Source organism: Crassostrea angulata, chromosome 2 (assembly GCF_025612915.1).
Source record: "Crassostrea angulata isolate pt1a10 chromosome 2, ASM2561291v2, whole genome shotgun sequence".
NCBI lineage: Eukaryota > Metazoa > Mollusca > Bivalvia > Ostreida > Ostreidae > Magallana > Magallana angulata.
The window spans coordinates 62,282,577-62,354,665 of NC_069112.1; the positions used below are offsets into that span (position 1 = coordinate 62,282,577).

Consider the following 72,089-nt stretch of genomic DNA (forward strand, 5'->3'; position numbering starts at 1 on the left):
ATAATTAAAACCGAATATTCTTCGAGCGGGATAACTTACTTACCTGTGCTACGGTAAAATTAAATCGTACGCGGGATGGACACAATAATGTAAACAAACAGGTAAGCGATTCTATTTTTGATTTTATTATATTTATGCTTAAAAAACAGATAAATAACTTCGATGCACTTATTGGGGAACTGTTTAGTCACATATTTTTATCAAATTATTTTCTTATAACATATAACTGAGCGTAATTATCATTATTCGTGCGATTCGTTCGGCGATAAATGTAAACACGATCTGGAAATAAATAATTCCTTAAGGAAGTTTATATCGTTTATAGTTAAACCAATCGGTGTTATTTTTAATGTATAAATTCTTAGGCATTTATAGCTAGCTAATATTTATTAATTCGATATGTTCAGGTTAATATCGGACAGAAATATGCGTCCCTGTTATTAGGCATCGTAGAAATTATATGAAACGTGAAGCAATGTCTCTTTCTTGTATACAATGTTTATCTTTTAAAATGCCGAATTGGTCGTTTATAAATTCAAGCTATTATTACTTTGCAGACTTTAAATGAATTAAATACAGAAATCTATTTATGACGTTGTCAAATGTTGAATCGAATTCTCCCAGTAACTCCGTACTTGCGTACAAATTGACAAAGACGTAGCGCCGACATTTTAACGCGCATCAATGTTACGCGTTCTTGATATAACAAGTAGTAGCTTTCCAGAAAGCTTGCCTGACTAAACAAATTTATTCAATGGAAGCATGCATGTATTAATTAGGCTATCTTATCAGAAATGAATTTTAATTTTCGTTGCTGATCATAAATTTATAAACGGAACGTGCAAATTTAAGACGAAATGTTAGTCTTTTCTTCGATCTAGAATATGTGTATATATCACTTGATTTTATTAATTCAGTTTTTTAGGAATGTACACATATCATATAAGTGCATGTAAGCTTGAAAGCTGGAGAGTAAATAGTCGTTTTTTTTAAATTGTATTTGTTATATTAAGATGGAAAATCAAATGAAAGGCATTTTTAAAAATTTCCAACCATATGAAATATGAAAGGGTATACAAACACGTATTGTTTTTTAAGCGCTAAGCGCATGCGCAAGCGCTTATTAGGGTTTCTCAGATCTCATGATCTTTCCATGATCTCTCAATCAACGACATCTATCGGTAGTTTCAATCGTGGTTGCGTTCAATACTACAAATATCCAGACATAGTAAATATATTTGCTACAATCAAGTTTTTGTGAATTGAAGAGATTGGGAGCCGTTTAAGTTTCTATTCAAGTTAAAGTTAGAATTGTTTCGATAGAATATACATGTATGATAATAAGAGCAACGTTCGCCGAATTGTGTAGGACAAAATTACGATTAATATTAACTTTACAAGAGAAAACGTGTAAGTTAACTTTTTATATACGCGCCCAATGATATAAAGTTTTAATTTAAGAAACGTTTATATGTTTGATACTGCACATGAAATAATTTTCAATTTTTCGTCATTTTCTCACTTAGCGGACACATTAGCAACTTAAGATTTAAAATTCGTGGATCTACCTTGAAATCGAACGCAACCTCGACAGCGACCTCTATCATGATGTAAACAAAGTGGGGTTCTATGATTAGTGTACAAGGTCTCATAAAATATCTCCGCGGTGAAATATAGTTCTAAAAAGAAGGTGTTTAAAGTTTTCATATTGTTGTTTAACTTTATTTCTTTTACACTTTTAATAATGAAATGCCAGATATAAACCATTTACCACTTAATTACTGATATATTCGATTTATAAATGATGAGGTCAAACCCGCGGAATAATACAATATTTACTTCAAGAAGGCGAGAAAAATCTTAAACGTGGGCGAACCTGAGAGCTGTTTAAACAAGACGAAGACAATTAAAGTAGGCGGAGAAAGAATCACCAGACCGAGAAAAGGTAAATACAATCATATATCTGGCGGTAAATTTGATTGAAGAGTACATACAGTGCAATTGCTTTTAAACCATTTTCAAAAGTAGTACGTCGAAGCAGATCTATTCGTTATCATTTAGACACTAAAATAATATGAGAGTATTTGAATGAGAATTTTATTTACGATTGTTTATAATGATATATATTTGAGAACATTGAGAGACTTGAGAATCATGAGATACATGAGAGAATTCTGAAACTCCAATGAGAAATTTGACACGACTTAGAATTTTGACACACATTTGAGATTGATGACTTTATGAGAGATTTGATGATACCCTTGATGAGAGATTTTATGAGAATTATGAGATTAACATGAGAATTATGAAACTTCAATTAGAATTTTGACACGACTAAGAATTCTGAGACACGCATTTATGAACAATGAGTCAGTATAAAAATTGTGAATTGTGAGAAACATACAACTTGAATTTTGACAAAGACTCAAAATGTAGATCAATTATGCTTTACAACAATGTTGTCTTTATGAGAAGTGAGAACTTTGATTTTGTATAATTAATATTGACACTGTAGAACTTTTCTTGAAACCTTGTTTAGATAATTCTAAAAAGGTCCATTAGTTTTGAATTTTGATTACAAATTCAAAGAATATAAGATTTTTGTAGATGGTGTATAATTAGTTTTTTTTTTATAAATTAGAAATTGATACTAGTAATGTAGAGTTTTATGTGTCCATTTGTTTCATCATTTGGCTAAATTATTCTAAATTTTTTAGGAATGACAGCTTAATCGATTATTTTAAAAAATATAACTGCGGGATATTATATGAAGCGTAATTTAATAATCGACATAAAATATTTGCCTGCCTGACGTTCAAGTTCCCTTTGTAGTCATGCCAAATGAATCCGATACAGTTGCAAGTATGCTCTACAGATCAGGACTAATTCTCTTATTTTGTGTCAACTTATTTATTGTTTAGGATAATAATTTAATACCATTCGATAGTACACAGTTAAAGTATTGAAAGAAAATGGCTACAAATGATTCTCAGAAAAGAGTAGTTCAAGCTAATTTTAGTCAAGGGGATGTTTATTTCTCTAATGAATCCAGGGGTAAACAGTGTATGACAAACTGTGTTGTCTTCATAATGCAAAGTTGTTTGAAAAGCTTTGAAGATATTGACAGAAACGATTTGAATTTTACATTAGTGAAAGGTGATATTTTGTATAAAAAGATGTGTCAATATGGTTTTCTTCGACCAAATCAAGAACTTTTACAGTTTTCAGATTTACCAAAGTTTGTCAATTTCAAATGCGTTAGTTTCTCAATTGAAACTTTATCGACATTTTATGGAAACATGTCAGTCAATGGAAGTGTTGATGGTGTTGGGAAGAAGTTAGAAACAAGTTTGAATTCAGTGTTGTCATCTTCTTGTTCCAAACAGTTTGCCATCCTAATTTTCCATTCATCTGCAGTTGCAATCACTTTTAATGAAAGAAATGGCACATATGGAGTATTTGACTCTCATAGTCGGGGTTTGAATGGTTTGTGTGATCCAAATGGATCAGGTGTTTTAAGTACTTTAGCATCATTCCAAGATCTGTGTTCTTTTCTTAGAAAACTATGTATTTCATTGTCTCCAACATCAACTTTACAAGAAGTTCAGTATGAGATTTGTCGAGTCAAAATAGGAGTTTCCAAAAAGCGGAAGAAAACTTCCTTAGATTTGGATACAGATGTAGATGATGACCTGAACATTACTCACTCAGTAAGTGGCAAAACATGTGAACATGCTTTTGATATTGTAAATAGCGAATCATCATTGAATACGGAAAAAACAGAAAATGATTTCACTTTGAAGGATGTTACTGATGCAAGAATAGACAAAGTTGTTCAAAACTTTCAAAAGAAAGTTTGTCATGGACCCTGTTATATATGCAGTTGCTGTACACAAACATGGTTTAGGGAAAATGTTCATAAAGCCACTTCCCTCATTGGTTCATCAGATTTATTGCAAAACTGCTTACTTGGAATCAAAAGTGTGGAAAATACAGAATGGGTATGTAATACTTGCTATAGAAATCTAAAATCTCAAAAAATTCCATCCTGTTCTGTCTTCAATGGAATGGGGTTCCCAGAGAAACCCCCTGAGCTTGACATTACTGAACTTGAAGAAAGATTAATAAGTCCAAGAATACCATTTATGCAAGTCGTAGAGAAACCTCGTGGTGGTCAGAAAAGTTTGAGAGGAAATGTTGTCAATGTACCATCAGATGTGAATTCTACAGTTACATCTTTATCAAGAACTTTGTCAGATTCCGAAACTGTTCAGGTTAAGCTGAAAAGAAAGATGAATTTCAAGCACTCTGTATTGCATGAAGCAATCAGACCAAACAAATGCTTGAAAGCTTTAAAATGGCTTTTGAAAAACAGTTCATTATTTCAGACAGAAGGGATTAAAATGAATGAAAATTGGAACATAGAATCAGAAATGCATGAATGGCTAGGGTATGATGTGGGTAATAGTGAAAGTGATTCACATATTGAAACATTATCAAGTGAAACTGAACTGACTAATCAAAACAATGCAAATCATGATGATGACTCTGATGAGTGGACAGAGGATCCAAATTTTGAAAACAGGCTAACTGGTAGCACAGATACATTGCTTCATCCCGTTGATGTAAGGTCCTTGTGTAAAACCTTTTCATTTGCCCCTGGAGAAGGTCAGGTACCACTTGGTCTTTATCAAGACAATAATGCAGAATATTTAGCATTTCCAAGTATTTACTGTGGTCAGAAACGTCCCGAGAACAAAGACAGGCAAATGCCCGTGCATTATAGCACTATCTGCAAATGGGAATTGAGAAGTGTTGACAGACGTGCAGCTTGTTCAGTTCCAAATATTTTCTTTAAACTAAAAAAACTGCAAATCAAGCAAATTCAAGATCGAGTAAATTTGGCTATGAGAAAGTGTCAACTGAATGGGCAAAAAGTTACAGTAGGACAAGTTCTGAATCAATCAACTTTTGATAATATTGTGAGACTTGATGAGGGTTATCGTGTATTACGGCAGTTGCGTGGATCTCCAGCTTACTGGGAAAGTGCGAAAAGGGATGTTTTTGCAATGATAAGGCAGTTAGGTGTACCTACCTGGTTTTGTTCTCTATCAGCTGCTGAAACCAGATGGCCATCTCTTCTCAAAATTCTTGGACAACAGGTTAAACATGTTGAATACACCGATGAAGAAATTGCCAATTAAACATGGAAAGAGAAGTGAGAGCTTGTACAAAGTGATCCTGTAACATGTACACGATTTTTCAATCACAGAGTGCAAGTTTTCATTAGTGATGTTTTGAAATCATCAAATTTTCCATTGGGAAGAGTTGTGGACCATTTCCATAGGGTTGAATTCCAACAAAGAGGATCCCCTCACATTCACATGCTTGTATGGATTGAAAATGCACCCCTGTATGCAAAATCTGACAAACAAGATTTGGAGAATTTCATTGACACCCATTCTTCATGTCAAAAGAGAAATGATATCCCAGATCTCATCAATTACCAAACTCATAGACATGCTCGCACATGTAGAAAGAAGGGGAAAAATATTTGCCGGTTCAATTTCCCCCTACCTCCTATGTCAAGAACACAAATTCTTGAACCATTACAGGATGCTGAAAAGGAAAAATATCCAAAAATTGTTGATGAATATGAAAGAATTGCTTCTCTTTTGAATGAAATGAAAACTGGCTTTGACATGTCTTTTTCAGAATTTCTTTGTAAACTTGAAATTTCAGAGGAAATGTACATAATGGCTCTGAGATCTTCATTGAAATCACCAAAGGTTTTCCTAAAAAGAGATGTCTCTGAAATCAGAGTCAATTCTTACAATGAAATGATATTGAAATGTTGGCAAGCAAACATTGATGTTTAGTTTATTCTTGACGCATATGCCTGTGCTGCTTACATTGTTTCATATATTTCAAAATCGCAAAGCGGAATGTCGAACTTGATGTACGAAGCTTGTAAAGAAGCAAGGCAAGGAAATAAAACTTTGAAGCAGCAAGTGAGACATATAGGGAACAAATTTTTGACTCATGTAGAAGTATCAGCTCAGGAGGCAGCATATTTGATATTACAGTTACCACTGCGTGTTAGCACTAGGTCATTCGCATTTATTAACACCAATCATGATGAAAACAGAACATTCCTTTTAAAACCATTGGATGTTCTGTCAGAACTACCCGAGAGTTCAACAGATATACAGTCAGATAATGCTTTGAAACGTTACCAGAGACGACCAAATGCTTTAAAAAATATCTGTTTGGCTGATTTTGTGTCACAATTCGATGTTATTTCAGAGAAAAAAAATGAAGGTAATCAGAACAAAGATGGTGATTTACCGGAGGATGAAAGAAATGAAGAAGACGAGGACATGCTTGCAGAACAGGATGAAACTGTAGATTCATTGCAAATGGAGTATCACATGAGAAATGGAACAATTCTTAGGAAACGCAAGACAAATAAAATAATTCGATATGTAAGATTTAACAAAGACCAAGATCCTGAGAACTTTTATAGAGAACAACTTATGTTGTTTTACCCTTGGAGAAATGAGACAAAGGATTTGCAAGGAAACTATGGAACATATGAGGAACACTACAAAAGAAAAGTTGAAATCATAAATGCCAATAAACTTAAATATGAGGTAGATGAAGGCATTATTGACATTGTTGAAAAGAATATGACAGATTGTGATGAAGAATTCCACGTGATTGCAGCAGAAGTGCAGCACAATGAAGAAGTTGACCAATATGAAAAAACAGATGATGAAAACATATTTCATGGGTGTTTCAACCCAAAAGATATTGGTCTCGACTATGACATTGGCCTTGATTTAGGCATAACAAGGAAACAAATCAGCATTTGTGATACACCTGTGAACTCACTTAGTCATAATGATTATATGAATTTGGTCAGAACTTTGAATGAAAAACAGAAAATATTTTTCTATCATGTATTACATAAAATGAAGATGAATGAAGGACCAATTTACTGTTTCTTGACTGGTGGAGCAGGTGTTGGAAAAAGCATTGTAACTACTGCTATTTACCAGGCTGTGACAAGGTATTTTGCAAAAAAAATCCATGAAAATCCAGATGATGTGAAAACTCTTTTGTGTGCCCCAACAGGAAAGGCAGCTTACAATATAGGTGGACAAACAATTCATTCTCTTTTCTGTATTCCTGCAAATCAATCTTTGAAGTACAAACCATTAGATATGAAGCAGTTAGATTCCTTCAGAGTCAAATTCCGTAGTTTGAAAGATATTTTCATTGATGAAATATCCATGGTTGGAAACAAACTTTTCAATTACATAAATCTAAGACTTCAAGAAATATTTGCTACAGAGAAATCATTTGGTGGAGTAAGCATTATTGCTATTGGAGATTTGTTTCAGTTGAAACCGGTATTTGATGGGTGGATCTTTCAGAATTTGGTAGATGATTATGGACCTTTGGCAGCAAATCTTTGGCAAGACCATTTCAGGGTATTTGAATTGACAGATATCATGCGTCAAAAGGATGATAAAAGTTTTGCTGAACTACTCAATAGAATGCGCAAGGGATTGCATTCTTCTGCTGATATTGCCACTCTGAAAACAAGGTTAAAGTCACTTGATTCCATCCCATCTTCTTTGCCTTACTTGTACGCTATTAATGCACAAGTAGATGAGCATAACATGCTAGCATACACAAATGCAGAAACCAGTAAAAAATGTACAATTTCAGCCATAGATACTGTTAGTGGAGATGTAACTAAAGACATTAAACAGAAAATTTTGTCAAAAGTTTCTGATGATCCATAAAAAACAATGGGGTTATTCAAAAATTTTCTAATAGTTGAAGATATGCCGGCTGAAATTTGTATCAATATCGATGTCGAGGATGGTCTCACTAATGGAACAACATGTTTGGTTAAAGAATTAGACTTTCGAGTGGAAAATTCACAGAGGTGCAGTATTATTTGGGTTGCATTTGAAAATGAAGCTGTTGGTTCAAAAGCACGTACAAAGTATGCACACCTTTTTGCTCCATATTGCAGTAAATCTTGGACTCCTGTCTTAGAAATTACAAGAAATTTTAATGTAGGCATGTTTCGCTCTGCATATGTGATCAGAAGACAGTTTCCTTTGCGTTTGGCCTGTGCTAAAACCATACACAAATCTCAGGGGTCAACCATGAATAAAGCCGTTTTGCATTTTGGAAAAAGGAAGCAAGAACACATGCATTATGTAGGTTGAAGCCGAGTTAGAAAATTAGAAGATGTGTTTTTATTAGAACTAAATGAAAGTAAGATTTCTGTATCAAAGAGTGTTGCTGATGAAATGGATCGTTTGTACTCGGAGGCTACTCTACACTCATGTTTGCCACTTTTACAAAATCTGAACGAGGATTTAAAACTACTGTATCATAATTGCAGATCACTGCATTTGCATATCAATGATATGAAGTTGGAGAAAAACTTGATATCAGCTGATATCATTGCTATAGCCGAAAGCAGACTAAAACCATCAGATGATGCTACATGTTATGAATTACAAGGATATAGCACCTTTAGATTTGATGATGAGAAATACATAAGTGGAAGGCCATATCACGGAATAGTTATTTATTCAAAGATCCCTTTCCAGAATATAAGAAGACTCCATATTATGGCAACTGAAACAGTGCTTTGTCATATAATTCACCGGGAAAGAATATTGCAACTTGTCTTCTTTTATTGCTCTCCTCAAAAAGCTTCACAGGGGTATTTGTGTCAGTACCTTCAGAATTTGTTTGAATTGCTTGGAACAGAACATCATTTTGTTATTATAGGAGATGCAAATGTTGACTTTTTTACACAGACTTGTTTATCAGAATTTCTCATAGACCATAAAGTAAGCCAGGTTGTTCACTCTGTTACAAGTGATTATGACTCATGTTTGGACCACATTTATACCAATACGATGTGTCCTTCTCAAATATCAAGTGCAACATTTGAAGTCATATTACTCTGACCACAAGCCAATTGTGGCTTATTTGCCATATCATGATGATCATACTGATGAACTTGAATAAAAACAAAAACAAAAAACCTTGAAATTATCATGATATTTAAGCATTTTTTCAGTTGTCAATGTAACATAAACTCAGTTGTCAATATAACATTCCTCTTGGGGTTTAGAAATAATTTTTCATACCGAATCAGACTTGAACTTGACATAAATTTAAATTTCAGTTATTCCATTAATATGAAAAATCTGAGTTACAATCAGGTGTATATTAGTTAATTCGAAAAAATATACATTTGCAAAAGAAACACTTTATTCCCTGTTAATTTTGTGAGATAAACTGTATTATCAATATAATATTTTTTTGTGCCATCAAAAGCTATTCTCTATCTCTTCTAACTTTGTTTCAAAGTTGAACAGTGACAATATTGTTATTTCTTTGTAGAATGCCATTCAAAAGCATTCTTGACCTCAAGGAGGAAAAATGGTATAACTGTCAAAGTGTTTACAAAAGGAACACATCGCCAAAAACAACAAGAATGGGTGAGGGCAAGAATAGATGTACCAAATGCCATAGAGGAATCTGCAGTTTAAATGATCGTGCCCACATCACCAATAAAGAAGGTTTCTGAAACAAAGACTTCTCCATGGAGATCCATTTTCTCTGTTAAGAGACAAATAATCAAAGTAGGACTATAGTAAAATCTCAATCTTTGACATTGATAGTAGAAAACAACATACATTTACAACATGTTGGTATTTTATTCATGTACATCTGAATTTCTCCATTTGTTTATTTTAGAATGAAGCCTCAAAAACTGTTACGGTTAATGGAACAACACATTTATTAGATCAATAACTCTTCAAGAAGATAACCCATGTACATTGATGTCACTCTTTAGACAGAACTTGCAGAACAAGAACAACAGATAGGGAATTCAAATCAAAATCTCCCATTGTCTGTTGAATGAGTTGCAAGATATGGAACTCTTAATTCAAGTAGGAACACTATTGTTTAGGTCAATTGTTTGTTCATTGACTACATGAATGTATATATGTATTGCAAATTACAACAATATTATAACTGTCATTTTTAAATTTAAATTGTTTTTGTCACACTTAACTACCATATTTTTAAAAGATATACTGATAAAGAAAGTCAATCTGACATTTTTTAATATATATTTGCAATTTTCTTTCTTTGCAGAAAATACAGCCACTTCAAATTCAAATTAGTGGACACATGGAAGCACTTAGGTCTACAATTGCAATAGGGCCATTAAAGAACAATCACTGGATTCAAACTACAGGGACATTACAGTTCAACTATAATCAGTAATGAAACAACATTATCAGAAAGTGACAACCATGCCTCCAGTCTCTCCTTCAATGTACCAAAAGATTATCTCTTGGAGTAAAATCCCAATTAACATTATTACCACACAACAAGGATCTGAAATTCTCAGTCTGAACATTGCATTTACTGACAACAACCACAACACCAATCTCAAATGAGAAGAAGATGGATTCCATACTGTAATTTCAGCTCTATTTATCAACTCAAAATTTTTTGTATACTTCTGAAAATTAATTATTCCCAATAGTTATGTAAAATTCTGAGGAAAAAAAATGTTTTCGAAGTATACACTCTCCTTCCTTTTTATATATGGTTATAACAAATATCATTCCAATTTTTAGAAAAAAAACGTTTGTTTTTTTTAAAATTTTTATCGTAAAGGATTTAAACAAAAATATATTCAAAATGTGAAAGAACATTTAAGCTTTTGTTGTGCAGCAATATTGCTTGTTGTGTGTACATGTATATTATATGAATTTTGCAAACATTTTCCATTTGTTACAAATTAAGACATGGTTAAACCTTATCTGCAATTTTTTGATACAATTGTTTGTCCATTATTGTTATCGATGAACAATTTTGTGACATGATTACTATTAAAGAAGTATTGTTATGGTTATTAACATCTTGCAGATTGGATTGTGCTTGTATTTAATTCATACCTGATGTACATGTGTTGGTTTTTAGTTTGTTTTATTTTTTTATCTTATTACATGTTGAAACCAATCTCCAGCACCATTAAATTTCATATTTAATTTTCTAGGCCAGCAAACAGATTTTTGTAATATTTATCACACTTAACTACATTTTTTTATTGAAGAAAATATGTTTTCCTTCATCCTAAAGACCCTCTACTTTTTTTTCATTTCTTTTTTCAGTGTCAAATAATGTTTTACATTACCATTGTAAGCATTTCTAACTTTGTATTCATTGTGAAATTCTTTGCAATAAAACTTGTTAAATCTCTTAAATTTCTTTCCACTTTTACCTCTACAAATAACTTAAGACCTGCATGCATTGTGCAAATTACTCTTAATTCCCTTTACAATATAAATTAAGATATAAACGAAATTATAAATGCATGGCTAATAAAATGAATATAAATGTTTTCACCTGCACAAAACATCAATGTTAATCTGAGATAACCTAGAACATTGTTTATGAAACCAATAATTACCTTTTTGCAAATATTTTAAAAATTGAAACCTTTCATTTTCCAGTAAACATGGTAAGGCTGTCAAATCCAACAAAAAATGGTACACCTTCATTCTTTGACATACTTTATAGATTTTCTCTTTCCTTTAATTGTTGTTCAACAGCGTAGAAAATGTGGTACAGCAATAACTAAAAATTTGCAGGTTGTGAGTTTGAATCCCGCTGGGACTTTCATTGTATAAATTTTTGCCTTATCCCATTTCTTTTTCAAATAGTGTTCAATTTCAAAATTCTAAAACAGAGAAAGTATATCTCATGTACATTACATATTATTAGATTTAACAGATGTTCCTTAATACAGTAACAAACAGCAAATGCTTAGCGCTTCTCAGTACTTTCAGTACTTTGATTAATGTGTGTGGGCAGCTTCATCAAAATCATCTTTACAAGCAATTAAAAAAGGTTGAATTCTCAAATTCATAAAAAAACCTAACTATAACTTCAATTCAATTAGAATCCCTTATTTGCAGTTTCGTTTATTGCATGCTCCTACAAAAGTGAGGGGGGAGGGTCCATGATATTTCCATTTATCCTATAAAGTTAAGAAAAGTGCCAGCTGCCAAAACAGTGGGGAGGGGGAAGCAGCCTCCCTCACCCCAACCCCCGATGCTTCGTGCCTGTGATGTAAACACACGGTGTGCTCTGGGGTATTCACATGATCCCAACGGACTCGTCAACTATTCGGCGCGCAAAAATTATGAATGAGATATTATGGCGCGAAATCATGCTATTACCGTTCACGGAAGGAATGAACTCATCCATTGGCAGAGGGGTCAGATGAATTTTTTTGACATTTGTTTTGTAACAGCTACATACATGTATATTATACATTGGATCGGATGTTTTGGAAGAATTCTATCGAATTAAAAAACACACTAGCTTGATTAGTAATTGTTAAATGTAGTAATGTACATTTAGTAAGACACGCGAGTTATGACCCCTTTTCAAGATTAATGAAATCGCCCAACTAAACGAAAATCGGGTCACACCCCGCTTTGGCGATTTAGGTCCTCCAGTAAACATTCCAGCTGTATAAATATAGATTTGTTTTAACCCAAACTGATGACTCTCTTGTAATAATGATAATCCAACGCCAATTATTACTTACATTGTACCGTAATAGACAATATGTTACAATATGTTTGTCCCTTAAACTTCCAATTATATTACATGTATCTACAGTGCTCATCTACCCCAAAATGATTAAAATGTAACAATGATGACTTTTTTAAAGAAAAGAATTCTTAAGTTTTTTAAGGTAGGCAAGATCTTTCCCAGTCAGCATCCATATGTTGGCCCAACGTAAAGCCAATAATACTCGTTTTGTTGGCCCAATGTTGAATTCCAACGTTGGTACAACATCGAAGTGCAAAGTGGGCCTTTGTTGGGCCAATTTATTGGTTAAACGTTGGTGCAACATTGGAAGCAGATTATATAGACGTTGGCCCAACATCAAATATATGTTGGGCCAATACGCAAAACGACAACCTTTAGTTTTGGTTTATCTTGTGTTGGTCCAGTGTTTCTTTCGCGTTGGCTCAACGTTTTCTTTGGTTGGTCAAACATTTCTTTAACGTTGGCCAAATGTTTTTCTCACCTCACATTGGCCTTGACATTTTGCCAACATTATTTAGTTTACATGGAGGGTGGACCAATATCATCCCCCCCCCCCCCACACACACACACCTGTTCATTCAGAAATCTTATCAAATAAAAATTATCTAACATCAATTAAGTGAGAGAAAAAACAAGATTTTTATATTTTGATGGTATGTTTATTATTACAAATGAATAAAAGATTTATCTAATTGATTTTTAAGGATTACTTAAAGTCAAAATAAGAGAACTTCATGTACGTTTACTGTTCAGTTAAACAAAAATTTAGCTGGACTCCTGTTCTTCTTCAGCAGCCTTTTTCTGTTTTCTGTCTTTCCTACCCCCATCCCTGTCACAGGAGTATCGCAGCCAGTCTTTGGCGGCATCCTCGTTATCTTTATTTGTTGCATCCCTACAACACCGATTTTTCCTCACGGTAACTGTCAAAATAGAAAAATAATGACAACACCTGTTAGTTCTTGAATGAAACACATTTAACTTTCTGTAATAAATCATAATAAGCATATGACTTCTGCAAATTACCATACACATGTAGTATTTTAGAAGAAAAAAATGTGTAAAAGTCTCAATATAAAAGGAAATATAAAACATATGTATACATGTATTATTGATGTTTCAATATTTCAACCTTATGACATTTAATTTAGTTAATATATTGTGTTTCTCGGAGGAACTATTTTTCTTAAATTTACATTAAAAAAAATTGAATTATCATGGAGTTGCCCCCCCCCCCCCCCCACACACACACTTTTTTGGAAGTGTGTAAAATTTTGAAATTGAAAATTAGGAATTTAAGAGTGAAATCGAAAAGGCATAGATAAACGCCCCCCCCCCCCCCAGTTTCAAAAACGATGCTATGTGCCTGAATGATAGGGAAAAAGTTCACAATATATGTCTTACAACATTTATCTTCTGAAAAAAAAATATAGTAATAAGTATAAAATTATTACTTACGGAGCAAAACATCTTTCAAAAGTGAGATTGAAAAGGCCTTTTTTCCTCCTCTCCCTAGCCAATTCATTTTTTTGGCAACGTCGTTGTTTAAAATCGAAGCCATCACTCGTCTTACGCTTTGTTTAATGTTATCCCCGCCAATCGTTCCAAGTTTTCTTATGTAAATACATGTAAACAGTAAGTTTAATTTATGCTTAATATTAACACACTATTAATCCTCAATTCATTGTTCATGAACAGTTTTCTGGTATAATTACAAGATAAAAATTTTTATGAAAGTTTTTTAAATCATTTTTTTGTTTTATAAAATTTTTATCACACATTTTCAAAACTCACCATGCGGTTTCTGATATCATCATTTTTTATTGCTTCGTTTACTTCGTCGAACTGTTCCAACGATGTAATTGGCATGTTTGGTAGGCAGCTCTGGTCTTCATCCTCATCCTGGAACGCTGGCAAGTCTACCTTTTTCAAAAGCAGTTGCAGCATAGTTGTATTATGCTGCATTTGTAGTCGCATTTGCTCTATTCCCTTTAGTACTTTTAATTCAAACTCTAGAAATAAAAATTTAAAAATAATTTTCTGAAAATTATCTGATTCATAAGACTTTATAAGAATCATGAGACTTATGAGTTTCATAGACTGACCAGATGTCGTGGCCTTGGAATTTCCTGAAGATATCAAATCTTGAGACTTTGAGTTTTGTCCATTGGCCTTGGCTGGTGATGGTGGGATGGGCAGTGGGGGCAGTGCTGGCAAAGTTTTCTTTTTTTTCTTTGGTGATCGCGGGCGAATTTCAGAATCACTGTCACTCGACTCTGTGTCTGAATCGTCATACTTTGGATTCGGCCTTTGAAGAAAAAAATAAATGACAAAATAAATTTGATAGTAAACAGATATATCATACAAAAGCTTAAAATAATTAGGCAAACTTAATTATTAATACCATTTTAAAATTTCAGGTTTTTAATTTTGAAAATAGTTTAAAACCGTTTTGTTCTTTTTTTAGTGACTTCCTCTTCCTCGGCCTCCGTCTGTAAATCTGACTTGCACTCTGCCTCTTTTAGTTTTTTCCGGGCTTTCTCATAATCTTCTAAAATGCACCATCAAACAATTGATTATTATACCCCCGCAAACGAAGTTTAGGGGGGTATATTGGTTTCACCCTGTCCGTCTGTCTGTAGACGCAACTTTGTCCCCCCTATAGAATTTTTTATTACTGCATGGAACAGTTTGAAAATTTGTACATATGTTGAACACTATCTGAAGATGTGCACCTGCAATTTTTTTTGAGATCAGACAAGATTTAATGATTTTATGACAGTTTTTATTTTCCTTATTCTATATATTGTACACTAATGTTGAAAAGTAAGGGAGGTAATCCTTACAGATTTTATTAATTAATTAATAGAAAACACTCTAAAATACATTTATATAAATACATCCAGATGGAGATTTTTTGTCTTTATGTCTTAATTAATAAAAAAAAATATTTTTTTATAAGTATTCTATCAACTGACAATGCAAAGTTGTTGTTTGTCAGTGATAAATTCTTAGGAGCTAATAAGAACATCAAAGACAAGTGTGGCTGAATTCATTTGTCCCAAGGGAGCCATTATCTGAGCCATGGTTCAGATGGAGCATGTGTTTAGGGGAAATTGATAATCTGTAAAATGGGTGATGGTTTTGGGGCTATTATAAAACTGTTTCATGTAAACAAAAAGTTCTATCATTATAAGGAAATAAATAATTATATCATTTTTAATAAAGAAGTTAAACTATTTTTAGAGGTTGTTTAAATTTATTTGTCAAGTAAGTTGGTGAAGTGACCCTTTTGGGCATTAATTTAAATGAAATTCAAAATTACTGATATGATTGTAGTGTTTTGGTAATTTTAAAATTGTTTGTAATATTTAAATTTTCTTTTTTATATATTTTTACATAGTATGGTAATTATGGTAATGTTTTGGGAGTTTATTAAATTTAACAACCTCATCAAAGAAAATCATAGGGATCAGTTTTCTGATACGGAGTTCCATTGTGCCATAGGAGAAAGTGGGGAAAATTTGAAACAACTAATTGCATGTGTCAAGACTCTTATTAGAAAGATATTGAAAGTTTTATCAACAGATAAGCATTGCTTGGCTACCGGTATTTTCATTTACTGCAAAGGGAGGGGTTATTGTCATTTTGTTGGTTTTTCTTTAAATCAATTAAATTTAAAAAAAAATATATCATCAGATACATACATTTGTAAATGTATTACTGTTATAGATATGTATTTACAGTGAAATTCTGTCAATTTTGATTTTAATTTTTCTTTGCTAACTAATTTTTTTTTTTACAATTCTAGAATTTTTTTTTTGTATGTGTTCCAAACCTTTATTTTTGTCCCATTTGAAATTAGCCTTGCGGGGGTATTAGTCCCATTAGGACAGTTCTAGTTTTATTAGTGATAAAGACAAATTGCATTTTTGTAATAAATTGAAATTGTATAGCACATTATTATTTTTTATTATTTCATGCCGAGGTAGTTAAAGTTTGACTTACTGGTTTGGTACATGATCTTCACCACATACTTCATGAACTCAGTAGAGTTCGGCAGCATACCCTGCCGGACTGGCATTTTTTGTTTTGAAGTAGACCTAAAATTAGGCCAGAAGCACTCTTTTTATCACTGGTGATCCATGATACAGGGACAAGCTCCACCTCATTGGTGTCGGTGAACTCAACAACGGCATATTCTCCCCTGAAAATTAAAAGAATTTCATTGAATGGGTTGTTAAAAAATACATGCCCAAAAAAAATGGACCACATCAAATAATGTACATGTACGCATACCATTTTTTAACCATATACTGTCACAAAGTGGGAAGGCCACTTTGTGGTTATTTAAATATGGTATTAAATAACATTTGGCTTCAATGTCTTCTAACTTTGCTTCTCTTAAAGTGTTTCCAAGAGCTGACACATTTTTTATTCCAAGAGTCATGGAAGATAATGGGACATTAAAAAAATCACTCTCTTGTCGATATCTATTATATAAAAGGATAATTTCTCCATTATTTTGCACAATGTTTTGTACAATGCATATTTTCCCTCCTATTTGCACACATGAATCCTTTTTATTCAGGCGTATTGTAAAATTTCTTGCCTTGACCTTTTGGTACTGTGTTGATCCAACAAATTCAGGTAAAAGGGGTCCTCTTATATGCTCCATGTGCAGGGATGTGTTGGTATGATCCTTTTTATCGCAATTTGCCTGTTCTTCAAGTCTACGAATAACTTGTTGCAGCGGAAATTCTGGTTTTCGCACTAACCGTTTTAGTTTCTGTAGATAGTTTTCAAAAGGGAAGGAGGAAATGTTATCTAAGCTGCCAAACTGAAGTGCCTGATCAGGAAGATGAATTAAAGTATGTACATTATAAACAGCCATATCAACACCATACAGTTGATAAAAATGTTGGAGAAATGTTTCTAACAATTCTTTTACATATTGGTTGTATGTTCTGCACAGATATTTATTGAGTAGAAAGTGTATTGCAACTGAAAAAAGAAATTTTTGTATAAATTAGAATGAATGGTATGTTTCAAAACAACTGAGCAAAACAACTGGGCCAGTGTAGAGTAAGAATAGTCTATATTCTGTAGCCTTCCAACGGTCTATTTCAGAAAGAGACCTAGGTTTTCGGGCAAATTCACAAGGAACATTTTCTTTTAGAGCAATTAATGCGTCAGATATACTCCCAATAACATGTTGTCCAACCCTGTTACATAATGGTCCTTTTATCCACATAATAAGGATTCTTTTAGTTACACCTAGACAAACCTGGTGCATATAATCAATTGGAAACTGACTTATCATTCCTAATTGTGTATCAGTGAATGGTATATCTCCTGTATGATGTTCTTCATCTCGTTTACTGTTGAATGCAGTATCAGTTCGTAGGTTTGCACGAATTTTAGGGTAAGTCATCTTGCCTTCCCATTTTCCACGTTGCTCACATCTGTCACAGCCATGATACCCATAGAAAGACTTAACACAGTTTACAAATGCTCGTGCTGGTGTATCGCATATAACAGAATGAATTTTGATGTTCCAGTGTTTTGTTTGGAACTCAAAACCATTGATCTGTAGCTGATTTATTTCATCAACTACTTGCTGAAGGTAATCTTTCACGCTCGTTGGTTTTGTAACACCAAAAAATAAGCCAATTACAAATGGACTTTTTTTTATCAATGTTACATAGATTTCCCAAAATAGGCCAAAATTGGTGTGAAGTGCTTTTAAATAATGGGAGACCATCAATATTTAGCTGTAATTCAAAGCAAAAGTTCTCCGGTAAATCATCACATAAATGTTTAATCTGTTTTTGAACACCCTCCATGATTCCAAAATGATAGTATTCTCCATTACAAATCTTTGACACGTGGTATTGTTTCGGAGTACCCATAATTGTACGAGGATCTTTTGGAAGATCTTTAACAACTTTACGAAATATATCTAAGAGGTCTCCTAAGGCAGTCAAATGAATATTATACATAATTGCCCATTTTCGCAAATCTTCTCGAATTGTATTAGTTTCTTGTTCATGGTTGTTTTCATCTTGCTCATTATCAGTTTCATCACTGGAGTAATGATTAGGGTGTAAATAACATAGTATTTCTAATTCATTCTCTCTGATAGACTACATTCTCAGAATCACTTTCATTGTTAGATACACTGTCAGTAATTTCTTGACTGTTTTCTTGAATTTGTTGGATAGAAAGACAATTCTCCTCGTGTTCTAAATGTATGGCTTGTTGCTGCAATGATACTTCGGCTGCATCCAAATCATTGAAATGCCTTTGCATATTCCGTCGCAATTCTCTGTAGTGTGACCAATATGAAGTTCCTCTACGAGACCTAAATACGTAATTATATTTGGCTTTCATGTTTGTGTATGCTAAAGCAAACTGATGTTTTGTCTTGTCTGTAACAGGGTATTAGGGGTATATACATAAAAACTACAATACCCAGTATTACATAAATATCTCCAAAACAGGCAAGTGCATGGGGGGGGGGGGGGGGCTGCCACCCTCTTCCCACTTTTTCTCACAACAAACTCAAAAAATTCAATATGCATTGAGTGGGTCCCCTTCGACTTTTTTGGATGCATATAAAAAAGTGTAAATAAGCTGATTCCGTGTCAGTCAAATTAACAGTGACATAGACAGATAGAGGGTATAGGTAGTACACTAATACTATAATAGAACCTCACCATATACGAATTAGGATTTCGATGATTTGCAAACTCGTTTTCCCTTATCAATATTTTTTGGATAAGTCTGCCCCATCCCACTTTCAAAGACGAAAGGCTAAAATGGAAAGGCTTTTTAAGTTTTTGTTTAGGTGGCAGGGGATAGTTTCGAACGAAAGACCCACTCAAAATTTTGAAATAAAGAGAGAACATGAGGTTTGGCTGGTTATTTGAGGTGTATAAATTGCTAGAATATTTAATGCATTCATTTTGTGGATAGAGGAGCTCATGTCAATTTCATTGATATATGACACTTTAATACTGGTAGCACTTTTCATCAGATATGGAATGAAAATGCGAAACTGTGGCCAAATTTTTCACTTTCGGTTTTGTGCTTGAAAAGTAGGGTGGGTTCAGAACACGAAATGTCACTCGTAAAGAAGGTGATTGACCCCCCATCGATTGGTGATTATTTGCATGGGTATACTTTAAGCTACCAATCCTATGGTAGTTTATGGCAGTTGCTCGGGACTGGAGCGTGGTGCTGGACCCGTGAAAATGTGAAAAAGGGCAATTTTTCAGAAAATTTTGAGACCGTCCCTGGCTATTCTATATAGTGCTATATGTAAGTTGTACATGTTTTATCTGAAATACTTAAAAATGCTCAAGAGTCGGGACCATGTGCCCCCTGCGTGCAAACCAATTTTAGCAAATTTAAAAATCCACTTAAAAATTAAATCACATAAATGAGCACTATCTGCCTCACATTTCCTCGACCAAAAAAACTATCCCCTGCCACCTTCAAGAAAATGTCAAATTTTTAATAGGCTTTAAGTTTAACAACATGGGAACAGAAAAGATGTTCAATGTGTGTAAAATGGGAAACTGGCTGAATTTTTATGATTGCTCAACCCTGTGATGAGATTTAGGGGCCAAAATGTAGCAGGGGGTGGTCCTTAGAAAAAGTGCAATTTTCTAGTATTTTGGGTTTGTCCTTATATTAAAACCTTTTATAGGCATATTATTCCTATTGAAATAAGATGTTGGGTTGAATTTTGATTAACTGAATAATATTGTACCATTTTCATGAAATTTTCTTGAAATTAATTGACAGCCATGCAGTTTTATAAAGTTTTAAACTTGAGTCTTGATGCTTTCTTTGTTGTGATGCGAGTAAATCATGTCTTCAGACCGAGTCAGCTGCTGACCATCAACTTGAGTCCCCATGCTTTCTTTGTTGGGTTGCGAGAATATCATATCTTCAGAATGAGTCCCATGCAGTCCATCAACTCGAGTCTCAATGCTTTCTTTGTTTGGCTGAGAGTTTATCATGTCTTCAGAACAAGTTCCATGCAGGCCATCAACTTGAGTCTCAATACTTTCTTTGTCGGGCTGAGAGTATATCAAATCTTCAGAATGAGTCCCATGCTGGCCATTAATTCGAGTCTCAATCCTTTCTTTGTTTGGCTGAGAGTTTATCATGTCTTCAGAATGAGTCCCATGCAGGCCAGTTACTTGAGTCTCAATGCTTTCTTTGATTGGCTGAGAGTTTATCATGTCTTCAGAATGAGTCCACTGCTGGCCATCAACTTGAGTCTCAATCCTTTCTTTGTTGGGTTGCGAGAATATAATATATTCAGAATGAGTCCGATGCATCCAATCAACCTGAGTATCAACCCTTTCTTTGTTTAGCTGAGAGTTTATCATGTCTTCAGAATGAGTCCTCTGCTGGCCATCAACTTGAGTTTCAATGCTTTCTTTGTTAGGCGTAGAGTTTATCATGTCTTCAGAACGAGTCCACTGCTGGCCATCAACTTGAGTCTCAATCCTTTCTTTGTCGGGCTGCGAGAATATAATATATTCAGAATGAGTCCCCTGCTGGCCATCAACCTGAGTCTCAATCCTTTCTTTGTTTGGCTGAGAGTTTATCATGTCTTCAGAATGAGTCCTCTGCTGGCCATCAACTTGAGTCTCAATCCTTTCTTTGTCGGGCTGCGAGAATATAATATATTCAGAATGAGGCCCCTGCTGGCCATCAACCTGAGTCTCAATCCTTTCTTTGTTTGGCTGAGAGTTTATCATGTCTTCAGAATGAGTCCCATGCAGGCCAGTTACTTGAGTCTCAATGCTTTCTTTGATGTGCTGTGAGTATATCATGTCTTCAGAATGAGTCCCCTGCTGGCCCTCAACTTGAGTCTCAATGCTTTCTTTGTTTGGCCGAGAGTTTATCATGTCTTCAGAATGAGTCCCATGCAGGCCAGTTACTTGAGTCTCAATCCTTTCTTTGATGTGCTGTGAGTATATCATGTCTTCAGAATGAGTCTGATGCATCCCATCAACTTGAGTCTCAATGCTTTCTTTGTCAGGCAGTGCAAGAATGTCACCAGACTGAGTTCTTTGAAGGTCAACAAGTAGATTATTGTTTTCTTTATCAGGCTGTGCCCCTTGTTGATCATCAAAGACTGTTTCATCTTTATCTTCATCAGACTGTGCACATATGTTTTCATGGCATGTCTCAAGCCCCTCGTCCAGCTCTCTCTGGCATTCTGGAAAGGAGTAATAGTTATTATACATAGACCATTTGCAAAAGTGTGACAAACATGTCTTCCAGTATTCATTTTTATGTAGCTGCAATAATGTAGCCCTCTGATTTTTTTTTATCTGATATTTTCTGGAGAGGGCTACAATTCCACAGCATCTCTGTAATGGTGCAAATATATTTTTAAATCAGGCGACCGCAGGCAAAATAAATTGTTTTTACATTCAACTTACTTCTAAAATGGCAAAATTTTTATTCACTGTCAACAAAATAGCCCGTTAAACGCGAAAACCAGATAAAATAAATCTGCTTGTTTACCAGTTGCTCTCATCAGAAGCCATGACAGTTCTCGTGTGATGCACTGAGACTTACGCTTGAAAATTATAAATTACTTTGTAAAGTAGATTTTCGGGGTTACTAAATGATTGTGCTCTATGGCATCACTAAGTATTGATAAATAAAAGTATTCCATGTGACATTTTTTTTGTAAACAGCGATATTTATGCCTAAAATAAGGTAATTCCTACAGAGATCCACTCCCTAGTCTCATTGGCTGTCCCAAAATAAAATCGATCAAGGTCAGTAAACATGGCGGATAAATTTAATTTGTGATGTTGACATACTGGAAAAATAACCGATATATGGATTGTTCTGTGTATGTTTGGATTGATTTATGTTTTGCATAACTACATTTTGGAGTTCAGGTAAGAAATGTTAATTAAATAGCCATTTACTGATAATTTAAGCCGAAATCCGTGTTGGAGTGAATCTCTGCCGCACTTGCACCATCACGGAGATCCTAAGGAGTTATAGCCCTCTCCCAAAAAAAAAAAAAAAAAAAAAAAAAAAAAAGGGAGAGGGCAACATTATTGCAGCTAATTTTTATGTAAAATTATGATTATTTTACTGCCTTTTGGGTTGTTTGTGTTACATGGTTATTCTTCCGAAATGTTATTCATGTCATTCGACGCACCCTTTCCATAGAAATTCATCTGCAACAACTCTCACCTTTTTCTTATGTGAAAATAAACACAAAGTATCTTCTTTGACGGAATTAACTGTAGATATAATTGATGCAATTTTATTTTCAAGCTATTATTCATTGTGAAGATTTTCAAAGAAATTGATGTTACAGTATTGCTATTTTCTTTTACGGATGCATCAACTGACACATTCGGTCATATAAATTCTGGTAGTGACTTTGATTGGACGCCTGCTATATGCCCAGCAGGCACACAACATTGAATAAACCTTGAATCAACGTTGACTTTCTATGTTGATTCAACGTTTATTTTATGTTAGATTTTGAAAATTTGTTTCAACGTTGAAGTTTAAACGTTGAATCAACTTTGATAATCAACGTTGATTATATGTTGAAAAACTGTAGATTCAACATTTATTCACTTATTTTTTTTTGGAAGAGGAGAGGGGGTCTTAGTTACATAAATAGTACATGTTTTTAATGATAATATTGGACCATGTATTAAATAAAGAATAAATCCCTGGTATAAATTTAAATCATTTTAATTCCATTCATAATTGTGATTAATTAGAAATTTCATCACTAAAAATAAAAGTTCTATCATAGAGTCATTTTTTCCGGCCACCACCGTCCTTCCTTTCTGGAGCCCACTTCAAATAATTCGCCGTGGCCTCAACCACCTGGTTTTCTGTGACATTGTAATTTCTCATCATGACTTCTACAAAAAGCATGAGTATATATATATAAATTAATATATCCAAATAAAATTTTTATTCATTCATTGCAGCAAAAAAATAAAAAGATGTTTCATTATACCGTATATACTCGCTTATAAGTCGGTATTTTGGGAGTAGAAATTTGATTAAAAAGTAGGGGTCCGACTTATAGGCATGACATACAATCAGATAATTTTTCCACTGAGTAAAACTTCGTTTTTGGGCGCCATTTTGCTTCCAACTTTTGACTTGCGATCCCTATATTTGACATTTTTATTTTTTAATTACTAAAAAGATAAACACATAATAAATACATTGAAAGTTTCAACTGTATTTCTTAAAATATGAACAAGGTGTATTTGATAGTATTTTTTATTTAAACAGGCAATTATTTACGCCTGAGGTGATAATAGCTGTGGTATAACTGTACTTAAAACAACACAAGCCAACACTGAGTTTAGGAGGCTAATTACCAACCCTAATCAGTCAATAGGGGATACAATCACTGTCATTTTATTTCCAGTAGCATTTAAAATAGTTTTTGAGCTATAATCTAGTTGTAATGAGTGTTTAAAAAATATAATGGCGTCCAAAATCGTAAGTTACAAACTTCAAGAAAGATAACTCTGTTTACAGAAAACTATTAAAAACATAGCGTCTAAAAGCGATCTAGTGGGATTACAAAACAGCAATTTCTGTTTTATACTTAAAAAATTAAACACAAGAATAATTGCTGGTCTGTTAAAAAAAAAATAAAGATCGTTTTATAATTATTCATAATAAATTACACGTGAGGTGATAATATCTATATTGGTGGCTGTAGGTGGCATGTCACCTAAAATAACACAAGCTAACACACCACTTTTAAAAGGGGCTATACCATCATAATCAGTCAACAGGGGATCAAAATCACTGTCATTTTATTTTCAATAGTATTTTAAATATTTTTATAGCTTACACCAAGTTTTCCTCAGTGTATCAATAAAAAAAAAATGGCGTCCAAAATCGAAAGTTATTCATCCAGGATAGATGTCTTAACTAAACACAACACTTTTAAAATGCATTGCATCTAGAAATGATAACAGAGGGGTCAAACATCAATATATTTTTTTTTCTAGAATATAGTCATGCTTGATAAAATGTGCTTATTTGATTGGCAATCTGTAGACTGATTATCCAGAAAAAATTACCCGACTTATAAGAGGGTCAATGGCAAAATCTTGAAAATAAACTTGAAAAATACTTATAGGCGAGTATATACGGTAAAAAAAGAAACTTTGTACATATATACTGTTTAAAACCAATATGATCACTTAATTAGTATTTACCTTTGACTAATTTGAAGTAATTTGACCCTCCAAATGCATATTTGTTTTTCTTCCCAGAGATATTCATATATGACATTACTTTGTTCGTCATACACCTAAAAATAATAAATACATATATATCAAAATCAGTGTTATGTGAATTAAAACAATAATCAAGTGCAATGAAAATTAAATAACATTTCATTGGTACTCTACATTACTGGGCACAAATTAGACCTCAACACTATAACTACTAACTAAACTTGATCATTGAAAACTCAAGCACAGTGCAAATGTTACCTTTGCATGGCCTTTTTGATGTGGTCCTTGTAGTCATTGCCACCAATTTGTGCAACAATACTTTTCTAGTTAAAAAAAAAAATATAAATCAAAGGCCGGAACGGCCACAAAGGCGTCGAGCTGACATTTTTTTCTTTTATATAGAATGATACCAATAATTTGAATTTCTGTACTAATAGTCATATCAAATGATATAAGACTTAGAATAGAAAGTATTTGAATTATGTTTTCTGCTGCTTTAAAAACAAAAATCGGTATATTTTCTTATGAAATAGGTAGTGGTGCTTTTTTAATACAATAACTCATCATAATTGCAAAAATCGAAGAAATTTCAAAGTTCAAAAATAATTTGTTTCTTTCTGCTTCAAACAGTCTTTGAACAACTTTCATAGGTTCATAATTTGAATACATTAACAGTGTGTCCCTAATTATAATAATAAAACATACATTTATTTATTTCAATTCCCGTTTGAAACAAGATTTCCTATGGTATGGTTGTTTACAAACAAATCCACAACACGTGATATCTATAATGCTCGACCAAACTAACTGCATTATCGAGTTAACTTTTTGCAACGAAATTACCAGATACGTTTATCGCTTACATTTATTTTGGAGACCGTGCCCGATAACAAATAAATTTACATCCAAAATGTTATTTCTATCGGGCACGGTCTCCAATTAAAATGTAAGCGATAAACTAAAATAATATCTAGTGAATCTTTACACTTAGGCCTGATTGTATTCATCCACCATTTCTTGATTAAGCAAATTTATTCTTATGCAATGAGTTGTCAATCACCAGGGAGGAAAAGTTGGGTTTTTTGTACACAATTTAGTTGAATAAATGGGAAAAAAAATCTTGTAATACGTTTAATACTTTAAGGAACTTATTTCTTATGCGCATTTAAAAGGCGGTGCAGCGCGTGAATTTTTGGACGATTGCCAATCCAGACGATCGCTAGAAGGCTGCCGAGCATTAGCTCGACGCCTTAAAAATTAAGCACTACTGGGTATGATTAAAGGTATCAACATTTTAAAAATGTAGTACACATGCAAATGTAATGTATATTAAATATAATTAAAATATTTATAAAAGACAGTATTGATTTCTAATAATAACTTAAAAAATTAAGTTTTTTATTAATCTAACTTACACAAATGTCATAATCCTTTTTGACATTCAACGACAAGTTAAAATCCTTGAAGTCTTCAAGTGTTAGATTTTGGTCCAGTGTGTTATCATCCGATCCACTTTGAACAATGCTGTTAAAGGGATTTCCCTTTTTAACATTGTCGCGAATTTCTGTTAAGGTTTCTCCACCCTCGTTGTTTTTATGGTTTAATCTGTGTAATTTATGTTTAAATTTGATGATTATTATGCAAACAATCAAATTGAAGCTAAATATTGGTATGTTGCAAATATTTTGTTCATGCTGTAGGAGCTAACACAGGTACACTATCAGGACAGTTATAGCAACGACTGCTCTCTTATCAAACATCACATTTATTTTAACTAATTTCGATATAATAAAGCAATTTTTAAAAGAAATTAATCGCAATCCTTTATTTTAAGTATTTTAACATTTTAAGGCCATTTAAAAATTGCCAGTATGAAAGCTATCACATTTACAGTGCATTTTGATACGATTTTTCAACCATGAATAAATACAGTTTAGCAACATAAAACATCTATAACTTTTGAAATAATGGTTCAAACTCACTGAAAATTGGTACATTTGTGATTCATTATATATCCTATCAAAATATGCAATAAAAATGTTTACCTTGCCTGGTAAAAAATTATGAATTGTGGTCTCTGTCAAGTTTGCCTATATACGGTTTTATCAGTTTTTCATTGAATTCAGCGATTTCAACTCCAACTACTCTCTATAAATTGTTAAACATTGGTGTCATTTCACTTTACATAGCTTAAAATGTGTTAAACACAAGTATAAATCAAGAAATATTGGCAAAACTATGCATCACATAACACTATTATTATAACCGATAACGGTAAAATATTCCGGAATGCTCACAATGACGTCACACGACAATCGATAGACCTTAATAGGTATATAACCCGTCTTTGAAATCCTGAAAATGAAAAAATGTTAAACTATAGTCTATACATTTGGATATTAACACCTCAATTAAGAAAACACAAAAAAAATGAAGAAGGATATATGCAATGTTTACTCTAGTCTCTAGGACACTTACTTTCTTCCGACATTGGATATGCAGAGCTGGAGGTGGATCTGCTCAACTGTGAGGTCGTTCTATGATGACTGTTTTCTCTGGATCTGGAGGATGGACGATGACTGTTTTCTCTGGATCTAGATCTAGATCTGCTCAACTGTGATAAGGTTGATACATTGCGATGACTGTTTCTGCTGGAATTTGAGCATTGACGACGATTATTTTCTCTGGAACTTGAGTATTGGCCAAATCTGTTTTCTCTGGATCTAGATCCGCTCAACTGTGAGAATGGTTGACGACGACTGTGTCCCCTGGATCTAGATCTGGATCTGCTCAACGGCGTGAATGTTTGACGACGACTGTTTTCCCTGGATCTAGAGGATCTTGCTGGTGAGGGACTCTTTGAAGAAGAAATCCTTTGAGGTGCCTTTCTTTGATTTGCTACCCCTACAATGCCATTGGAATAGATTATTAAAAGGATTCAAACTTTAATATTTTTTTATTTATAAAATTGTTCTTTTGTGATAGATGATTCTATTCTAAATCAGGGGTCATGTATAAAATGAATAGTCAAGATTTACAGACTAGCATAAAATAAACAATAATATAACTTGCTAGAAATATTTTACCAATGACTTGCAAATAATATTTCTAAAAAAAAATATAAATGGAAAACATATCACGATGAGGATGTAATGATCAAGAATGATAAATGCAATGTACCATTTGATTTCTGTGTTTTAGAACTCGACCTCTTTGGAGGTTGTGGTGGCGCAGGAAGGACTGGATTATTACAGCTGGTTTTGGAACTATCTGTTTCTAGTGTACTTCCTGTAGAATAATTAAATAAAACATTATCAGAAGCAATTGTCATTAAAAAAAGTATTTAATTGTTACTGGAACATTTTTGAAGCATTAAAAAATTAAATGAATGCTAAAAGATGTAAGCTTTTACCTAAATGAAAATATTTTTTTTTTAATAATACCTGTGGCAAACTCTGTTCCAAAAGATTTCTTTTTGGGAATCCTCTTCCCCAGTGGAACTTCATCACCTGAAGACTCCTCAGACTCGTCACATGTTGTGATGTTTGCGATATCACAATCTTTTTTCTCATCTGAAGTTTAAAATACATAAGAATTTGGATGTTAGATTTTTTTTATCCCCTCATGCAACTTGTTACAAGGGGATATAGTATTGCTGCTGTGTGCATGTGTGCATCTCCTTTAGCTTATGGGCAAGATAAAAAGGAAAAACCCTTACACCAAAATGTTTCATGTCGCGAGGGGATGCTCCGCTTAGCGGTGCCCTTTCCTTTTTTAATTGCCTACTATGTATCAATCTGGGTCATCGAAATAGTAATATGTAAGTGCATATATCAGTAAAATAGACAAAATGCAAAAACAAAAATTCAAAGTATAGTAAAATATTAAACTTGATGTCTACAATCAAGTGTAAATTCATTTTCAATTGCCCTTTACCATTAAACACTCAAAAGCAAACTTAATTTTTAAGGAAACGTATTGCTGTAATTTGTACCACAATATGCTTGTGTTTTATCGAAAGGCGACATGTACAGTAGCCATGCGCTGTTTTATTTTTCACGAGTAAACACTATCTTAAAGGATTCAAACACATTTAATTTGTCTTAATAACGAATATTCTTATATGATAAGTTAAAGAAAATTAAGTAAAAAGAAATGAAGATAATACATAACAAAATACTAAACAAAGTTACTTAACATAGAAGTTGATATTTATGTAATCCAATTCTTCTACGTACGATTTATATATGCGAGACACAGATAAATTTGTTACCTTGTTAAAAGGAGTTTCGATTTAACACATTCCATATTTTCTTAATTACGGTACATAATTGATTTAATTGAAGGTATTAGAAATTTTAAGGCGTCTAAATAAATTTAATTCCTTCGGAACGTGTATACAATGTACCAAATGTGAATGTGTATCGTATTCTCATTTTAATGAAAACTTCGGGGATAACTGTGTACTTTTAAGCGGGGAATCATTTAATGTGTCTCTCCTGCTAATATGATTGAAATTATGTGTCAAGATACAATAGATGTTTGATATAGACTGATTACAAACGTATGCAAAACTAACTTGACCGAAGGATTGAATTACATGTTGAAATACTTACTAAATGTATTTTACGTCAAAAGAGAGAATAGCATAACTAGTATTTCTTTTAAACGAATGATCTGCAATAATAATACATTGCTAGCTAGAAGCAATCAACATGATCAGTTTGATATAAATAATTAAAAAAGTACTGCATTTTTACAAAAAAATTAGTTTTGAAATAAATTTGGAGAAAGCCGTTCGTAAACTCCATGTCTAGTTTTATATTTTAACGTAATTATCAAATGTTAATGTATCTTCTTCTTCAGAATACTGAGTAGGCTCTTCAAAGAGCATTAACACGTATACAAAGAAAGAATTGTATTAAAATAATTTAATGCGACTGAAAAGCATTGAATGCCATCATAAATTGCTATTGAGGTCGCATTATAACGTAACCTTCTTTATAAATCAAGCCGTCTTCCCAGCTACTATTATGCAACATCAATAGATCGAGGTCAATTCATGGAGCATCTTCTTATGATTGAGGTCAATTCATCGAGGTCAACTGCATTACTGAATGAATCTTTCGATCAAAATTCTTACGCGTGAGACAAAATGTGGATTCTTGAATCAAGAGGTCGAACTGTATTTTATGTATGTTTGCATCTCTTAAGGTAAATGAATTGAAATAAAACTGAGTAAAATGTTATATAATTACTAAACCAAACTTCCAAGTTTTTATAAGAACTACTTAGGCAAGCGGAATGTGTGCACACGTGGAAGTAGCTGCAATAATGTAGCCCTCTCCCGATTTTTTTTTGGGGGGAGGAGAGGGCTTCAACTCCAAAGATTCTCCGTAATGGTGCAAGTGCGGAAGTAATTCACTCCCGCAACAATTTTGTCTCAAATCGTATATAAATGACAATAACATTTGCATTTCTTACCTGAACTCAAACATTGGAGATGTCTATGGCATAAATGTATCCAAAAATATCAAGTATAGTCCATATATCGTTTTTTTTCGTGTATGTCTACAACACAAGTTGAATTTGTCCGCCATGTTTACTGACCGGTGTTATTTTTGGACAGCCAATGAGAATTCAGGAGCGGATCTTGAACTGAATGTAGGAATTTCCCTATTATAAACATAATTAACGCGGTAAATATGAATTTTCCATTATATACGATTTCCTTAAATGATATTTTAGTAATAGAACGAGGTAAGATCGATTATCTACACTGACATTCACGTTATCAAGCCCATCAAAACTCCAAGCGTAAATCCCATAAAATCACGCGAGAACTGTCATGGCTGCTGAAAAAGACGACTGGTAAACATGCTGATGTGTTTTATCTGGATTTGATTTATATACGGTTAGTTTGTTCAACCTGAATTTAAAAATCATTTTATCTAAAGGAGGTCAAATATAAAATCGATCTTTTCAGACCGAAGTCAGTCGCATTAAAAAATTCATTTAGCACCATTACGGAGATCCTGTGGAATTGTAGCCCTCTCCAGTAAACATCAGATATAACAAATCGGAGAGGGCTACATTATTGCAGCTAACTAGGAAGCATTTGCCGGATGCCTCATATGGACACAACAGTGATCGGCCGAAGCCGATCACGAAAAGATCAGCACTGACATGATACATATACATGACTCTATTTAATAAAAACATACCGATAATAATTTGTTTGTAGAAAATTGGATCTAACCGAGATTGACGAAACCATCGAAGATGAGACTCCACAATTTTTGTCGAACGGCACGCCTTATTCGGTGACACAAACTCCGAGATAAAGTCACAACGACATTCGACACCCACTTGAACTACAGTTCTACGGAGAGCAAAGTTATATTTCGGCAGCCCGAAGAAAGAATTTTTCCGACTTGAGCACTAAACCACATATGAATCTAATTTTTGTATCTCTAGTAATAGAACGGAGTGGAGCAGCTGCGCATGTGGTATTTAGGCAAACTTATTACAACTCCCACTTGACACTGTGTCGTACTATACGTGTTATTATACCCCCCGCAAACGAAGTCTGGGGGGTATATAGGAATCACCTTGTCTGTCCGTCTGTCTGTGCAATCGTGTCCGGTCCATATCTATTTAATGGAAAAACATTGGAAGTTTATACTTCACACAAAGATTGCTTATGACCTAAGGGTGTATCATAACCTTGACCCAAGGTCATTCGGGAAGGACAAGATCACTGGCATAAAAAATACAAAATTCGTGTCCGGTCCATATATTTCCTGTGGAGAAATATTGGAAGTTCTTACTTCACACAAAGATTGCTTATGACCTAAGAGTCAAGGTCATTTGGGCAAGGTCAAGGTCACTGGCAGAAATAATACAAAATTCGTGTCCGGTCACTATCTTTCTTATGGAGAATTATTGGAAGTTCTTACTTCACACAAAGATTGCTTATGACCTAAGGGTGTGTCATGACCTTGACCCAAGGTCATTTGGGCAAGGTCAAGGGTAGAAAAAGTGCAAAATTCTATAATTGGTAAAATACACGCATTATACTTTTTATCTTAGCGGGGGGGGGGGGGGGGGGGGGAATCAATTGTGAGCTTGCTCACAGAACCTCTAGTTTATTTTTTTATTTCTATGAATTGCATAGATTATGTAGTTAATCAGTATTGCGTGTGTGTGTCAACAAATTGTCATATTTGGCGTCTATTTTGTGATGCATAACTATTTTAAGCGTTTTTTTCAACAATCTCTTGGAAGAGATAAAAGACTACAATAAACAAACAATGAACATCACAAACTGGGTACAAACATTAAACGTATAAACGACATACATTTGTAGTTACGATTACAAAAATGGCGGGAGTTACGGATATTGCATTAAAGGTGATGATCAGTGGTAACTGATGTTTATTTAACTTACTCTATGCTAGACCGTAATTATAGCGTGTGCACTGTTCAGTTTACTTTCAGGTGTCATAACAGTATTTCACTGAAGGTTCACGTCAAAACATGGCTGAGCCAAAATAATTCCCGAATTTTCCCTTGAATTCGGGGCGTTTCCGCACGCGACAGGAGCTGATTTTTTAAATGAGCTGAAAAACAATGTGTAAGAGGTCTAACTATCCCATTTTTGTAATAATGCGAGGTCATTTGAATTTTTGATGCGTGTTGTTTCCGGAGGGGGGTGAAAAGGCCCGGGCTTGATTTTCAAGCACATGTGTAACTTCGAGGTAAACAAAGTCTCACGCCTTGCTGGATGCACGTGTGTATTTTGCTAGGAAATTGTAAATGAAGCGTTGTTTAAAAAGATGTCAAGAGGATTTTTTCCAGAAGTTCGTTTTGAATTTTTAATCTGTATCTAAAGTTGTGCAATTTTGGTAAGAATATATAGTAAAATTTAATACTGTAGTGCAACCTTCAATAACAAAGAATGTCAACTCGTATGTAAAATGTCTTAAACAGTAATAGATAAGTCGTTCATGAAACTGTTCCACTACATCCCCCGCTTGATTTCTACTAGAAATCACATTAACTAACTTAAATGAAGCATTCATTTTCAATTATGATTCAACAAATAAGTAAACCAACTCAGTTATGGGTCTAATGTATGCAACTGGTTTCTGGTTCTTCATTACACAGACACTTTTCTAATCCGGCCATATTGATTCGAAAAACACTGTTCTATGACACCTATTGGCCACATCGCTCTGGGAACCTCCATGTCTCTCATCAGCACAACATCTCCTTTCTTTAGACTGGACTGTTCACAGTTCCACTTCTGGCGCGCTTGTAGTGTTGTCAAGTATCTGTCCCTCCGCTGGTTCCAGGACTGCTCTGCTAAAGCTTACACCTGACGCCACTGTGACTTCATCATGTCTTTAACTCCAAATTGTGAAAAAGACTCCACACGCTGACCTGCCTTTTAGATAAGTATTGTTGCGGGGGACATGACGGCTGGTGAGTCGGGATCCGAGGATACTTCCGCAAGGGGTCTTCTTTATTGCACAAACTTCTGCCATCAGAGTGCACAAAACCTCATGTGTTGACAGTGTTTTCAATAGGTTTTTGAATAGAAGAAAAAAAGTTAGAACAGCAGGAAACCTAATCTCGGCGAAGGGTTTGGGGGCCGCCTTAGTCCCCCAACGGGTCCAGGGCAGAGCCCTGGTTAGAGGACCGGAAGGGGGGGGGGGGGGGGGCTAAGCGCTCCAGCCGAAAACAAAAATAATCATTTTTGAAGGTACTTTTCCTGCTTCTAAGGCCATCTAAAAGTATAAGTTTTATCAAATGTCTACCGCTAGCAAGCTTTATTTTACCTTAAATAGTGCCATTTTAAAGTCTATTTTTTCTTTATTCACCAATTTGTAAAACTAATTCTTGAACATGTTTTTTCCAATTAACAGTTTATAAAAATATTACTGTGCTAAACTTATATGATGAATATACAGTATATTTACTCCCTTTCACACGAATCGACCTTCCAATAAAAACATCAATCAAAATTCTATTTTTTAATTTCATGTTGATGCATTACACAACTTAAAGGGACTTTGACACGATTTGACTTAAATTGTTCAAATTTTGTTTTTCCATTTTCAATGTTTATACTGATCAATATAGAAGTTTTTAATGCTATGTCAAAATTTGAAAGTCAAATATCAAGTTATAAGCAAGATACAGAGTTCATAGTTCTTTGTTTTGTAAATTAGCTCGAATATTGTCATTTTTTCATATGTGTTGTATTGGTGTAAGTTTCAATCAAATGTATCTTTCTTTTGTTGATAATAGTATTTATTAAGATATTGATTTTTTAAAAATTCTTTTTACATGTAATTTTGTCTAAGAAATAGTAATTCTCTACATTACATTTTTTGTTAACAACTATAAGACTCGACCTGTGTTTACATAACAACCAATTCTTACCTCTGTATCTCGCTTTTAACTTGACTTTAACATTCAGTATTTTGGTCAATCATTTAAAATGCTCCAGTAAATCATTTTATACATTAAAAATAAAAATAAAATTTTGGATCTCAAATCGTGTCCAAGTCCCTTTAAGGAAATTAAGAATTAAATGTCATCATCTGAATTCCAATCAGATTCACTTTCAAAATCGACAGTTTTGCTGTATTGCTGTGCTTCCCTAAAAATATTTGCTAATTTTAATTGAAATAGAGTATTTTCCAAAAAAGTATGTTTTTTTCATGGTGATCATCACAGGTTGATCCAACATCATCAGCTTCATCTTCATCACCAACTTCAGTGCCATGTGATAAGAGTACCTACAATTAAAAGAAATAAAATCAGAAACGTATGAAGATCGATTTATGCAGTAAAACAATCACTGAAAAATGTTTCTGCAAATTCAAGATAAAACGCAGCGTGTAGGAAATTTTTTTAATATATATAATCAATATATTTACTTTGGGAACAAAAACGTGAAGTTCTGAAGGAGAACAAATTAGTACTTCGTGGTAGTCTGTTTGTTAAATGAAGCAAAATAAACATACCTGCCTTCGAGTTACGAAATAACAATCGCGAGAAATTTCCAGTTATGAGGAAATTCTGGTTGAACTCTACCTTGAAAGAATGTAGAATCGTGAAGTTAAAAGTTACGTTATGTCAAAAAAGATACACCAGTCACTAGAAGTAATATATTAAAAATTATTGCTTTACCTCGTTTGGAGACGGGTAGAAAAAAATCTTTGATTTTCTTCTTCGACATAGGAGATTCGATCGTTGTAGACTCAATCGTTTGACATATGTTGAATTGTTGAATTTTGATCATGAAACGTCCTTATTCATTATATTCAACTAAATATGAACAAGCAAATGAAAATAACTCAATGATCTGGTTATAGTTTAAAGCTGCTTGGTCCGATTTTTTTGCAATTACAGTATCAATTTTTTTTTTCATACAAATCATTTATCTTAGAAAGTTATGGACTTTTTCCTATTTACACCAGCAGAATCAGTCTCCTTTCAAAGTTAGAAATATTCAAAGTAAATAAAAATAATTTCTCTTTGGACAAACGAAAAAACAAACCAAAATGCATCACGGGAATGTTTAGAAAAGGAGACCGCTTGGTTTCGTCCCCCGAATGATTGGGGTTATTCAACCCGCATGCTATGCATCAATTGTAAAGAAAGCAGACTTTGGAAATATTAGCGAACAAAACGTACACATGTTTATTTGTAATTTGTCTGATCATTTTGACCTTTATTTAAAGCGATGTCAAATTCGTAATACAACCATACCCGTCTCGTCGTCAAGGGTGAAATTTAACATGAGGCGAAATAACGCGGTACCTTTTAATGTCGTTTGTTTTGTTAGCAAATTTTGTACGTATTTTTCTTCATTGAAATTTGGCATAATTGACGGGTAAAACTACTGCAATGTCTATTATTATTCATAAACTTAGCATAGCCATCATTTAAGAGCGTGCATAAAATTTGATATAAAATCGGACCAAGCAGCTTTAAGTTATCTAACGAAAAAATGGGTTTTTGTTCTATTTGTATCGTACTTTACATTCCAATACATTTACTGTACCGTTGAAGTTTTGCGGTATGCTATAAAAATATTGTTTTTAAAAACCGGAATGTTTGCCTTTGTTTAATACTTTTACATTAAACTCTAAAATAACAAGATAGTATGTTCTTGTTGCTTTTATACATAATTTTAGTGCTCGGTAATAAGCCATGTATACATGTACCTGACATTATTCTTTCTTATTAACATACTTTAAAAATTATCAAAACATTTTTTTTCGTTGCATTTTACAAACTCTAGGGGGTTCCATTTTATAATATAAGTGGATGTTAAGTGGAATGCTTATAATATCTACAGAGAGAGAGAGAGAGAGAGAGAGAGATGGATGGTAGATTTTGGAAGAACAAAATAGATAATGTGAGAAAAGGGAAAGGGAGTGGAAATGGGAAGAGATATTATTTGTTAGTCTGCTCCACATGATTTTCAAAAATACACTTCAAAAGAATAAGGTCTTCATTGTTTAGTACTTTTGAGAAACACTTATTAAAGCCGTTGATTTTTTTTTATTAACGGTCAATGTATTGTATTTCCTTTAAATAATCAATTTATATCTCAATGTTTTGTAATATTGTTGGCAGAGGTTACCAACCTTGCGTTGCATAAGCCTGCAAATCAATCATCAACGCATGCATGGGCAGAAGTGGCCTACTCAGCCAATTTGGCAGTTGATGGCAACAACGGTACAGACTTTGTCGTAGACAAGTGTGCCAGCACAGAGGGTGAAGACACGAATCCGTGGTGGTTGGTGGATCTGCAGGCCGTGTATTCCATCAGATCTGTAAGAATATTCAATAGAGGAGTGGACAAGTGGGGACAAGGTAAGGGTAAACAGTAACATTGTAAAACCAGCTACCTTTATAGTCCTCAAGTAACGACATTGTAAAACGACGTAAAATAGTGGAGTACAGCTTTGATTACATCCGTGAAAATAAAACGGAGAACACACCTTTATCTTTTGCGTTCTTATTTTTAGCAAGGAGAAAAAAAATACAAAATATATAAGAAAAAATGAAATCTATGCATGTTTTCGAATTAATAGTTTCACATTAATATATGTCGTTTTTTTTTTACTTAGATGTGTCAGACCGTCTGCGGAATGTCACCGTCACTGTAAAACTGACAGAATCAGATGTCGACACTCCCTGTGGTTTCTTTGCTGGTCCCGGTACTCTGTCACAGCTGGTCGTCATCGACTGTCCGACATTACCACAGGGGAGATTCGTACAGATCTCAATAATCACTGAGTATCTCACTCTTTGTGAAGTTGAAGTGCTTGGATACTCTATCTAATCCAATCGATATCTTTTATTTAATGATTCTCTTTCCGACAAAACAAATATTCTAGATTTTTAATTAATCCTTAGGATTCATATCGGCGTAAAATCACGAGAAACCCCTTGCAGATTTTAAAATCTCGCTTTAATTTTATGGGCGTTGAGTACTATAAGAATTAGGATAAAAATTCAATGTTCGCGATTTCATATTCCGGCGATTTGATCCAAAATGACGGAACCGTGGAATTAAGTACTCTCATAAAATAACGACTGTAGAGTATGTGTATGTTGAGGTGAAGTTTTCAATAGCTTAATGTTCAGTTTTTGTGACAAAACTATCTATTTAATGATTGCTTTAAGAGTTTTTATTTATTAAACTGCAAACAGTTGATATACACATGTAAAGCGTTTGATAAACTATTATATTTGATATTTGATTAAACATTTAGTAATTAATTTTGAACAGTGTGTGTTAAGTTTTATTCTGCTCTATTTTCTTTTTGGTCATTAAAACTAATCTGCAGTTATGTTGTATTCCTTTTAAACTGTATGGTCAGACTTTTGTCCATAACTTTATGGATCTATTTTCCACAGAATTTATAATAGAAAATTATAGACTTTCGCCTATTAATACTTGCAGAATCTGGTGCTTTTGAAAGTTAAAAATATTTAAGTTAGGGTTTATATAGCCCGCATGGTATATATCAACTGTAAACAAAACAAACATAAATAATAGAACAAAATGTACAGAGGTTGATTTATGACTTGCAAAAACATAATGACCTCTATTATAAGCAATATAAAAATCGCAAAATCAAAGTGCAAGTGTCCCCGCCTCAACGTCAGATGTGAATGTGAAATTGAGGCGATATAATGCGATACCTTTTTCAAACAGTCTAGACATACAAACTGATAATAGAAACACTCACTATTGATAGGGTTTCAATGATAATTGTTGAAGCTTTTACGACAAGTCCACCATTTATGTAAAAATGTCCTAAAATCAAACAAAATCCTTGGTGGTATACAAGTAATAATAGTAGGTGATTAAAGCTGCTTGGTCCGATTTCTTTGTTACTACAGTATAAATTGTTTTTCCATACAAATCATTTATCTTACAAAGTTATGGACTTCTCCTATTTACACCCGCAGAATCAGTCTCCTTTCAAAGTTAGAAATATTCACAGTAAATAAAAATAATTTCTTTTTGGGCAAACGAAAAAAAAACCCAAAATGCATCACGGGAATGTTTAGCAAAGAAAACCGCTTGGATTTGTCCCCCCGAATGATTGGGGTTATTCAACCCGCATGCTATGCATCGATTGTAAAGAAAGCAGACTTCAGAAATATTAGCGAACAAAACGAACACTTGTTTATTTGTAATTTGTCTGATCATTTCGACCTTTATTTAAAGCGATGTCAAAGTCGTAATGCAACCTTACCCGTCTCTTCGTCAGGGGTAAAAATTAACAAAATAACGTGCTACCTTTAAATGTCGTTTGTTTTGTTAGCAAATTTTGTACGTATTTTTCTTCATAGAAATTTAGCATAATTGACTGGAAAAACTACTGCAATGTCTATTATTATACTTAAACTAAGCATATCCATCGTTTAAAAGCGTGCATGAAATTTGATATAAAATCGGACCAAGCAGCTTTAAGATTTTCATCAACTTTCTCCCGTTTCGAATTAACTCTATGGCGATCCAGACAAACATTGTTTGATGTTGCCATGGTTTAAATAGTACGGAAGCGTATTAGTGCCACATACACACTTCACATTTTTTTTATTTTCTACACTTTAAAGTGTAAATTTTTCACTTATATCTGTAAAATTTGCACTTTCATCTGTAAAATTCACACTTTAAAGTGTAAAATTCACACTTTAAAGTGTAAAGTTCACACTTTAATCTGTAAATTTTACACTTTAATCTGTAAAATTCACATTTTAATCTGTTAAATGTACACTTTAATCTGTAAAATTGACACTTTAATCTGTAAAATTGACACTTTAATCTGTACAATTCACACTTTAAAGTATAAAATTAACACTTTAATCTGTAAATTTTACACTTAAATCTGTAATTTTAAACTTTAATCTGTAAAATTTACACTTGAATTTGAACAATTTACACTTCAATCTGTATATTTTAGACTTTAATCTGTAAAATTTACACTTAAATCTGTAAAATTTACATTTCAATCTAAAATTTACATTAACATCTGTAAATTTGACATTTTAATCTGTAAATGTTACTCCTTTAAGTGTAAAACTCACACTTTAAAGTGTAAAATTCACACTTTAATATGTAAATTTTACACTTTAATCTGTACATTTTACACTTTAAGTGTAACATTTACACTTTAATCTGTAAAATTTACACTTTAATCTGTAAAATTCATACTTTAGTCTGCAAACGTCACACTTTAATCTGTCATTTTTACACTTTAAAGTATAAAATTTACATTAACATCTGTAAATTTTACACTTTAAAGTGTAAGATTCACACTGTAGGCGTTTCTCTCGTCTCGTTCAATCAGATTAAAATTTTCACAAAAACTGAACAAAGTGATTATTTATAAATTATCACTTTAATCTATAAATTTTACACTTTAATCTATAAAATTCACGCCTTAATCTGTAAATTTTACATTTTAATCTGTAAAAATCACACTTTTATCTGTAAATTTCACACTTAAAAGTGTAAAATTCACGCTTTAATCTGTAAATTTTACATTTTAATCGTAAAAATCACACTTTTACCTGTAAATTTCACACTTAAAAGTGTAAAATTCACACTTTAATATGTTAAATTCACACTTTAATCCGTAAATTTTACACTTTAAACTGTAAAATTCACGCTTTAATCTGTAAATTTTACACAATTTTCTGTAAAAATCACACAATACTATGTCAACACCACATGACTGTTTTAATTAAATGTCATACATTTCTTTGATCTTGTTTTCATAATAAACATTGCTACGAGAAATGAGTTCTGATTAACAGTATTCAATTTTTCCAAAAACTGAAACAGTTATGATTAAATTCTCGTAGACAAAATGTATCAGTGTCACATGGCCAAAAAATGTTCAACGCTAAGGGCTTTTTATAATGCAAGCAATTTCTCTCGTCTCTTTCAATCAGATTAAAATTTTCACAAAAACTGAAAAAAGTGATTCTTTATTGGACGAAAAACTAGCGATCACCACTAAAGGTGAAAGATTGTCAAAATAAAATTCACAACTTTTCAAAAATGGCACATTGCGTTTGGGAACTTTAATTTCGATTCCACCATCAACCTCTTCTATTGATTAATGAGCTCATACACCAACTGAATCGTCAACGGTGCTGTTCATTCAGTTACGTACCTCAATCCACATTTGAACCCGAGCAAGAATACTTTGATCAATAAAACTATTTGGTTTTTTTATAAATAGAATTTTGTTTATACACTGAGGACTTAAAAAGATTTAATGCGTGTTTTTGTAATTCTTATTTACTGAAATGCATAAAAACTTTCAGCACTATTTTCTTACGCGTAGACTCAATTCATGTGTTCTACGCGTGCCTTCCGATTTGAGACTTCGGCTGACAGTAAACCAATAGACGGGGTCACGTCTAAAAATCGCTATACCTTTGGTGTCATCTATTTTTCTCACGGCCACACATATCCTTCTATCTGAAAACTGATATAAATTAGCACACTGAACCGTAATCTCACCAATTAATAAACATTTGTCACTCGCGACCACGATATTTTGAAACGCTACGGACGTAGGTTGCACAGTGACACCAATGCTAAGAACGATAACTTTTCCTGGGTTCAAAATGTTATTGACTCAATGGTAACGTAGATGCCGTTGCGTTGTTACAGCGCTGTAGGAGACTTTACTGCGTGTACAGATGTACCTTGGCGTTTTACATTATTTAAGGACGCAGCGGGATCGCCATGAGGACGCAGCTCCGGTGTGACAGGGGTTTAACACAAGGACAGAGTGATTAAAACTGACATTGTTTTATCGAAAGTATGTTACAACAAAGTGAAGTCATCAGGTGGAACCTCATATTTGAATGTTCATGTCAAGGTGTATCATCCAGCAGCACTATGGTCATGCATGGATTGGCGTTATGCTGATATGGATATATCTGACCACATACACATTAAATCCTTATTACAAATGTTATAAACTAACAGAAAACCATGATTTTGATCACATTGATTTATTTATAGAAAAAAAAAATGTTATATATTTGCAATATATTGCAATGTATCGCAATATTCAGAGTATAATATTGCAATATGGCTTCCACTGCCAACAACAAACTCTTCATTAACCCAACTGTTGCAAATTAGTTTCATAATAAATGTTTGTAATGGAGGTTAATTATAATTTAAATCTCAACAAGAGCTTAAAATTTGTTTCCATTGATATTCAGAACATAAATGAACAAAGAAAACAATCTACTTGAAAACACACTTTTTTATCATCCTTTTCTGTATTAAATTTATTATTAGTGCAGACAAGTTGACAAATACAACACTTTGTATATTTGACACAATTTTACATTGCGCTATCAGTAGTACTTCAAAAATCAGTAATAGTTAAACTCCCAAAACGAACCATTATAAAAATTAATGTTAAACTTTAGTAGATATTGAATTTGTTTTTGCTCTTAGATTACAAACTTTATGGAGAATAAAACATCAAAACGAAGAATCATTACCTTATCAGACCAAACAGGGTCAGTGGACGTCAAAATGTGGGAGTCTCACGTCAATAATGTTACCAGCCAAAATGATGTAACTACCATATGTTTTACAGTGGATGTCTATATGGGAAGAGTTTCGTTGAACTCCAACACATCCACGACACTGCAGGTATGAAATTATGAAATACAAAATTTTAAAATATTGTGAACTTTTCATTTTCATAACATTCAATTAACAATTTAAAAAAGTTTTAAAATTAATTATGCTTGTTTTTAAACTAAGATCACACCCTCGATATCAAATTACCAGTAGAAATCATTGATATGTTACAACGCATTTGTCATTGAAGATTTCTAAATTCCAATTATATTGTATATTACTTTCTTGAAGGAAAATGGTAAACGCAAAAGAATGGCCTTTACAGAGCTGGTTTCATTCCAAAAGATTTGGCTGAAAGAGAGTTGTAATATTTTTTTTTTTGGTTAATTTCACATTCTTGCTCTACTCATGTTCAAAAATAAATGTAATGCTAAATTGAAAAAGGTGATAAACTCATTATCATATGCATAGAAATAATCTCTCTGTTTTTTTTTTGTAACCAGATGATGAAGCTTATGCCAAACAGTGATGTTTTTGTTTTTCCAAATGAAATCAGGTTAGCTGGAAAGAAGGGAATCGGAACGGCCATTGCTCGATACCTGATGTCTGTTTTTAACACAAATGAAGAGTTGGTCACGAGGGGCAATCTCATGTGAATGAATGGAGAGGACGGTGTAAACCAACAGATAGTGAACACCATCATTGAAATGTATCTGTTCACTCTCTCTAGGACATCTGGCTAAATCTGAGGAAGTTTTGTCTTTAAGCTGGTTCAAATTGTGACATTATATTTATCGATATTATAATTTTATAAATAAGTTCTTACCCAAATGTGTTATCTACCAGCGAAGAGTAATGGGTTCACTACGGACCTTTAAGTCATGAGTTCGAATCTCCCTGGGATTTTAAAATGTTTACTGTTCCAACAATTTAAAAGCTTATTTATCGTTTAATATATTACGAATTGAAACTTCTATACCAGTTAAAGTATTTTAATTATGATAAACCTTGATCAACACTCATATAGACGAGAAGTCCACTACCTCCTTAAATGAGAAAAAACAACAGAATTATGCTATATTTAAACTATACATACATGTATAAAATAATTATAATAAAATTGTTGAGCTAACGAGCAATTTAAAATATCTTGATTAAATCTAAAAACAAACAAGAGGCCCATGGGCCACATCGCTCACCTGAGGAACAATAGGTATGATAAAGTCAGCTTAATGGAGTCATAATACAATCTGGACAATGTACATTAATACATGTAGATCCTGTATAAATAAAATCCATTTTCCCCCCTTGGAACTCGGATAGCCCTCATTGCTGAAAATATTTACAACAGCAGACTTTAATCACCGCTCCTGCACATATATAGGGACTCAACGTTATGCAGGCAGGGATGACCGCACACCTACGCAACTCAACAGGTACCAACGTTAATGCAAGCAGAGATAACGCAAGCAGGGATGACCTCACACTTGCGCCAACAGCTCAACCTAACGCAGGGAGTGCCGCACACTTGCACTAGAAAGGCCAGAACACCAGCAGGGATGACCATACACTAGTGCTCCGCCGCAACCACCACCAATACAAGCAGGTATGACCGCACACTTGTATTAATGCGATACAGGGCAGAAATGACCACACATTCTGTATCGTTGGTTAGAAAAACACGAAGACTAGAAAGAGCAGGGATATCAACACCCTCAATCTCTCCATACCTGTTCAAGTTTAACCCCAAACAGTCACTCATTGCAAGGCAATAGACACTGTCCCTATATATGTGCCAGCCTAAAATAATTCATAGTATCTAAAAATTGGAAATCAAAAATAAACAAACTAATCCAGCCTTACCCAAAACTACTTATGCAGAACAACTTATATACATTGAATATTTATTATTGTATAAAAATAATCATCACATTAATTGGTTAACAGTGGATGCATTAATTAAAATAATCAAGAATCAATAAATCAAGGGCAATAACCCAAAACAGTAATACAAAAAGATTCTAATGAAAAAATAGCTGCCTGCTTCAATTTTATAGTCATATCACATGTTGAGTATTGCAGTTCTCCAAAAGATCCTTTACAATTGTTTATATATGGGATATTTAGCTACATCAAACTCTGAACCTTCTTGTGAGGCCAAAGAATTGTCCTGGAGCCAAAGTCTTAACAATTAAAAAAGAATCATCTTGCTGATTAGTTTCTGAGAAGAAGATTTTTAAAGATTTACTCTTTATTCCTATGTAAAACTTTAACACCCCCCCCCCCCATGTGGCCTCACCCTACCCCAAGGGGTCATGATTTTCACAACTTTGAATCTACACTACCTGAGGATACTTCCCAAAAGTTTCAGCTTTCCTGGCTGATGAGTTTCTGAGAAGAAGATTTTTAAAGATTTACTCTATATATTCCTATGCCCCAACCTAACCCCAGGGGTTATGATTTTCACAACTTTGAATCTACACTACCTGAGGATGCTTCCACACAAGTTTCAGCTTTCCTGGCTGATTAGTTTCTGAGAAGAAGATTTTTAAAGATTTATTCTATATATTCCTATGTAAAACTTTGACCCCCCATTGTGGCCCCACCCTACCCCCGGGGGTCATGATTTTCATAACTTTGAATCTACACTACCTGAGGATGCTTCCACACACGTTTCAGCTTTCCTGGCTGTTTAGTTTCTGAGAAGAAGATTTTTAAAGATTTACTCTATATATTCCTATGTAAAACTTCGACCCCCCATTGTGGCCCCACCCTACCCCCGGGGGTCATGATTTTCACAACTTTGAATCTACACTACCTGAGGATGCTTCCACACAAGTTTCAGCTTTCCCGGCTGTTTAGTTTCTGAGAAGAAGATTTTTAAAGATTTACTCTATATATTCCTATGTAAAACTTCGACCCCCCATTGTGGCCCCAACCTAACCCCGGGGGTTATGATTTTCACAACTTTGAATCTACACTACCTGAGGATGCTTCCACACAAGTTTCAGCTTTCCTGGCTGATTAGTTTCTGAGAAGAAGATTTTTAAAGATTTATTCTATATATTCCTATGTAAAACTTCGACCCCCCATTGTGGCCCCACCCTACCCCCAGGGGTCATGATTTTCACAACTTTGAATCTACACTACCTGAGGATGCTTCCACACAAGTTTTAGCTTTCCTGGCTCTTTAGTTTCTGAGAAGAAGATTTTTAAAGATTTATTCTATATATTCCTATGTAAAACTTCGACCCCCCCATTGTGGCCCCACCCTACCCCCGAGGGTCATGATTTTCACAACTTTGAATCTACACTACCTGAGGATGCTTCCACACAAGTTTCAGCTTTCCTGGCTTTCTGGTTCTTGAGAAGAAGATTTTTGAAAATTTCTCGAAATTTTTCATTAATTTCTAATTATCTCCCCTTGAAAACGGGTGTGGCCCCTAATTTTCACAACTTTGAATCCCCTTTGCCTAAGCATGATTTGTGCCAAGTTTGGTTGAAATTGGCCAAGTAGTTCTTGAGAAGATGTTGAAAATGTGAAAAGTTTACGGACAGACGGACGACAGACAAAATGTGATCAGAATAGCTCACTTGAGCTTTCAGCTCAGGTGAGCTAAAAATTCAAGAGACATATAGGGGAATTCAACTGCTAAGAAAAGTATGGAAGGCTAAGGAACTGCTTAGATAACAAAACTGGTACTGCTAAGAAACTGCTTAAAACTGCCTTCCACTTTGACATAGGTAACCTCTTGCCCGAGGGCAAGTGTCTAAACAATGTATTTGTCATCCCCTGTAATAAGGATTAAATGTGTTGCTTGTTGTTAATTGCTCAGTAAATAATGTGGCCACTGAGCCTCTTATTTCATTTTAACCATTCTTTTTATATTTTACCCAGTCTTCAGATTTGATAGAGAGCTCTAATAGCAGGAGAAAAGAATTGACCCTCGTGTCCCTTGACGGCCAAGACATTATAATATGCAATTTATTGGGGGAGACTGCATACTTGGTAGTCCCACCCATAGACTTAATTATCACTGCCACATGTGTACAAGTTGCTGTCTGGAAAGAGACTGTGAGCCTTAAGTCCACAAACCTGACAAAACGTAAGGTAAATAATGCATTTACTTTTAAATACACATGATAATATCCCGCACAAGCATTGGAATTGCCAGCTGTTCACACATTTAAAAAAATGATACAATGCTTATTATGATCTACAACCATATATTTGTTCATTTTGTATACACACACTCAATATCATTCAGCAAACATATGATTATATTATGGTCAGGTCTCAGAGATTTACAAAGATACAAGAATGTTCTAGCTTTAGTTAGACAAGCTGAGTCATCTGGAGTTACTATTCCCCCAAATACAGATATTGTAGTCAAAGGGTATCTACATAAAGAACTTCCATATCAACCAGTTTGTGCGTTGTTACAGACAACATCTCAATAGAAGATACCCAAAGACTTATATGTGTCTCCTGTACTTATATCATATCACCATAGACAGAATGGAGTACTACCTGTACATATTAGTAATATTACTACAAGAACTGTTACTTTGACTCCACATGCTTTACTCTGTGAAGTTCAACCAGTCAGTGTTGAGAATTTTACATCTCTTAAAGATGATTGTGTGTCCAAAGAGGTTGATATCATGGAATTAACATTCCAAAAGATGAACTTTCAAGAGACAATTTACAAAAACTGACTGAGTTGATATATAACTTCAATGACATCTTTTTAAAGAGTGAAACAGATATTGGCTATAGCAAGTCAGTAAAGCATAATATAGAAAAATCCAATAAAATTCCATTTAAGTAAATGTATCGTCGAATTCCCCCATCAATGTTTCATGAGGTGAGAAATCACTTGCAACAGTTATTAAGTGCAGGTATAATTCGACATTCACATTCGCCTTATGCTTCAAATTGTGTACTTGTCAAAAAGAAAACAAGTGAATTACGCCTATGCATAGATTTCAGAGAATTGAATCAAAGAACCATCAAAGATAGTTATTTTTTACCAAGAATTGATGGGATTTTAGATTCTCTTTCTGGCAATAAGTATTTTTCAATTTTAGACATGAAATCAATATATCATCAAATTGAAATTGAAGAGAGACAAAAAGAACGTACTGTTTTTACTGTTGGACCACTAGGATTCTATGAATACAACAGAATGGCTTTCCGGTTAGCAAATGCACCTGCTACTTATCAGAGGCTCATGGAACAATGTCTTGGAGAATTACACCTACCAGTTTGTTTTATATACTTGGTTGAAATAATTATATTTTCCAAGACTTATGAAGAACATTTAGACCGATTATACTTAGTCTTTCAAAAGTTGCGGGAAGCTGGAGTAAGACTTTCTCCAAAGAAATGTTCTTTATTAAAAACCCGTGTGAAATATGTTGGTTATATTGTTTCAGAAAAAAGCATTGAGTCTGATGAAGAAAAGGTATCAAAGGTACTGGGATGGCCTCAACCTAAATCACGTGAAGAAATCCGTCAATTTTTTGGTTTTGTAGGCTATTATAGGAAATTTATCAAGAATTTTTCAAAAATAGCCAGACCTTTAATAGATCTTATGCCTACAACACAAAAGAAAAGCCGAAGTAGAAGGAAAACACCTATTAATCATCCACAGGCAGATTTAAAATGGAGAAAAGAGCAAGAAAGTTCTTTAAATTTCTGACACAACAGTTATCTTCTTATCCAATATTAGCGTAACCTGATTATTCAAAATCATCAGAATTACACACTGATGCCTCGTTACATGGCTTAGGTGCTGTCTTATATCAGGGAAAGGAGGATGGACTGAAACATGTCATAGCATACGCCAGTAGAAGTCTAAGCAAGGCTGAGAGAAATTATCCGGCTCATAAATTAAAGTTTCTTGCACTGCAGTGGTCTGTCAAGGAGAAATTCAAAGAATATCTATATGGCCACAAGTTTACAGTATATACGGATAATAATCCACTTATGTACTTACAACTGCACAATTAGATGCAACTGGCCAAAGATGGCTTGCAGCTTTGTCAGCTTACAATTGTGATCTTAGGTATAGATCAGGTAAAACAAATGCAGATGCACATGCACTGTCTCGTTTACCAGGTATATCTATACTACCGAAACAAGATGTGACTACTGTATCATCAAAGGAGAAGAATTTGCAACTATGTATCAAGATTAGTGAAATTACACAGACTGGGGAAATTATGTCACTGCAATATGTAATGCATCAAACATATGCCCATTTATTGGAACTTTACCTGTCACTGAAGATGCTATCAAAATGAACATCAGTGCATTACATAATAAAAGCTTTCAAAGTATTGATGTTACTCAAAAACAAATTAAAGATCCAGATATATCATATTGGTTTGATCAAGTTTATAACAAATACAAACCACATAAGGATGAAATACCACCAAGAATGAAATACCACCAACTCCTTACAGTAGAGCATTGTTTCAGTGTTTTGACAAACTCAGAATTATTGATGACAAATTTTTGAGAGACATGGGAACAGAAACAGGTATTGTACATCAACTTGTTTTACCATCATCTTTCATAGGTCTAGTCTTACATCATATTCATGATAAAATGGGTCATCAAGGTAGAGATAGAACTCTTTCACTTGCCAAAGATAGACTTTATTGGTATGGAATGAACCGTGACATTGAAAAACATATTTGTCATAGTGGTAGATGTATCAGGAGGAAAACTCCAACCAATATGAAAGCTCCTCTTGTTAATATCAAAACGTCGCAACCATTAGAACATGTATGTCTCGATTTTTCAACTCTTGAACGCTCAAAGGGTGGTTACGAATATGTATTGGTCATAACTGATCATTTTTCTAGGTTTTAGATGGCAATACCTACAAAAAATATGACAGCTAAAACTACAGCTGAGATATTTTATCAGAATTTCATTGTTTACGATAGTTTGCCGGAGGATACAAGCGTTAATTCGCATTGCAATCCTCCACAGGAGTTTAACGAAATCCAGGAAGCGTTGAAGAAGCGTTTAATTCTCTCAAAACGAAAAGAAAGCGCAAACGCACAGGACAATACCCCTCATGGTTTTTGGCAAGGTTAACATGTGCATTAAACCTTGGAAAAGAAGACAATGAAAAGTTTGAAGTCCTCTTCAAACAAATAGCTGAAAATAAAACAAGGAAAACTGCCCAGGCAGTAGTGAAATTCATTGATAACGAAATTAGAGAGAAGGAGGGAGTTATTCACAATCTAAGAGTATCAGCTTTAAAACGGATTAGGAATATGTCCTTTAACTTCAACTGTGAACAAAAAAACTTTGACGAGATTATTTTGAATACAAACACTAAGCATCTGAAAGATTTGCAGAACTTTCGGGACAGATTACACTCCATTCCAACTACAACTGACAAACCACGGGAACAGGACAGTTACCGGTCATCCCAAGGAAAACCCGGACATGACCGCAGACAAAATTATCAGTGCCGCCATTACTCGGTGAATTACAAAGGCCATCGTTACCAGACACAGCGCAACAAACCGTATTAACTATTGGATATTTACAGTGCATAAAGTGAGATTGAGAATTGTTCTGTATAGTTTATTTTATTAAATATATTGCAACGTAACTTTTCTTGTATATCCTTTTTTTGCTGAATAATTCATTTAATGTCACACTTGGAAGGAGTGTCATTGATCACGTGACACTCCATTTTATAATATAAAATTTGTGTAGATTCGTGTATTAGTAAAACCTTCAAAACCCTCTAACTTATAACACTCTGATACTTAGACGGGTTGTTTCACTTAATCACTGACAGTCCTCTATTACAACGTTAAAACGTGTGATAGACGGAACTTATGCTACAGCTTTAATATTATTACGAACTCGTCAGTGAACTCCTCTATTAAAATGGCAAGACGTTTTAATAGACGGAAAAAAAATCTAAATCAAAACAATGAATCAAGCCTTACGCTGCAAACCCCAAACTTGACAAACCATGTCAAGATTTAGCGGAGGCACGATTTTTATTGATTTAATGCATCTAAATAAAGATTGTAACTACTTATTGGTGTTTTTTATTGTTTGACTAATTGGACAAACGACGGCTGTCGTGACAATGAACTCACCTAAAATGCATCTTTGTCTTTGCTTACGACGGTTTTTAACTTCACACTCTTTCCTTCTTTTATCCAATCAAATCTGCTTCTAAAGTAAACTCTTCCATGATATATCAGATCACCCCCCCCCCCCTTCACTATATTGAAATTTGTCATTTCTTTGTAGTTCTGTTTTTAAAACGCTGCATGATTATTGATTTTTTTTACAAAAAAATGACCAATTCAAGGGTAATCAGTTCTTTCAGAAAAAAATAACCAAAAATTTAAAGTCTATTCTAAAGAAAATTATTTATAAAAATTTAAATCTATGCCAAAAATTTCCATAATTATGTAACGTTTTAGAATTGAAAATTCTAAACCAACCTTCAAAAGGTAATTAACAGCTGGTAATAAAAAATGTTTTAAAATAAATTTTGCACAATTCATAACCAAGGTAGTACACTATGTTCTTCTTCGTTCCACTCAACCACACATAAATTATTTACAATAATAACAACACACATGATTAGTGAAGGAAGCGCTTATTTGCTGCATTTATTTACACGTACAAATACATATAAAGATTCTTCAAACTTCTTTCTGAAATAAAACAATTTACATTTTATAGTGCACAGTCCTTCGATTTTAAATGTCAGTTAATAATTTGGTGGGTGGGGATTGTGTAAATGTGTCAAAGAAAAGGCTCCGAATGAGTGAAAATCGTGCTTGAATACCTGTTCTACAGGTTATCCGCTATAAATAGTAGCCAATGGCCACAGGTTTAAATATACAAAGCCAACACATATAACATGTGTTCTAGTACCTATGATAAATTAATATAATATAGATTAGTTCTGATCATTATACTATTATTATAAATATTGGTATATAGATATAAAAATACATTATGCATTTAAATGAATGTGTTGGTTTGTACTACAAATTTGTATTCGTATGAATTATTTACTATTTGGAAAGCTGATGAACAAATCATCCCTTATCTCTGAGCCCCATCTTTTGCTACATAAATCATGTCCAATTTTTTTTACAAGTGGCTACCGGTCACTACATGTAATCTGGAGTGATTAAACATTATTTAAATATCATTCACCTCATATGTATCAGAAAAATTTGTTTCAAAGCAGTTTATGTAAAATAATATTTTTTTCAAGAATTTACAAAATTTAAATCTAATTTAGGGGGGTTACTCTAAAAATAATTTTCACCATCTTCACAACACATAAAGTTACACACTATGTAGACATCAGTTACAACTGGAACTGTCCTAATGGGACTAATACCCCCGCTAGGCTAATTTCAAATGGGACAAATAATTGAATTGAATAAAAAAGGTTTGGAACACATACAAAAGAAATTTTCTAGAATTGTAAAAAAAAAAATTAGTTAACAAAGAAAAATTAAAATCAAAATTGTCAGAATTTCACGGTAAATATATATCTATAACAGTAATACATTTACAAATTTATGTATCTGATGATATTTTTTTTTTTGTAAATTTTAATTGATTTAAAGAAATACCAACAAAATGACAATAACCCCTCCCTTTGCAGTAAATGGAAATACCAGTAGCCAAGCAAGGCTCTTCTGTTGATAAAACTTTCAATATCTTTCTAATAACAGTCTTGACAGATGCAATTAGTTGTTTCAAATTTTCCTCACTTTCTCTTATGGCACAATGGAACTCCATATCAGAAAATTGATCCCATAAGACTATGATTTTCTTTGATGAGCTTGTTAAATTTAATAAACTCCCAAAACATTACCATAATTACCATACTATGTAAAAATATGTAAAAAAAAAAAAAATTAATATTACAAACAATTTTAAAATTGCCAAAACACTACAATCATATCTGTAATTTTGAATTTCATTTAAATTAATGCTCAGTAGGGTCACTTCATCAATTTACTTGACTAATAAATTTAAACAACTTCTTAAAATAGTTTAACTTCTTTATTAATAATGATATTTATTTCCTTATAATAATAGAAACTTTTGGTTTACATAAAACAGTTTTTAAAAAGTCCCAAAACCATCACCCATTTTACAGATTATCAATTTCCCCTAAACACATGCTCCATCTGAACCATGGCTCAGATAATGGCTCCCTTGGGACAAATGAATTCAGCCACACTTGTCTTTGATGTTCTCATTAGCTCCCAAGAATTTATCATTGACAAACAAAAACTTTGCAATGTCAGTTGATATACTACTTATAATTTTTTTTTTTATTAATTAAGACATAAAGACAAAAAACCTCAATCTGGATGTTTTTATATAAATATATTTTAAAGTGTTTTAATACTATTAATTAATTAATAAAATCTGTAAGGATTACCTCCCTTACTTTTCAACATTAGTGTACAATATATAGAATAAGGAAAATGACAATTGTCATAAAATCATTAAATCTTGTCTGATCTTAAAAAAAATTGCAGGTGCACATCTTCAGATGGTGTTCAACATATGTACAAATTTTCAAACTGTTCCATGCAGTAATAAAAAATTCTATAGGGGGGACAAAGTTGCGTCTACAGACAGACGGACGGACAGACAGACGGACAAGGTGAAACCAATATACCACCCTAAACTTCGTTTGAAGGGGTATAAATATTGCAAAGCAGATTCTTATAGATTACTGCACTTGGGGAAGACCGGTGCATTGTGAAACCAAGCCTTTCGGAGCCATCAAGAGCAGAATACAGGCTGCAATGGATTCCTGACCTAGAACCTAGCCACCGAGGAAAGGCGAGGGCTTGCCACAAGGATGGGGATCAAGTGCGGCGTGTGTCCATTCACGTCTAAGAGACACAACTTCCTTACAGAAGTAGAGACCAGTGCACCTCTAAACCAGCTTCTCTAAATTAATCCCTTCAGGTCGGGCTGAGCCAAACACGCCTTGGTAATGATGGGATGACAAAAATACTGCTTTTCACTAAAACTCCTGCCCCTACCTGTAAGTCCCTCCACAATACCAGAAACAAAGATTTGGACTAGAGTCACCGTAGTCTATAGACGTGCAGTGCGACGGCATGTACAACAACTCCTTGTACTCTGGGGTCGGTGAGACGCCATTCCAGCCGGCAACAAACTGTCTACATCTACATCTGCAAAACATCAAATTTTCAAATTGGTTAAGAAAAATAATATTTGCTCAAAGCACGGTCAGTTACGGGATGAGGCATCTGCTAACCACTCTTGTAGTCCAGGGGAGTGATGCGCTAATCCCCCAAGACATTCTTAAGCAAAAAATGCCAATTAATTAATAAATTATGAACTGTTCCGTGTCTTCTTTGGATTAAAATATTTCTTTTAATTATTTGTAATTCAAAGCTGTAAAGTTATCAGCTATAAAGTCGTAAATTTCACAACCGTTACTGTTTATTTTTGCCATATGTAATACTGCAGTACAAGAATTTAAAGAACTAAAAAGAAGTGTAAGGGAACTTAAAAGATGCTCCGAAACCACAAAAGAAAACAACTGCATGCAGATATAAAGATCAGTTTTTTTAAGGAAGTCTTTCTCTCCCTCCCATATACATGTGATAATTTATATATTTACACACATATGTATGCACATACACAACCATATATATATATATATATATATATATATATATATATATATATATATATAGTTGCACAAAAAGCCCACTTCCAGTATTTAAAGGCACTCTTTTGCAGCTATCCCTTGCTTGACATCGAAATTGAAGTCTTCAAGTTTTCAATGACTTAGCAATGCATATACATCTAAGAAATATGGCAAAGTACTGAGTAAATGCATAACTTCAACCATATATTTCATTCAAATGAAGCACGTATACTAGTAATCATTTTGATGCATTTTTTGGAAGAGTAAAAAGCTTGTTTATAAAAACACATGCAAATTTCGCAGTACGTCCAGTTTCAATCTCAGAAGTTTATACAGAGAAGAATCAACCAAGTTGAATGCTATGGGAACATTTGTATATACAGTGGTAGCAGCGTTATTGTTGACTAACGACACGCACGATTCTGATACACGAACGATCACGCACGATACACGGACGGTCACTAACGTACTAAATTTTCACGATACCCAAAGATAACGATAAAACGAACGATTTTAAACCATTAAAGCTGAACACCGCTCGTAAATAGGCACTGTCCGCCATATTTCTCTTTCAGCACCGCTCTTCCAACACCCCTATGTAAGCCATAGACCTCTTAACAGTTCAAAGTATATCGCTGTAGAGGTCTCACCTGTGTGGACGTACATCTTGCCTCGCCATATTACTCGGTCGCGATGAAATTGTCAAGTTTTACGCACTTTTTTCAAACCAGGAGAGTACTAACATCAAATGAACTGGTCATTGCATTATTTATTGACATAATGTGCACATAAATAACAATTAAATGCATAAAAATCCAAAGACAACGAAAGGAACACTACACGTCGGCCACGAGTTTCAGATGTGCAATCGGGTGTAACGAAATCGAAGGGTTTATATACCAGGTACCTGTGTGACGGTTCCTATTTACGAGCGGTGTTCAGCTTTAAACACTCAAAAGCAAACTTATTTTTTAAAGACCGGGTCTGGGGTATAAATAGCAGCCAATGAGGAAAATGGAGGAAATTTCAAATTTTCTTGCCACCTTTCACTTCAGAGGATAAATTTCTGAATTTACACTTTAATCAGAAAAAACAATATTTTAAATTTTGTCATGCAACTAAAGTAAACTGAAAAACATCTCTAGATAGTAAAATAATTATTATTGATGCATTACTACTTTAGAAATTCATATTCAAAATTTTGAAGTGATCCAGAAATTCAAAATTCCTCAGATTTGATTGACAGATGAGAAATCGGCTTTTTGTTTACATTCCTACCGGAAATGCCTATTGCTAGAGACGCACAGTAAATGGCAGGACAGCTTGTCTAGATCTTACCTCAAAACTGAATAACACTAAGTAATCCTTCTTAATTGATTTATTACTCTATCATCACTGGTAATCATAAACAAAGAGAAAGAACACACACTTGTGTAGAGCTGGAGAGTCAGTCCTGCAGCTTCACACTGACAGTATCAAGTTCCCATATCTGTCTACGAATGGGACCTCCCAGGTCACAGGTTCTAGCAGTTTTAATTTATAAACATATAGGTCATCACATTAGTTGAGAAATTTTAAAAGCAATCCTATGCACTGATGCCACTGATCATGCTGATATCATTTTTGTAGTGAAAAATCCAACTTTCCCACATATGTTTTTTGGGTCTAGAATACAGCTCTGTAAAACCATATTGTCAAAAGTTTGTCCCTTCAATAAAGTCTTATTTCTTTCCAAAATTTGATTTCCACCATATCGGACAGCTTCTAATGGGTCTGCATAAACAATGGGGACATTCCTAAGTTATTGCTGTTCTGACAGAATCGTGCAGAATTAACGTTCAACTCCCCTGTAAATCATCAGTCTTCATCTGTCTCATTTTGCACTATCTTAGATCCCTAGTCGATAATTCTTCTACATCCCAATTTATGAGTTGAAAAACTTTACAATTTCCCTTCCTTCCAATTCACCCTGTTTGATCTTTTCCGCCATAATTTGGATTACAAGAATGTTTTGGAGGGAATTTTATTAGGGCAGAGGTAAACCAAAAGGAAACTTGAGCTTGTAATCTACTACAGTGAACTACAGTTTGTAACCTTAACATCTGATTTAATAAATTGTATGTGAATATTTTTTTTCAAATATTTCTGATAATTAAAGTTCAGGGCCACATGCAAAAGCATCAGGTAGATATAGTTTTCCCTCCCTGGAACCTCTTTCACGTTTGCAGATTTGGAGGCTGATTTATTGACATTTGGCGGGAGGGATTCCCCACTGAGTCATGACTAGTTGTGCATTAGCCTCTTGCACCTAACCCACACTGTTGTTGATAAGAGTTATTCTGACCAGTGAATTTCTTGGGTTTTTTTTTTAAGTTTAAAGTATTTTCTAAATAATTATATGTATGTGAAGAAATGATGCTTACTATGATAGATGTTGTACAAAGCTCTAGATACAAAAAACAAAACAACAAAAGGGATGCTTGTATTGGCAATGATCAATTTAGAAGTACATGCATGTGTAGATGCTTATTACCTAAAGATGAAAATCATGGAAAGGAACTATGCACACCGTTTCATTTCTAAATGACCATTAAAATTATGGAGTTCTCTGATCAGCACGTGCTTCTGGTATGCAGCTATCTATTAATAGATTCACTCTGCCGTGTTATCAGTTTGAACACAGGGGCTTGTGTAGAAAAAAAAAATCGTTAAAGAAGTGGGTACCTCGGAGGAAAAATAAAAAGGGAGGACGCCATCTTGGATACCGCCTCGCTTCATCAGCTTATTTCTCATTTAAATTGTAAAACTAAACACATGCGCCGATTCGTATTCCTTCATAAATGATTCTTCTTTAAGATCTCAACTCCAGTTTAATTCTATTTACGTCTACATCAACAAATTTTATCTTTTTCTCGCGTAAACATCAGAAATCGACAACTCCCTGGCTTTTTCCGTAACCAATCGTATGACAGAGATCTCACGTGCCACACTTTCGCTTTTGCAGAAGCCAGGGAGTTGTCGATTTTGAATGTTTACGCGAGAAATCAACAAGTTTGTCAATGTTGGTGTAAAAAAGAACTAAAGCGAAGATTACATCTCAAAGAAATATTATTTACGAAGGAATACGAATGGGCGCATATGTCTAGTTAAACAATATAAATGAGAACTTAGCTGATGAAGTGAGGCGGTATCCAAGATGGCGTCCTCCCTTGTTATTTTTCGTCCGAGGTACCCACTTTTTTAACGATGTTTTATTTTTCTACACAAGCCCCTGTGGTTTGGAGGAGGGGCCTGCTTCCTTATATGCTTAATTGCCGTCCGTGTGTATATTCAACTAGGTCAACCCCGGTCTTTAAGGAAACGTATTGCTGTAATTTGTACCACAATATGCTTGTGTTTTATCGAAAGGCGACATGAACAGTAGCCATGCGCTGTTCTATTTTTAACGAGTAAACAATATCTTAAAGGGTTCAAACACATTTAATTTGTCTTAATAACGAATATTCTTATATCATAAGTTAAAGAAAATTAAGTAAAAGAAATGAAGATAATACATAACAAAATACTAAACAAAGTTATTTCACATACAAGTTGATATTTATGTAATCCAATTCTTCTACGTGCGATTTATATATGCGAGACACAGATATTTTTTTTACCTTGTTCAAAGGAGTTTCGATTTAACACATTCCATATTTTCTTAATTACGGTACATAATTGATTTAATTGAATGTATTAGAAATTTTAAGGCGTCTAAATAAATTGAATTCCTTCGGGACGTGTATACAATGTACCAGATGTGAATGTGTATCGTATTCTCATTTTAATGAAAACTTCGGGGATAACTGTGTACTTTTACACGGGGAACCATTCAATGCGTCTCTCCTGCTAATATGATTGAAATTATGTGTCAAGATACAATAGGTGTTTGATAAAGACTGATTACAAACGTATGCAAAACTAACTTGACCGAAGGATTGAATTACATGTTGAAATACTTGCTAAATGTATTTTACGTCGAAAGAGAGAATAGTATAACTAGTATTCCTTTTAAAGAAATGATTGGCAATAATAATATATTGCTAGCTAGAAGCAATCAACAAGGTCAGTTTGATATAAAATAATTTAAAAAGGACTGTATTTTAACAAAAAAATTAATTTTGAAATGTTAATGTATCTTCAACACGTATACAAAGAAAGAGTTGTATTAAAATAATTTAATGCGACTGAAAAGCTTTGAATGCCATCATAACTTGCTACTGAGGTCGCATTATAACGTAACCTCGTTTATAAATCAAGCCGTCTTCCTAGCTACTATTATGCGACATCAATAGATCGAGGTCAATTCATGGAGCATCTTCTTATGATTGAGGTCAGTTCATCGAGGACAACTGCATTACTGAATGAATCTTTCGATCGAAATTCTTACGCGTGAGACAAAATGTGCATTCTTAATCAACAGCTCGAACTGTATTTTATGTATGTTTGCATCTCTTAAGGTAAATGAACTTTTTAGGCAAGCGGAATGTGTGGGCACGTGGAAGCATTTGCCGGATGCCTCATATGGACACAACAGTGATCGGCCGAAGCCGAACACGAAAAGATGTGCACTGACATGACACATGTACATGAATCTATTTAATAAAAACTTACCGAGAATAATTTCTGTTTGTAGAAAATTGGATCTAACGATCTAACCGAGATTGACGAAACCATCGAAGATGAGACTCCACAATTTATGTCGGACGGCACACCTTATTCGGTGACGCAAACTCCGAGATAAAGTCACAACGACATTCGACACCCACTTGAACTACAGTTCTACGGAGAGCAAAGTTATGTAAAGAATGTTAACTCGTATGTAAAATGTCTTAAACAGTAATAGACAAGTCGTTCATGAAACTGTTCCACTACATCCCCCGCTTGATTTCTACTAGAAATCACATTAATTAACTCAAAGGAAGCATTCATTTTCAATTATGATTCAACAAACAAGTAAACCAACTCAGTTATGAGTCTAATGTATGCAACTGGTTTCTGGTTCTTAATCACACACTCAGACACTTTTCTAATCCGGCCATCTTGACTCGAAAAACACTGTTCTATGACACCTAATGGCCACTGCGCTCTGGGAATCTCCATGTCTCTCATCAGCACAACATCTCCTTTCTTTAGACTGGGCTGTTCACAGTTCCACTTCTGGCGAACTTGTAGTGTTGTCAAGTATCTGTCCCACCACTGGTTCCAGGACTGCTCTGCTAAAGCTTACACCTGACGCCACTGTGACTTCATCATGTCCTTAAAGCTGACATGAACTCAGGCTTGGGGTAAAATGCTGACGATGGACCCTCCACTTTGGAGGGTCGATAGTGGAGGAGGTGGAGCTTGGTGTGTCAGTCTTAATTCAGAGTCCGTTTGATCTGTCGTTCCAATTATGTTATCAGAAACAGAATGTGGCACATTGTTTTATTTATTTGACTTTTAAACACAAGCACATAAAACTTCTCTCCCCTAATTGACGATGACGAATGGTGGCACTTTCATTTAGGTGCTGGGTTTTTTAAAAGTACATATTGTTCATTAGTTCTACACAAGGTGTATATAGTAAAAATATTACAGTTGCATTATTGCTGAAATGGACAAATTTTTTTAAAATTTACAACAGCTTATGAATTTTATTCTACAAAAGTGTAAGTCTTGTAAAAATGATTAATTTATTTTATATTACATTTCCTTTAAATGTCCCTATGTCCTGAAGATAATTGTGCTGAAATTTCTAAATGCACTATGACATGGCGAGACATTTCAAACACCGGACATTGTCTCCGACAACAATCCGCATTGTTAATACATATTTTGCAACGAAGCTGACACTCTTGGTGACTTGGAATTCGGACTCAGATATTTCCGATAATCATATTGTTTGAGAACAAGATCATCGGGTGGTTTTCTTAATTTTTCTGTAAATAATTGTCAACATCCATAGCATTTTTTTTACTATTAATATATTAACATTTGTTACTCGGGGGAAAAAAGATAAATCTCTCCTAACGTTGAGGTGAGTTAACTTCCTGTTCAAAGTCTCACTGGACTCAGAATAATTGTTACACAAACATAGAGTAATTTATGTATCCTGATAAAGTTCATTTGAAGTTGCTAAATTCATTAAATGTTAGGACCTCCCTCTCCTTTTTTTAATTTCTAATAAACAACCCATATGTTTTAGCTATTTGGTGCATGATGAAATTGGAATGACAGATCAAACGGACTCTTCAAGCTCCACCCCCTCCACTATGGACCCTCCAAAGTGGAGGGTCCATCGTCAGCATTTTACCCCAAGCCCATGAACTCATGCATACGCATTATTTCCCTTTTATCTCCGACTACCGCCATATTAGTTTTCGATTTCTATTGTTCTTCGCTACACACCCCCTATATCATTTTTCATGCTTCACCGCATTCAGGAATTTCATACACCCGAACACGTTACCCTGGACGAAAAGACTTGTAAAAACGCGTTTTGAACAAAAATAATATGGCAATCACTGCACTGGCAAGATATTTCCAATAAACGACGAAACAAGACAGACTGAAATCCAGGCGCAGATACTTCGAAAATTCCTCGATAATTGTAGACCATTTTACTGTGTATGTTATAACATCGCACATGCGCGAACCACACACTGTGGCAGATCGAGCAATGTCAATTATTGCATGGATTTTAGAAATGGGGCGTTTTTGTAGGAACGGATGGAAACGTTGTTACTTTCTTGGATTTACTATCATTTAGCTACTGTGTTGGATGAAGTGTCGCCAGGATTTTCAAGATGCAGACATTATGCACTCTGTAAGAACGAAACATGTGTTCGATGTGCATGCGAAGTAAATCGGCACTGTCTGTGCAAAATAATACGAATACCTTGACATCCTTTCAAAGAATGAATATATTTTGTATTTCATTGATTGTTGTTATCTTTATTTTTTATTACTACAATGTGTAGTTCATGCATTTAAAAGTCCGTGCAACGCGAATGCCTCGATCGGAAAGCAACCGACCGTAACTTTCTCAACCGGTACATGTATATATACCCCAGGGGCAGTAGAGGAGCGATTGAAACTAATATGGCGACCAAATGCTTTTATGAATTCATGTCAGCTTTAACTCCAAATTGTGAAAAAGACTCCACACTCTGACCTGCCTTTTAGATAAGTATTGTTGCGGGGGACATGACGGCTGGTGAGTCGGGAGCCGAGGATACTTCCGCAAGGGGTCTTCTTTATTGCACAAACTTCTGCCATCAGAGTGCTCAAAACCTCATGTGTTGACAGTGTTTTCAATAGGTTTTCAATAGAAGGAAAAATGTTGGAACAGCAGGAAACCTAATCTCGGCGAAGGGATTGGGGGCCGCCTTAGTCCCCTAACGGGTCCAGGGCAGAGCCCTGGTTGGAGGACCGGTTTTCTTAATTTCTTAATGCGGACTAACAAAAATGTTATATTTGAAGGTACTTTTCCTGCTTCTAAGGCCATCTAAAAGTATAAGTTTTATCAAATGTCTACCGCTAGCAAGCTTTATTTTACCTTAAATAGTGCTATAGACAATGTTATCTAAGTATTGATTAACCTAAGTTTAAAACTGAATATGTATGTACTGAATATGTGTGTACTTTAATCGAAATCTTATCGATATCGATTGGCATATGTAAACAAGTAAATCAAATATTTGAATTTTGGGCTAAGCAAATATATACTTTTTGTCGCTATTGAGGATATCGCTTCGACAACATTATACAATAGTAGAAATTACTTTGAAATGTTTATTCTACGAAACTGTTTGATATTTCACATACTTTGCAGTATGTTGTTTCTGATTATGTCATTTAATGTAGGGTCATTTTGCATGCATGTTAATTAAGAAGACTGTATTGTCATTTTGTCATTGTCATTGATGTTCACTATACATGTATTGTACTGATCGCGATAGAAACGTTTACATACTCAGTATTATGAAAACTACAATTAATATTTAGTTTTCCTATATTGGAAAACCAATTCCGTTTCAAAGAATGATACCAAAAGATTGTAAATGTTAACGTTCACTTTAATTTAGACATAATTAGGACATTCCGTTATTGAAGTGTTTACACGGTTTTTTGTTTCTTGATGGACATATAACATTTTCGGTATTTTCCAATTGGATTTTTACTCGGCGAATTTGATACCATAACGAACCAGCTTTTCCCTAACTCCATTGCTCTTTTCAAATCGGAATCGGACATATCTTTTTTGTCGAGCACATCGGTTATTAGACCCCCTCCGACAGGCTTTTCCAAATTAATTCCCCCGAGACCGATGGCTGCTAGCTCTTTCATGTGAAACTTGATTGTTTCAAGTTTTTGCTACAGCTGGGTTCAAATTGTCTGGTACTGAATCTACGTCTTTAGAATACCTAACAAGGCAGATTTTTTGCCGTAGAAAATAATTGTTTATAGCAATACTCTTTATTGTGGAGGATTCAGATACTTTTGCATATCTTTTGCATATCTGGTTTCTTTCAAATAGATGTCAACTTTTCATATACATTCCTCATCAAATTTAAGATTATGCCTCTCCAATTTCCTGCAATACGGTTTATGCATTTGATACGGCCTGGATTATCATTGCAAGCCTTTGGCTTTGCCAATCCGTCCTACAAAGTGAACAGTGTTTTACTTATACATGAACAAGACACTATTGTAACAGAACGAATTCATTTAATGAATAAAAAACATAAACCGTATTAAAGTTTTGAGAGAATTTGTTTTGTTTTAAGTGGCTTACCTGATAGAAATGTGTCATTTTGATGATTCGTCTGCAGGTACGTCTTCTGATCGTTGTATTATTTTTTCGCGATACTCAGTCCTTGAATACCGTATGTGTAAGAGAATGTTCCTTCATGTTTTGATTAAAAGATCACATTTTAGTTATTGTTGTTCCGCGTTACCTATGACAATAGCTTTTCGGAATAAATCTCCTCCTATTACAAAATTATAACGTAATAGTATATGTATACATAATAAATTATATTATAATAGATATATTAAAAGCAATTCTTACAGTTTTGAAAATATAAATATACTTACAAAAACAACTTGCCTTTTAATGGATACAATCGTCTTCACTTGCGACGTCTTAATGTTGTTAATAGACACCAATGAACAGGTGGCTAAATCTTGTCCTAGTTTCAGGAAGAACTCCGGAACTTCCTGTTAGAATTGGTCAGTCTTGAGTACTTTCGACCGATTAGTCATCACAATGGTCTTGAAGTCCTTCTTGTGGATGACGTTCAGTAGCATGAACCTGTGAACATTGGCCTTGGAAACTACGTACAAGATACCCTTTGCAGCCATTGTATGGTCGGCAAATCCAACAGTCATTTTTCCCAATGCCAGAAATTTGCACTTTTAGGACAGTGGTGTAGGGTGCACTTCATACTCCACCATCGTCAAACACGTCTTTTCAGGGTTGCAAAAAATAATGAAGTTAATCGTTTGTACCAATTACATGTATTATTGTATATTATTTATTTGTCAGAGAATGCAGTTCTATATTATACATGTACATGTACTAATGCACAGTTTCAAATGTAAAGATTTTTTAAAATGTTTTTAAACGTTACATATTCAAAAACTGGAACAGGAGAAGGGAGTACAATGTAACTCATGAGAAGAGAGAGAGTTTCTGTCTGCCCCAAGAGATGGGGGTGGGAGGATGTTTTAGATAAATTGAATAATAGCCACCTTGTTATAGCTTTTTTATGAAAACATTTACACTTAGAACCTTATCCTGAAATATAATTAAATGGGACAATTGTTTTCTATCGGAGTCTTGCATATTTTCAATATCAGGTCATGCATCTTTTATGAGCTTTTAATTTTTTTGGCTAAAATTATAGGTTTAATAGTCCCTTTTTGAAAGATTTCAGGCAGGGAGGTGGTCGTCATTACAAATTAAACATTTTCTATTCTAGAACAAAATTTATTTAAATGCATATATATGAGACTCCTTGACAAATTTTTGTATGGGTTATGCTACTCAGGTGACTGTTAAGGCCTATTGGCCTCTTGTTGGTCTTAAGTGCCTAACGACAGATACGCCACTGTACATATTATGTAATTTTACCATTTATTTGCGACTTATTATTTCTTCATGAGATTTATATGTATTAGTATTTACTTCATAAGTCATACTTTACCGCTAGTTAATGATTTATCAGCTACTTTTTTCATGTATTGATATTCAAGTATCCATTTATGAGCTTCAAAGTCCAAAATTGAAGACAGTTTAAAGCAGTTTATACCTTTAATGGACATATTGTGCGGTGTTTTTTTTTTTCACAATGGTAGTTGGATGAAGTTTAAATTATGTGGCTTAATCTTACAGTCCAATATGTCTAATCCATTCACAGGGGAGATAGAGTTTGGAATTTATTCAAATGTTGAGCAGTGCCCTGTTTCAATGGAAGGAGATTTGTAATTGGCAAACATATTATGAATATCTTTAAGAAAACATATAGTAATAGGAAAATTGTTTAATGCAATTAATTCGGTCATGAAACAGGATATGCTGAACAATATCATTTTCACGTATAATTTTACATTTAGTTTTTCTTCATGTTTATACATGACTGTAAATTACATATTTCAGAGTTAAGAAAATATTTTTGTAGGGATTTTTGACGGTGACAGTGAGTTGAAGAATCAAACATTGAATGGTCAGGTTCTGAAACATAAGTGACAAAAATTGCTACTCCTTTGTCAAGTCTTTGTTATCCATGAACAATATCACTCCAATTTGGGATTTTGCAAGGTGTTACATGGCAGCTTAATTATGAAATGTGTGTATATTTAATTATTAAATTGAAGATGATATATGTTTAAATTCAACAGATATCAGAAGTCCGTGAAACCCCCAAGTCTAAACGGAAAGTCTGTTGAGGTAGACATCAAAATATTGGGCGACAGCAAAGCGAACCTTGTGACAAGGCCTGGTACCAACATTTTGTTAGGCTGCTTGAAGGTCGACCACTATAATGGGAGTGTGCCATTGTCATTGAATCCATGTGTGTCCACCACAGTGGAGGGATATTTTAACTTAATTTAAATAATAGAGAGATTAAATACATGTACCAATGGCAAAATATACCGCCTATTTAAGCAGTGTATAGGCAGTTCTTACGCAGTTTTCAATTTATAGGGCAGTTTTAGCCAGTTCCAGGCCTGATAGTTTTTGAGAAGAAGATTTTTAAAGATTTTCTCTATATATTCTCTATATAATCTTTAGTTATAGTTGTATCATATAAACATTTTAGCTAGATACAAATAATTTTCCAATTTGTTTGTTATAGGTAATCTTCGTTTATATCAATGAAACAAAATTTCATATAAAATTGTTTAAATAAGGAATGCTATAAAGAAATGTACATGTACCAGTATAGTCAGAGGTGTTAAGCATGGACATCATCATTAAACAGCGTTAAATAATAAAAATAAAATCAATGCTAAAACAAAATTTAAACAATAAATAAAACAAAATTCTGAACAAATTCTCCAGGAATGTTAATTGCACATTTATTATACATTTTCCTGAAACTGTGCAGGGCTCGACATTAACGCTTGTCCGGTACCAGTTACAAAAATATTCGGACAAGTGGATATTGCTGGCCACTTGTCCAACTGGACAAGTGCATTTTTATGTATAGAAGTCTCCAACATTTTAAAAAGAAAGTTCTGTGATAAGTTTATCCGTAGTCTCGTTATAAGTTTATCGATTAGTTATTTTGAATTTCAATCCCGACATCAATTTGCAATGCAATTGAGTTACTCTTAATCGGGATTGAAGTTCACTAATTTCAAACAACTTTCAATATTGAACTGTAAAGGTAATTTCAAACAACTTTCAATATTGAACTGTAAAGGTGTGGATCTTAGTTCTTACCAAGTACCAAACACACATGTTAAGAAAAAGAAAGGGAAGAGAAGGTAGCAAAGATAAAGGATTATGGAAAGAAATGTATTTTATTTTAGGTTTCATTCATCATTGATAGACTATGATGACTTTCCATGTTTAGTATAAAAAACAGCTGAGAAATCAATATAACAGTACCATATATTTTTAAACCTGATGCTAAATTTAAAATATCTTGAAATTTGCCATGACAAAGCTACAGCTGACAAATCATGTTTAATGTTACATGGAACCAATACATTTAGGAAAGACACTCTGAGTTTCCATTTAAAAAGTAAGGTTATTAATTATAGCAAGGATAATCAATAAATGACTTTATTTTAGTAATACAGATCTGCATGTAGATTTCAAGTTGACAATATTTGACCTTTAATATTAAAATTTTTTGGGACAAGTGAAGTTGAAGTTCGGACAAGTAAATATCTTGGTCACTTGTCCAAATGGACAAGTAGGAAAAAAAGTTAATGTAGAGCCCTGCTGTGTTTGAATGTTTGGGGACTGTCTATGATGGCTTGGGGCTAACAATGTTTTCTATCTTCTACATACATGCTAACCTCCAGTGGTGAAAAAGAAGTAGATTAAGAACCCCAAAGAGATGGCATTGCACGTGACCAATGTTTTCTATCTTCTACATACATGCTTCCCTCCAGAGATGAAAAAGAGGCAGCAGCTGCACTTAAAGAGATGCGAAAGCTCAAAAAGACATTGCTAAAATTTAACCTGATAAAGGTTAAATTTTTATTTGGTATGTTATGTATAAAACCACTCACTGTAACTCAAGGTAAAAAAAAAAAATTCTTAATTTATGAATTTTACTTTTAGATAGCAAGAAAGAATTTGAGCAATACGATTACACCTCAACTGGTAAAACAACTGAGGAACAAAGTGGTATTGAGGAGGAAATTATGCCATAGAGAAAACCAAAAAGAGGATCTTTTCTGACTTTATATTAGGTGGAAGGCAATGAATCAATAGGACAAAAACTCTCTGATTTAGAACAAACTTCTGAAGAATAAAAAAAATGAATTCTGCAAGAGTTCTTTTCATCCATTTGTAAACAAATGAAGGCCGTCCTAACCTCTTACAATGAAGGGCGTCATAAAGAACCGTAACTCTGTAATGGTTTAAGTGATATTTTATCATGAAATCATGTAAAATTATTCAATTATTTTTGGTTTCTCCATACATTTGATTTTGTCTTATTTTTCAGTTGATATCAATATTTTTTTCAGTGTGTAAGTTTACACTAAATCAGTGGGCAAATATTTTTTTCAATCCTAAAGGAAGCATAATAAAATAAAAGCTGTGGCATAAAATAAGTAATTAAAAGTACGAACAGTTTCTGACGAGTTTCCTCAGAGTATTATCATGTAATGATTATTATTAATTTTATACATCACGGAAAAGAAAGCTTCAGAAAGCAAAAGCAAGAGACAGACAGCAAATGAACTGAAATATAAAGAAATGATGGCCTTTGCAGGTATTGGTAATCCAACAGATGAAGACACATTGAGTTCTTCACCCTCTAAACTGAACAAAGGATCACCAAGACGCATATCAACAGCTGTTGATAAGTCATCACCATTGAGAGGGCACAGACTATCGGCGAACCCCCAAAAACAGATTCTTCAAAAATCACCTGGGCGCATGTCATCTTCCAATGAACGGAAACTGTTGGTTGACCGACCGACAGACAGCAGCAAAGCAATATGCCCTTCCTTCTTCGAAGGGGGGCATAAATACGAAACAATCCATTATCCAATTTTTCAGTGTTGCCGCGAAATACATGTATATATCAAATGCATTGTCAAATTACAGTTTATTTCGTATTCCTTATAATTTGTTCGTTTTATTAAATTTGACCATGTCCCCGCCAAAATGATCACCTAATATATACATCCTTATTCGATATTCCTTAAAATACTCAGAGTCCATCTCTATTCTGTGATAGCAGATGTCTCTAGTGTTAGCCCTGTAATTGATTTAGATTTGTTTCCCGAAATACATACGAATAAATGAACTTAAATTTTCACAATACAAGTATGTTCTACTGTGCATAAATAATTCACCACCGAAACACTACGTGTGAGCAGAGACATAAATACCATCAATGTTATTTATGTCTCTGGTGTGAGCAAACTATATTACCCGGGGCCATTCCAACATTGATCCAAGAAAGATAACTCTTAAAAAATGTTTCGAGTTTCAGTACGTCATACACCAGAAGGGTACCGGGACGACAAATTTTGGAAATTCTTGGTGTTCCGACTACCCCCTAAAACGGTGTAAACTTCATTCGTTGTTCCACAACATTGACTTTTTTTAATCACAGGTTATTCTTTTGATTACTTGGTCAGTATAGATCTATAAACAAACACTTAATTTACATTATAAAACAATTTGTATAATAAATAAAAAACAATTAAAAGTTATGATCGAAATACACAAACTTAAAACAGGATTTTCATAAATATTTCGAAATTGGTATCGAATACATATAGCACCGCTTCCACACAGTTTCGCGCGCTTGTCATCCTGTAAAGCTCTTACAAGATCGGTTGGACTGCAACAAATTTGACGATCATGGCAGAAAGTTCCCACATTGACAAGACTAAAGACATTAAGAATACAGTAGTTCAAAAACAATATACATTTATCTGTATACCAAATCTTAAGAAAAACAGGAACACAAATTTTAACTTTAGCATCCATACGCCATACGTCCTTTTGCTATCATCGAATGTATAATAAGACGTTTAAGTAAAATTAAATTTCATATATTTAAATTTTTAGTTAATGTTACATTAATGTTACATTAACTAACACGAATGACTTGCAAAAAAAAATAGATATATATTTATATTTATGTCTGTGTCACTGTGTGTGAGTTGGAACAATACAGTATGTATATTGAGCAAGAAAGTTGTTGGACTATAGCTATTCTTCTCAGTGCATTGGTATCAGACCATATACATTTGATTAATAAATATTTTTTAAAATTATTTTTATTTTCAAATTAATTTACGACAACTTTGGAGCAACAACTGTCCTAGCAAGCTCAACAAAGTTTGAGAGAGTGCATGATTTGTTCACCAATGAGGGAAATATCGCCAAAATGAACAACCTGGTAAAGAAGTCGATCATGGATGAGGGTTTCACTCAAAAAGAAGATGGAACAATTTCCATATCGGAAAACTCCAAGGTAAATTTTTTTTTATTTTTAACAAGAACAAGCAAATGTTCCTAAAATATTATGTTAATTATTAAAAAAAATCAACAAAAAAATGAAAATAGCATGGCCTTCCAAGTCTCCTTGCCAGACTCTGAAGTTCCCGGAGGTATAATTTCTGAGTACATGATGGAATGAAAACCTCCCGAATTACAGTGTCCCCGCTCGGGGTAAAAACCCGCACACACGGTTTTCGAGTTTTGCAGTCTGCCACCCCGTCGCCGTTTGAGATGCAGATTCCACACTTCTGAGGGAAAGCATCGATCGTTTGAATGAAAACCAACCAGATGGTTAGGTACCACAAACGCGGTATAGGAGCAATGTCCACCATGGTGTAACCACTGCGCTAGATCTAGTGCCCGGTAAAAGTTCCCGCTGCACGTGCAGAATCTCTCTGTCACATGACTTGGGTGTAGGGTATAGTGCACAATGCAAACCCACATAGTTAAGTAACATAATTAAAATGATGACGTATATTTAAAAAATAAAAACAGTGCACAATGCAAGCCCTTTTAGTTTTAATTAATAATGATGACAGATATTGGCGTCAAGTGACGATTAAATATTTATTTTTTAATGTGATAAGTGTTATATGTGATAAATGTTTTTATATTGGTTACGTGTGTACACCCATGCTATCGCACATCGATAGAGTACATGATCTTGTAATGTTGTCTAGTGAGCTCGCTTTTGAATGAATTTAGTATGTCACTGACAACTACATCAGTACTAGTTACAAGATGTAACTGAAATGATTTTTTAAATCTTAGTAATTTTTTTTTTAAACTCACTTCGGTGATCTTTTGTGAATCACTACATGGATGAGGCGCGTCATGTAAATGGTGTGAAATGTTGGAACAGGTTTATATAATATAGCTAGGATATCGTCATTTCAAAGGAAAATTAAACACAAGCTATTTATAGAATGTTAGCATGACAACACATACGAATGATTATAGAAAACGCGCGCGGTCCTCATGCACCTGGTATTTTCTAAAGGTGATTGAACTTCACCTTGCTTCTGAGATTAAGTCGTGACATGGCAATTCAACTTTAATAAGGTGTGAAGTAATAGACCAGGTGTAATAATGATAGAATTTTAGCATAGAAACACGTGAGATGTAGACAACGCGCACACGGTCATCATCATGCGCGCGACAGTTCCTACAAGATGTTCTAAAAGGTGATTGAACTTTAAGAACCTTACTTCGGAAATCAAGTAGTGTCATGGCAATTCAATTTTACATGTAATAAAGTGTAATTATTATAGAATTTTAGCGTAGAAACACATAAGATGTAGAAAACGCACGCAAGGTCATCATTTGCGCGATAGTTTCTAAAAGATTAAATGAAATTTTAAAAAAAAAACAACGCTTCGTTTATGTTAATTTTTAACATAATTTATTGATAAAATCAAAAGGATTTGGAACAGGTTCTTGAAACGTTATAGTCCCTCTAGATCTCCTAAAGATTGATTGCAAAACGTCATACAAGATATCAAACAATATTACTTGCAAACATTAATTACAAAATGTCATGCTTGATAATAAACGATTGATAACTTGTACAGTAACTTATGACATCTACAAGTTTCATCTATAAATCTGTGAACAGCTGTTAAAATGTTTATATTAGTTTGCAAAGGAAAAGTTATCACAACATAGTAGAAAACTTGTGTCAATATTAATCGAATCAAAAGTAAAAATGTCGATTAAACAAATTATTTCTGGCTCTATAGTAATTCTTACACCGCTTCGGTCATCTTTGTGAATGAAGTGGGAAATAACGAACCATTTTTAATTCATGTAATTAAATGTAATACGTATAGGATATTGTTATTTTTTTTTTCATTTAGGATAATTGATTGGCAATATAAAATAATATAACATATTATGAATTGAATAAAATTATAGCATATACGATTTCTTACTAAACCACATACAGAATAATTATAGAATTTAACAAAGAACCACATATGATTTAAAAAACAAACGCGCGCACGATCACAGAGTGCGCGCAGAATTTAAATGAGACCACTTCTAATTTTCATAAAAAACAATTGATAAACTTCAGACCCTGCTCTAATCACCCCCATGAATCAGTATAATTAGAATGGATAAATGTAAAGTAAATCACAGTTTTCAAAACCAATCCTTGAGAATAGAGATTGCAGAAGCATTTTTTAAGACGTTTGAAGATTTTGAACAAGAGTGGTTAGATTTGGGAAAAGAATTTCAGGTGGTGTTTGATTCGGGGTAAGTACGTCTTTCTTTTTTTTTTTTTTGTCCCCCGCCGCAACGAAGAGCGGGGACATAGAAATGCCGGGCGTCCGTCCGTGTTTCCGTCCGTCACACTTTTTTCATATTTTGACGGATTTTCATTAAATTTATACTAAATGTTTATACCACAAATACTTTGGTCAAGTTTGAAAATCAGCATTGGTCGATACTTTTTGTTGGAGTTATGGGACTTTGACCACAATAATGACTCTGTTTTATCCAAAAATTGACCTTGTAAGCGCTCTCATGTCTACACATTTTGACGGATTTTCATTAAATTTATACCAAATGTTTATACCACTAATACTTTGATCAAGTTCTTTTAGATTGTAGTATTTTGGATATATTTGCGACAGGATAAATAGAAAAAAAATGGGTAGTGGGGGTAAAAAAAAAATGTTCCTTCCAACCTCCCCACACATTTAATTCTGGAACAGCCCTGAATGTTTGAAAATATTGCAATTTCATGCACAGTATACTAGTATAATGCTTGACCGGCGGGGGATCCAGGAGTTATATTCTTGTTTTTTTTAATTATCACTTATCAAAGTTACAATACCTGTCGTTTTTTATGTCGACATTATTTTCTTGATGTTGAAATTGTGATTTTCTATTACAATGACAGAAAGAAAAACAAGTATTCCTTTAAAAGGAATGATCGGCAATAAAGATATATTGATAGCTAGAAGCAATCAATATGATCAGTTTGATGTAAA

At 33.8% G+C, this 72,089-nt stretch overlaps 3 protein-coding genes, 1 long non-coding RNA gene and 1 pseudogene across 4 annotated transcripts; 2 read left to right on the forward strand and 3 right to left on the reverse strand.

Annotated features, from left to right (window-relative positions):
• Positions 1 to 9,463: 9,463 nt before the first annotated feature.
• Positions 9,464 to 11,887, forward strand: LOC128172827 (uncharacterized). Its single transcript, XR_008242335.1, has 3 exons — positions 9,464 to 9,686; positions 9,802 to 9,998; positions 10,207 to 11,887. It is a non-coding gene; the product is annotated as an uncharacterized LOC128172827 (long non-coding RNA).
• A 2,592-nt stretch (positions 11,888 to 14,479) lies between these two features.
• LOC128172755 (uncharacterized) lies at positions 14,480 to 17,593 on the reverse strand (annotated as a pseudogene).
• A 2,923-nt stretch (positions 17,594 to 20,516) lies between these two features.
• Positions 20,517 to 21,956, reverse strand: LOC128174632 (uncharacterized). Its single transcript, XM_052840141.1, has one exon. The coding sequence runs from the start codon at positions 21,954 to 21,956 to the stop codon at positions 20,517 to 20,519; it is 1,440 nt and encodes a 479-aa protein (XP_052696101.1).
• A 1,402-nt stretch (positions 21,957 to 23,358) lies between these two features.
• Positions 23,359 to 28,329, reverse strand: LOC128172821 (uncharacterized). Its single transcript, XM_052838563.1, has 7 exons — positions 28,149 to 28,329; positions 27,447 to 27,872; positions 27,299 to 27,323; positions 26,384 to 26,540; positions 25,227 to 25,291; positions 24,948 to 25,042; positions 23,359 to 23,621 (listed from the first exon to the last, which is right to left on the reverse strand). The coding sequence occupies exons 1-7, from the start codon at positions 28,297 to 28,299 to the stop codon at positions 23,512 to 23,514; spliced, it is 1,029 nt and encodes a 342-aa protein (XP_052694523.1). The 5' UTR covers positions 28,300 to 28,329; the 3' UTR covers positions 23,359 to 23,511.
• An 8,236-nt stretch (positions 28,330 to 36,565) lies between these two features.
• Positions 36,566 to 37,338, forward strand: LOC128172802 (fucolectin-3-like; the record flags this gene model as incomplete). Its single annotated transcript, XM_052838546.1, has 2 exons — positions 36,566 to 36,866; positions 37,124 to 37,338. Coding segments are annotated over 2 exons (516 nt in total), but the record flags the coding sequence as incomplete, so codon positions are not given.
• Between the last annotated feature and the right edge of the window lie 34,751 nt (positions 37,339 to 72,089).

Coding starts and splice junctions, on each gene's coding strand:
- LOC128174632 (XM_052840141.1), bottom strand. CDS start 21,956: ATGTATAATAACTATTACTCCTTTCCAGAATGCCAGAGAGAGCTGGAC.
- LOC128172821 (XM_052838563.1), bottom strand. CDS start 28,299: ATGACAATTGCTTCTGATAATGTTTTATTTAATTATTCTACAGGAAGT. Junction 27,873..28,148: donor TAAAACACAGAAATCAAATG/GTACATTGCATT, acceptor ATGGCATTGTAG/GGGTAGCAAATCAAAGAAAG. Junction 26,541..27,298: donor CAAAGACGGGTTATATACCT/ATTAAGGTCTAT, acceptor GGGTGGAGAAAC/CTTAACAGAAATTCGCGACA.